Genomic DNA, 72,089 nt, shown 5'->3' on the forward strand with positions numbered 1-72,089 from the left:
TCTGACCATAAGCTAATCACTCTGGATATCCACATTCTGCCATCACCCCCGGTCAAAGAAACCACCGTGAAAAACTTTTCAAAAGCAAACTTCACGTTCCTTAAGACTGAGGTGGGAAGTTTCAAATCCCCCGTGCTAAAGGATAATGCTGTCCAAGCTGCAGAATCCTTTACTAATGCACTCTACGGGCACCTACAAGAATGCATGGATCGTGCTATCCCAAACAAAACCAAGACTCACTCCTCCAAGAAAAAGAAACCAGTCTGGTGGACCCCTGCCATAAACGAGCTATACAATATAAGGAGGAAACTAGTACAGAAAAGAGTAAAATCCCAAGAAGGGAAGACATCCCTGATCAGTATTAGCAAGGAACTATGTTCCCTCATAAACTCATCCAAGGCTAGCTTTGAAAGAAAAGTTGCCATGGACTCCAAAGATAACCACAAGGCATTCTTTAGCTATGTCAAGAATCTAAGTGGCAATTCTCAGATCTGCTCGGAGTTAGTGCAGAATGGCACAAAATACATTGAACTGACCGATATAGCCAACATCCTGGCGGACAGGTTCAGTGCAAACTTCACCCCCAAAAGGGCCCATAACTATACCAGAAGAATGTAGTGCCCCTGAAATCACAGACACTCAGGTTAAAACAGCCCTCTCCAAAGCCAAAAACACAGCATCAATGGGACCGGACGGTGTCCCAGGCTGCGTCCTACATGAGCTCAAAGATGAGCTAACCCCTCACCTAAACACACTGTTTAAACTCAGCCTCTCCACAGGCTACATGCACACAAAGTGGCGCACAGCAACGGTTATTCCACTCCACAAGCGTGGAGCCACAATGGACCCTGGGAACTATCGCCTTATAAGCCTGACTAGCTTGGTCTGCAAAGCTATGGAGCGCATCATCATGGATCTCATTAACAAAGACATTGGAAACCTCCAAACACTGGACTCTACCCAATTTGGCTTTGTTAAGGGCAGATCATGCCTCCTAAACCTGCTGGACTTCGAGACAGTTACAAAGACTATAGATGAGGGAAAGGTGGTCCACACAGCCTACCTAGACCTTGCAAAGGCCTTCGACACCATTCCCCACTCAGGTATTATAGACAAGCTCACCAGCCTGAACATAAACCCCTACTTGATGAGATGGGTTGCCAACTGGCTCATGGACAGTACCCACATGGTAAGAGTTGCGGGAGCTAGGTCTGACTCTAAACCAGTTACAAGTGGCGTTCCCCAGGGCTCAGTCCTAGGATCCCTCCTGTTCTGCATATACTTCTCAGAGGTACAGGCAAGCACAGGAGGACTATGGCTGACCAAGTTCGCAGATGACTGCAAACTTGGGGCTATAACTGACTCTCCAGCTGACACAGACATCCTCCGACAGGGTCTCACTGAGACAGATACCTAGTGTCAAAACCATGGTCTCAAGCTAAATGCCAAAAAGTGTATAGTCATCCCCTTTGGAAAAAACAAAGTACCCACAAGCTACCACATAGGTTGTAGCCCTCTAAATACGAAAGACGTAATAAGGGATCTGGGGACCCAAGTAGATAGTAACCTCTCCTTTGATAATCACATTGCCAAAGTGGATAGAAAATCCTTCTATGTGGCCCACCTAATCACAAATGGGTTTGCATCCAGACCAAAAGAGGTCATTGGGCCCCTCTATGCATCACTCATCAGACCTATCATAGAGTACAATGCCCCATTTGGGATTAACCTTACAAGGCACCTGCAACAACTGGAAAGACCACAGAAGTACCTCACCAAGAGGATCACTGGCCTCAAGCAGATGCCCTATGCAGCTCAACTGAATAAACTCCAGCTGTACTTAGTTGAATACTGCCTACTCAGAGGTGATCTCAGCCTGCCATACAAGGCCATATCCAACCCACAATTGATGGACATGTTCCACCTAAAGAAAACCATATCCCCTCGAGCCATACGCTCCAGGGATCAAAACCTCACCATAACAATAAATAGGACATGCTGGAGGGATAGATTCCTGTCCCAGAGACTTTCCATGCTCTGGAACAAGATTCCAATCTACATTAGGCAGAGCTCTTCGCTAACCCTCTTCAAGAGGAACCTTGACGAGTGGATGGGAAACGGAAAGTTTACAGCAGGGATCATTTCAATGGCTCTGCTGGACAGAGGCACAAGGAACTAATCTAAGGGGGTGGCAAAAGCCAACACATTCTGGCTAGGCTTATAAATGCCTTCAGGCAAATAGCCTAGTACCTACCTATGAACCTATGAACCTATAAACAAACATTTGCACAGGTATATAGTTTATATACATTTCTGTTTTTTTCCAGTAGGGTACAATGTAGACACATCCTTGAAGCTCAGTACATAATATACAGTTCTGTATAAATTATATCAGTATTCACAAATGACATAGAATTATGTACAAAATTCCAGCTAGCTGGGCTGGCAGTGTCACGCTGCTTATAAGGAGGATTTCAATGAGCAATCATTCAGTTACAGATGAAATCAGAGTTATAAGTAATCTTGTTCATAAGGATAAGTTGGATATTTTCTCTTTGTTAGTCTACAAGTTTTTGAGACAGTGAGGTCACATCTAAAATAAGAGTAAGATATCGAATGAAATGGACACAAGTGTTTTTCAACATTGAACTGTAATACTCTATTTCCTAGAGTATTAGGATTCTGCTATGTAATGTAGGCCACAAAGGAATTAATTTTATAACAAATGCTTCTGCAATTGACATGACCAGTGTGAAGCTGCTTTGACGAGGCAGGAGTTAGTTAAGAAAGCAGTAAATTAGAGTGAGACCACAAATGAGTTTAGTTCATTATTACCCGACAGAAAGGTTAAATGTGAAGGGAATAGAAGCAGCTTAATCGTTTTCCTCAGTATTCTGCTGATTAGATCACTATATACAGAAGGAAAATGGAAATGGCACATTACAAACTGCGGTGGTGGTACTGCGGTAGCGTTGTCGCCTCACAGTAAGACGTTGTCCTGTTCAGTTCTCAGCTAAAGCGTCTTCTGTGTGGAGACATGTGTGAATGGGCGTCCCTTCATTGAAGGTTGTGCATCAGAGCTGGCAACACGGCACACAAAAATCTACTGCCAATCATTAGCGGACCGGAGTTCCGCTGTGGCGACTCCTAACCGGGAAAAGCCAAAAGACACAACAACCATTGGAAAGACATTTGTTTTGTTACTGTTAGAAAAGTGATAGAATGTAGTGCTGAGAAAATGTTAGTATGCTCTACCTTTAATATGGGACAAGTGGAAGTGAGTGAGACATGGAAATAAAGACTGGGTTACAACATCCCTTGGTATTGATGAAACAATAAAGAATCAAGTATATTTATGAAAAATGTGGCAAATAAATGAAGAAGGAAATGACTAAATCATTTGAGGGAATGGAGAAAAAAGAAGGCTTTTCATAATACTGTGTAAGGACTTTTGTATAGGGGAAACATTTTGGATATTTTGAGTTCAGTGGATTAGAGTGGAGTAGAAGAATAAAGTTAAAAACTTTTGGTTAAATGCTGTCACATATCTACAAAGGAGAATATAGGAGCTCTGATGGGGAAACCACTGGCTCCTAAATGGGACATTTGAAGAATAAATTAACAGAAAAAAGAAGAGAATAAAAGTAAAATTGACAGAATTTAAATGTGAATAACAGCTGTTCTCAGAACATAACGCTTATGAGCAAACATGTAGATGCATGCAGATGTGGCATTCATCACGTCATAAGGATAAACTGTTAATCAGTGAAAGAAAAACAATGTGAAAGAATATCTGGAAGTTAATTACTAAAGCAGGGAAAATAAGGTAAAAGGAAAATAGGAGGATAGGAGGAAGGGACACAGATTATAAATAGTTATGGGTTTAAGTTTACGCTTGAATATTGGAAAAGTTGTAAGAAGGTGAAGAAGGAAGTTAAGAATGTAAAGGGCACTTATTAATGTCTGTCAAATAAAAACTACAGTTTTCAAGGATAAATGAGTATTGTGACTGAAACACTAAGAATCATAAATGAAAATGGTTGCCAAGAGGAAGAAGAGTGTAACGGAACTGAAGGTAAATAAGAAAAGTTACATGATATTATTGTCTGTCCCCTTTTCACTTTTTTCTACATGGGGACTGGGTATCGCTTCACTTGTCACCATCTCTCGTTTTAATGCCACTCTTCTACCTTTTTTGGCATTCATACTTGCCTATCGCAGGTCTTCTCTCACGCAGCCCCTCCTTCACTTTGCTAGATGTCCTCATTTCCTCTTGCCTTTTTCTTGTCTGTCCCAAATCTTCTTCACCTGCTTGTCTTCTGCTTTTAGGCACACGTGACCAGACCACTGTTAGCTGTTCTCGTTGACTATCTCTGCAATTGGAGCTAATTTGGCTTGTGATCTGCTGCCCTTATGTTTTCATCTGTCTCACAGTGTGCATCCTACCACCCACCTCAGGCACTTCATCTCCATCCCCTCTATCTTCCTGAAATACTCCACCTTTCCTGCCTAGGTTTCTGTACCATACAGTAATGTCGATGTCACCACTTATCATGCACCTTAGCTTTCAGCTTCTTTGGCACTCTTTTGTTATATAGAACACCTGACACTTTGTGCCAATTGGCTGTGGCACCTCTGATTCTTATTTATCTCCTCATTCAGACTTCCCTTCTCCTCCATGATCTCTCCCAGAACCCCCCCCCCCCTCTGTTCTTGAACACTGGCTCTAGAATGTTTATTCTCCAGTCAGCTGGATTACACCTTTCTCTCCATACTGCTATGAGTACCTTCAGGAGCCATTTCTCCCCATCTCACACAGCATCTTGTGCATATCATCTGTGACCTCATCTAAGCCTGCTGCTTTCCCTGACTTTGTTTTCTTTAGTGCTGTTCTTGCTTCTTCTAGAATGGGCTCCTCCTTTTCTTTCCCTGTAGGCTGTGTCTAGTGCAGTTCAGCTTCTGTGTTTTTTTTTTCATTCAGAAGCTGCTGAAAGTACTCCTTCCATCTGCTTTTCATTTCCTGTGGGCTGGTGAGTAGGTTGTAACTGGCATCACTTACTAAGGGTATCTTACTAATTTCTTTATCTTTCTGTCTTTGTCTTGTAAGTTGATAGAGTTTCTTTGTGCCATCTAGAGTCACTTTCAAAAAGCTGGTTAGAGTGCCTCTGATGCCTTGTTCTTTGCTATTGCAACTCCTTTTGCACACTCTTTGTTAGCCAACCAGTATTCCTTCTTTGCCTGATGCAGCTTTTCTGTCTCTCATGTTTTCTTGAACTTCTACTTTGTTTGGTAACTTCCTGGACTTCTGCATTTCACCACCAGCTTTTCATATGCACCCTATTTACATAACTGGGTCAGACATGTATCTGTTCTGCTGTCCTGACAGATGCTGTTTTGAGACACTGCCATTCTTTTTCAAGTACACGTAATTCCTCTTCTTCTTGAGATGCTACAGTCACGAGTAATTCCATGAATTCCAGGTCTTCAGCCTAATCTCTATTGACCTTAGAGACGTCTCTGGTCACCACCTGAAGATGATTGTGGCAACCAGTGCTTTTTGCTGTGGGCCAACTGCTTCACTAGGGATGACTTTGCAAAGGTCCTTTCCTTACTAAGAGGTAGTACACCTGAGCTGCATATTTGCCATTCTTGTAGGCAATTGTGATCGTCTCTCTTTCTGAACCATGTGTTTGCCTCTATCAAGCCATTTGCCAGACAGAAGTCCAGAATGACCTTTCCCTCTTTATTCCTGTTGCTCCACCTATCTGGACCAAGGCAGTCCTCATATCCTGTTCTGTCTTTCCTAATTATGTGCATTCAGGTTATCCATTACCAGTACCAATTCATGTTGTCCTGCTTGATCTAAAAGATCCTTTTTAATATCTCAGCTGCACTTTGGGTGGGTGGGGTAGGATGAGATTATGAGTACTAGTCTATCCTTACATTGGATTCTGACTGCCATGAATCTGTCACTATTTCTGATGACGTCCTTCACTGTCTTCTGAAGGCTCTTCCTCAGTTTGTAATCCTCTTGTGTAGAAGACTCTGGACTTCATCCCAAATAACTTTGCTGCACTACACTGTTACCTTGTCTTCTGGATACACAGGATGTCCAGCTTCATCCTTATCATCATGTCATCTACTTCCATGTTGTATCCTTTCAGTGAACCTACATGCATTTTATGAGCTTAGCAAATCGTAGATCATGTTTGGCAGGTTGATTGGTTTTACATCTGGCTTTCACTTGACAGAGCTATCCCAGATAACCCTGACCAGCCAGTAGCATATTGATCCAGGGCTTCTTGGCTTTAGGGTGGGCACACATTGGCCAATAGGGGCACACACACTCCGACTGTTAGCTTGGACCCCTGGTGTAGGTTGCAGTAGACCCAGTCATTGAACTACATATTACTGGCAAATGCCCATGCCCCTTTTGTTGACATTAGTCAACATGACCAAATCATGTAAAGCCAATTTGTGTACCATCTAATGGCTAGTCCTGACATGGCATGCACTATGTAATCCTTGTTCTTCTATCTTGAGAATACTGTGCACCACAATTGATGCCCAAATTGGTTGATTTATACAAGTCTTCCCCCTATGGTGGGGAGGGAGCATCTAAAGTCTGTGCAGCTGCCCACATCTCCATTCTTGGGTGAGTTTGAAATTGAAACACTTAGCATGCTTTTTGGGGGGAGGGGAGGTGTGAGAACCCCAACAGAGACTGAGGGAGAACTTGTAAACTCCATACAGGCATTTTCCAGCAGTCGGGATCGATCCTTGTATCTAGTTGATGGGAGGCAATGACTTTAACCATTATGCCAACTTTGGGGGGGGGGGGTCAATGATAAAAAAGAAAAGTGAAGAACAAAAAAATGAGAAACAAAGAAATGAATAACTGACTGTCCTAGATTCTACTAAAGATTTATCCTAGGGAAAGTGATGTAAGGCTGATAATTGCTAAGAAATACATGGTCTGAATGATGTTCATTTTCAATGAAAATCAGAATAAATGATATTTTTGATTTCTGAAAACAACTCTTAGAATTATTATACGCAATAAGAATCAAAGTGAGCAATGCCAATTTTGCTTGGATTAATTAAAATAACCAAATGTGCTACAGAAAATGTAGTAGCATTTAAATAAAATTTACCTTGGCGGATAATTAAGTAGATTTACAATTTATTCTACAGAGGCTGAATAGGTTACCGCTTGATCTGATGGGAGCATACTGAAGATGAAATGCACATTGAAATATAATGATTACAGAAAAAAGTAATGTATTTAACAGGAGCTCCTCTGACTTTGGTGTCTTTTGCCAGAGGTCCAGAGTATTTCTGCTTGAATCTGAGCTATCTAAGCTAAGAATAAGAATTTAAGCCTTTTTAGGGTTTGATATGCACTTTTGCATCTGTATTTTACTGTTTTACTGCATTAATTTGTGCCTTTTTGACTGGTTTTACTGTTTGTGCCTGCTTATTACTTGCACTTGTTCTGCACTGAAATGTTACTTAGATTAGCATAGACTAGATTCAGAAGTGGTGAATCTGGCCTCTTTTTCATATGCTTGAACTCAAATCCAGCCATCTTACATTAAGAAAGTCCCCCCTGCACCCTTGTGGCAGAAGAGTGTGGATATACCCTTGTCTGTGCTGGGCATTGCTGGACGAAAGATCATTGTGTGATTTCCTATTGGCATTTTGCCTGTATATAAGCCTTGCATTTGCAGGTAGCTGTGCACCATGCAGTGGCAGTTAGCAGTGCCTTTTGTAGACACAAATGCTTAAAAATACTTTTTTCCCCTAGACTTCAGTATGTGAAACTTTCTCAGGCTTCTCTGCTGCTCTTTGAGCAATTCAGCTGTGTACTTCTGCACTGTAGGTAACTCATCTGAGCATTGAGCAGCATTGCTCCACTTTTCAGCCTTGGTCTTCTATAGAATTATTAGCCCTTGTTATCCCAGAGCAATAGCTGAATTAATTTGCCATCGCACAAACTAGTACTTAGGAATTACCTGCTACTAGGGACAGTCAGTTTCCCAACATTTCTCCAGTCAGCCTGATTGACATGGGCATCATGAGGCAATGTAGCAGTTGCCTCATGTTTAATGATAACCACCTGCTCCTAAAGCAAACAAATACACTATGTGAGAGATGTAAGTATACCACAAAACTTGAATCAATCCTGTCATGTAACAATAAGCAAGACATCAAACAGGTTGTCAGCACACACACCTCTCCTCTTACAAAATATAAAGTCAAGACACATAAATCCACATAAGTGAAGGTGCTGACCAAGAGCCTACCAGAAGATCAGAGACTTCCCAAGTGCAAACAACTCACACATACTGGTACCCAAACAGACTTCACCATTACACATAGCAATATGCATGTCAGTGTCTCAGCAATTAAGCCCCTAAGGCAAATAAACCTCAAGACCAAATGCCTTCGTTATAGGCAACTCAATAGTGAGACACATAGATGTCCACCTCACCAGGTTAGACAAGGAGAGGGCCATGATCAGCCTTCTGTCAAGTGTCAGGATCCACTAATTCACACACACACAAGTCACTCAGCAACAATTGCCATCATAACTCTGTCATAGCACATGTTAGAGTGAATGACTTGAGATGTACCTCTTTGGCCTATATGAAAAGAGACATGATGATTATGTGTTCCTGACAGTTATGGCCCTAGCCCTAAGCAGCATTCTACCTTCATCTAGGATGATGCCACAGTATAGCCAAAAACTTGATTTCAACAACTGGCATAACTTCTGGTGTCACTCCAAGGGGATTCAGTATATGTCAGCCTGGGAAGACATGGTCAATGGACCACGATGCTTTGCCAGAGATGACCTTCTCCTATCTCCTCAAAGCTTTCAGATACTGGCAAAGATGTTTGCCTCCCCCATAGTACCTTTTTTAGCCTGTGTCAAATCAACAAATCTTCTGATGTAAATAAATCCACTAGCGACAAACTCAAGGTCATGTCGCTTAATGTTAGGAGTCTAAACAGTAAACTGCACTCCTTGGAAGCACTCCTCATCTTGGAAGATGCTGACATCTGTGTAGTCACTGATATTTGATTCATGGCCACTGACATCACCCCAGCTATACTAGGCTACAATGTCTTTTACACGTTCAGACCCCAAAAGCAATCATGAAAGAACCAAAGGTGAGGGTGTATCCATCTTCATGAAATCCAAATACACCTCCAAACTGGTGAAACAGTACAACTCTCTTGAGCTACTCCAGGTCCAAATAACTATAGGTAAAAGGTAAAATACCCCATCACATCATAGCTAGCCACAATTTCTTCACCATAAGCCAGGAGAAACACACTGCCTACCTGGAATTAGTACAGTCAGTCAGTATACAGCCCAGCAATTTGGTCATGATAGACTTAAACTACCTTTACATTGATTGGGTGACTTACATGAGCACAAACATGATCACTCTGAGGTCCTTGGACTTTGTTAATTCAAATGCCCTGGAACAGCTCGTCTGCACCCATACAAGGGGCTCAAGTGTCCTAGACCTAGTACTCAACAACATTGGGGGCGGAGGTCACTGCACTGCCTCCTGTGTGTTGTCCTCCCCGGCTAAGTCAGACCATAAATCTGTCTCATTTGAAGTAAAAATCAGACCTGACATCTCCACAGGAGAAAAAAAAAACTGAAACATGTTTCCAAAGCAAACTGTAGCCTTCTAAGTGATGGTAAAAAAAGGTTTCAAAGCCCCTGCTAACTCACCCAACAACAACTCCTTTGCAGAGGAGTACACAAATGCCCTATATAGCCACTTAAACAAATGAATTGACTTGGCTGTACCTTCTAGGACTAAACCCAGGTTCTCTCAAACAAAAACAAACCACCCAGGTGGACTGCAAGTGTAAATAAGTTTATAACATATAATAAAGTTCTTCAACCAATCCACTCTTACATCATGGTTAATACCCACGACCACCAGCACCACCCTTCTCTTCTACTACTATTTTTCTCATCTATATCCCTCCACTTAATCTTCTTATCATTTTTCACTCTCCCATCTCATTAACTACAAATTCCCCACAAACACTTAAACACACCCCTAATCAACCATTGACCGTCCTTTCCCCTAATCACCCCCACAGTAAACCACATCCCAAAACTAAAAAAACAACCTTGCTACAAATATCACTGTCTACTAGTTTCATACTTAAAAACCCTTTCCAACATAGCAGCTGAATTACTATTAGGAGGTGACATCCACCCCAACCCAGGCCCAGTATCTACCCCCACCAACACATATAACAGCCACCTCCCACTCAAGCGTAAACCCACTGACCTACTAATACTAAATCTGAACATCTGTAGTATCATGAGCAAAATAGAAGAACTGCACTCATCTATCTCAATATATAACCCTGACATAATGCTCATAACAGAGACTTGGTTTAAACCCCATGTCAAAGATGCCTCTATAACCCCATCTGGTTATAACATTCTAAGGACAGACAGACGACAAAAAAGTGGTGGAGGTATTATCTTATTGTACAAATCTAACTTAAAGATCCATCTCTTACAACCCCCCCACTAGCTGCAATAACACTGAAACTATATTTGCCACACTCCTCTTAAACCAACGCAAACATATAAACCTGTTAAGTTTATATATCCCACCAGGTGACAACATAAACTAGGCGATCTTAACATAGACTGGAACTCTACCCACTCCCCAACACCAACCAACAACATTACTCTATATAACTTTACCCAACTCATTCAAGCCTCCACCCATATAGATAAAGCCACCAAAAGAGAATCCATATTAGATTGGGTACTCTCTAACCAAGCCAACACTGCCCACCAATGTGGTATACTGTCCAGTTATCTCAGTGACCATAACCCAACCTTTCTCCTTCAACACAAACTCAAATGCAACAACCCAGCCTCCCTACTACAAACCCATTCCTGCAAAAACATCTCCTCAGACCTATTCACAGAAACATTAAAATCCTGTAACTGGACTCCCACTAAAACCCTCCCGCCTGGAAAAGGCAGTTGAATACTTTAATTCTGCATTCCTAATCAATCTAAACCAACTAGCCCCAATAAAAACAATTATGACATGTAGTAATCCTGCCCCCCTGGTTACTTAAAACCACAAAGGCCTTACTAAAACAAAGGGATAACGCATGGAAATCCAGGCAACATCTTAAAACACCCACAACTAGACAAACCTACTTAGAACTTAAAATAGGCAAAAAAAAAACAGGTTAGGATAGACAAACAAAATCATTGCCTAACTCTTCAAAATAAATATAGTGATAACCCACACAAATTCTGGGCTGCAGTGAACATCCTCCAACCTGGGAAAACCACCACACCACCACCAAACATAGAAGGCATCAATCTTGACATAGCATCCACCTCCAATAACTACTTTACCACCTCCATACTAGAACTCATAAACAATACAAATCCCAGCATCTCCCCATCAACCATCAATAACAAATCAAATACCAACCCCTTCTCAGTCAAACCAGTATAAACATCAACCATCCAAAAACTCAAACCAACCATCCAAGCTGTCGACAGCCTCCCAGCCAAATTCTTCCAGCTTGCATCTAGGGCCATAGCCTACCCAATCTCGATACTAATAAATAGATCCATAAATGAACACTATGTTCCATCCTTTTGGAAAACCTCTTACATCATCCCCCCTTCACAAGGCGTCCTCTCCACCGAATTATCCATCTACCACCCCATTGCAATCCTTTCACCCTTATCAAAAATCCTAGAAGGATGTATCCATCAACAACTCCTCTCACATCTACTCTTTAATAACCTACTCTCCCAAACTCAATACAGATTTTGATCTGGTCATAGCATCACCACTGACCTCCTTAACTTCTCCAGTACCATAAACACATACAGAAACCAAGGAAAACTTGTCTCTGCCACCTTCCTGGATCTATCAAAAGTATTTCACACAGTCTCCCACAAGAAACTACTATTCGTCTTCTCCAGACTCAACCTTGATAATGTTACATTACAATGGCTCAGTAGCTACCTAGGCAACCATTCTCAATCTGTCAAATGGCACAACTCCGTATTCCCCCCCACTTCCAATCAAATGTGGCATACCTCAAGGCTCCATACATGGCACCCTTCTATTGAATGTCTTTGCAAACCAACTCCACTTAGCAACCACAAAAGCCAACATTATTCAATACACAGATAACACTACCCTCATCTGCAGTGCACCCAGTATCCATCTGCTACAATCCGAAGTCCAAGAATCCTTCTCAGAAATAGAAATGTGGCTACACAACTCACAGCTAGTACTAAACCCCCCAAAAATACAACTAATGCTATTCAACTTAACAAAGACTATTAACCCCACCTTCTCCATTCGTTCGACCAATAAGACCCTCATAACTCCTGTCTCTGAAGCCAAACTACTAGGATTTACAATTGATTACCAACTTAAATACAGTAAGCACATATCCCTAACCATCTCCAAAGTCCACAAAAAAACTAGGCTGCTTCTATCGTTGCATTAAATTTCTAACCTCTGAATCCAGAACTGCCATAGCTAGAACTCATCTCCTATCAACCCTACTTTATGCGTCCCCAGCATTAACAAATCTAAATAAAACCGACCTGAACAAACTTTCAACATGCTACAACAAAATAGCTAAGTTTGCAACCGACACTAAATCACAGTCTCACCACTGCCAATCCCTACATAAGCTACACTGGTTAGAATTTCCAAACCTAATTCACTACCACCAACTCAACTTAGCCCATCAAATACTCTACCACCCTGACAAAACCCCTGCCCTAATGGGCCTACTAAACTTCCTTAGCACCAATAGGGAACTATGATCCAGTAACAAAGCAATAGTAGAAGTCATTCCATATAAAAAGAGCTCAGGGGAATCTCTATTCCCTTACGAAGCTGCAAAAATATGGAATACTCTACCCCAATACCTCAGGTTAAAAAACTACACTACCACATTCAAAACATTCCTTAAATCACACCTTTACAAAAAACATCTATGCAACTATAATGACCCTCCCTGAGCCCACCTCTTCCAGCCTACTACCCATAGCCACCACTATATAACACAACTCCACTGTCTTATACTCTAGTCCATGCAGATTCAACATGATGTAAATATCTAGTATACTTTACTTTAGTTCTATGACGTTGTTTGTGTATATACGGTACTTACGCTCACCTATAATGTTTGATATCTGTTTTCCTCTAAATAACTAACTATTGATATACATTGTTAAACCTTGTTAAGGATTTCTTACTAAACTACTCTGTAACTTTGTTGAGCTTTTCTCCCCAGGACTCCGCTGAAAAAGGGCACTTGGTGTCGAGTTGGACAATCCTGGTAAACAAATGTTAAATACATAAATAAAATAAATAAATTAACAAAGGAAAGAAACTGATATCTAAGAAGAAGAGGGAACTTACTCAGCAAAGGAAGCTTATCCTGCAAAGCTTAAACAAGCAACTCAGAAACCTTGTAAAGTTCTCTAAAGCTACTTATGAGACTAATTAGCATCCCTAGCTAAAGACAATAATAAGACATTCTTTAGCTACATCTGAAACCTAACAGGGAATGCCCAGCTGCATGCTGAACTTATAGTGGTTTGTACCAGTCACACTAAGCCTGAAGAAATTGCCAACTTGCTAGCTCACAGATTTTGTGATAATTTCACCCCATGTCCCCACCAGTCATACCCCATAGCATTCTGGAAACCAGTCAAATACCAAGTATCTACAAAGAACAGGTTATGCAAGTGCTTTCCAAGGTCAAAAATACAGTCTCTATGCTACCAGATAACATCCCAGGCTACTTACTAGTGGAACCACTTAGCACTCTCTTTAACCACAGCCTGACCACTGGTTTTATTCCTTTGGAGTGGAGAACAGCAACAGTAATCCCCTTGCTCAAAGGGGGTCAATCAACTGATCCTGGGAGATATAGTCCCATTAGCCTGACCAGCCTTATCTGCTAAGCCGTGAAAAAATCATCGTGGATCTTACAATCTAAAACAAGACCTAGTGGAACCACTTAGCACTCTCTTTAACCACAGCCTGACCACTGGTTTTATTCCTTTGGAGGGGAGAACAGCAACTGTAATCCCCTTGCTCAAAGGGGGTCAATCAACTGATCCTGGGAGATATAGACCCATTAGCCTGACCAGCCTTATCTGTTAAGCCGTGAAAAAAATCATCATGGATCTTATCATCCAAAACATATGCAACCTTCAAACTCTTGACCAGACCCAGTTTGGTTTGTCAATGGTAGATCCTGCTTATTAAACCTGGTAGACTTCTTTGAGAATGTCACCAAAGCCCCGGATGAGGAGAAAGCAATACATATCACCTATATTGATTTAGCCAAGGTGTTTGACACAATTTCCCATTCAGAGATCATTGAGAAACTCTCCTAGCTGCGGATTAAGACATACATCACTAGATGGTTAGCCAACTGGCTCACTGACAGAATGCACACTGTCACGTCAAAGTTGGGGAATTCACTTCCACCATTAACCAATTACAAGTGGGGTACCATACGGATCTGTACTGGACTGGCTACTGCTTGGAATCTACTTCTCTGAAGTTCAGACAAAAGTAGATGACCTGGGGCTTGCCAAGATTGCATACAATGGTAAACTGGGTGCAATCATAGAGTCCCTAATGATGTCAAAATATTACATAAGGGACTAGTGCAGAAGAATAATCGGTGCCAAAGCCATGGTCTAAAACTAAACCCAAAGAAATATCTCATCATCGCCTTTGGCAAAGAAGCAGCTCCTGCTAATTATGATAAAGATTGCAACCCTCTAAGCTCACGCCCCGTGGTGCAATACTTGGAAATACAGATTGATAGCAATCTAAACTTCAGTCAACCTGTGTCCATGGTGGTAAAAAAGCCTTCTACACCAGACATCTCATAAATAAGTGCATCACTTTCAAGACCAGGGAGATCATACCTCTGCTGTACTCATCCCTTATCAGACCACTAATTGAGTACAATGCTTACTTCTGTGTGTACCTCACCAGACACCTGCAGCAGCTAGGAAAACTACAGAGGTTTCTAACCAAGATAATTCAGGGCCTCCAAAACATAACCTACATAGACTGAAAGCCCCGTAACGGTACTCTATATCAATCAGGATGCTGAGAGGTGACCTGTGCCTCGCCTACACAGCAGTCTCTGACCCTCCCCTAATGAAAATGCTGGACATCCACAAATCAAATGGACAAGAGTCACTCACTCTGGGGATCTCAACCTAGCCTGTGACATTAACAGAGCACGTGGAAGAGATGGATATGACTGTCAGAGATTGCCAGTCCTCTGGAATAAGCTCCATCTTGACCTATGATGACCCTATTTAAGAGCAACCTTCACAAATGGATGGGTGATCATAACTTCACCTATGTCCCTTGTGGACAGATGCAATCAGTGCTGATAATAGAATTGCTCTGCAAGCAATGACTACCTGACTATGGTTAATTAAGGGCATCAGAGTGTTTTTACATGACTAGGCTTGTGAAGGCCCTAAGGCCATTAGCCTAGCAACCTCTTATGAACCCATGAACCTATAAGTAGAGTGTATGTGTCCTTAACATGTAAGTGAAAAATGTGGTATGAAAGGGTATAATTTACCTATTATCTACCCAACGTCTTCAATTAGTTGCCTCACGTACACATGCACAGTATTCGTTAACAGTGACATAGCCATTCTATTCACCATGAACTATCAGCATGTAGAATTCCAAGCATTTAAAGAAATTCTTGGAAAAATTCTGATTTGCATCCTTTTGCTTAAAGTAAAGAAAACTAGACTTCTGTTTTCAGTAGTAAGGCTAACATGCTATAGAATGCTCATATAATGGCATTGAGATAAAGAGTCTTTTAATGTATACTTACTTGAAGACTTTCTGCTTTCTTCACTTTGCTGCTGTCCCATTATTTTTACTGTAACTCTGGTCTCTCTTGTTTTTAATCTGTGCACACTATCTTATATGTCATCTTTCTGAAGGCAAGTCTAGGCCACAATATCACACAGCGTTTTCCTCATCTCTTATGCATACTACAGTGTACATCTCCAGTTCCTCTCACAAAAAGCACAGCATTTATTTTTGATCGCTATCAGAACAAGTAAAAAAGGTTCAGTAAAACAGGTCCTGCTGTCTTGTACTTTCTAACGTATCAACTTTTCTGCTACACAGTTTCTGATCTACAAATATCTACAGCTAGAATTACTCATTGGAAACTATCTGGTCCTTCGAACAAGAATAGGCCCAACATAAACTGCTAAGTCATGCACCACCACAAATCTCTCGTATTTTTGGAGCATTGTTACCAAAGCAATTGATAATGGTTTACCTGTCAATGTCATCTTTGTAGACATTAGTATGGAGCTTGACAGTGTAAACAATGATGTACTGATTAGAAAAACAGAGATCTTTGGCCTAGATATAGCACTGTAAGACAAATAAATGACAGAGCACGGAGGGTGTTACTGGATGGGGGATGTATAATTCAGGGTTTCATGCTATCTTTCTCCATTATTATTTACTTTATAAATAAGCATCTTGATGTCCCAAGCAGACTGATGTTACTTAAATACATTGATGATCATAAACCGAACCGAATCATCACCCAGGGATCTGAGCAGAATGTTTTGCATGCAAGGTGTTTACTCCTTGGCTTAAGTAAAATATTTTTGAAGTCAATACATTGAAGTTGTCTTGTTATAACTATTGGATTTAGAAAACACTCTATTCACTGTGAGATGACCAACTTTACATGAAGAACTTATATATATATAGAGAGAGAGAGACACACACACACACACACACACACACACACACACACACACACACACACACACAAAAATCATTGCAGACTTTTTTATGTTTATACCAAATCCCTATATTTGATGAAAAAAGCACAGGCAGAATGCATAATCAGGGAGCAAACATGTAATCGAATAAGTAAATGCAGTTTTATTGCTAACTATTCTGACTAGTTATGTTTTAGCTAAGTCTGCATTGAGACCATTGCTAACACACAACCATGATTTAAAAGTCGCATTGCAGCATATTTGGATGAGAATAATCAATGGAGACACATTGATTCTGTTATCTATTTTTGTTGAACACATTGTTGTGCATTTTTTTTCTGTTTATTTTGTACATTAAAAGAGCTAATATGTCTTCTAACTTGCAACTGATATACCTTTGGTTTTCTGTCTTTTACTGTGATAAATTAGTGTTTGTTTTATGTTGAAGTTCTTCTTATTTATTGTACTGTTCCTTTACAAAGGCAGAGATAGTCTGATGTAGTTGATGCTGGTCTGTTCTGTGTGCTTCTTTTTACATAATGGTTTATTTTTTTTATAAAAACTTTTTATTAGAATTTCTAACAACAGAAAAAGAAAAAGAAAAGAAAACTTGGTAAACATATAACTATATATAAAGCTCCATAACATGAATAACATATATGTAAAAAAAATTTAAACAATCAATATTTTTCAAGCAGATCTATGTTTAAGTCAAAATTTATAAGAATGCGTAATGTCATATGTTCTCATCTTTATAGCTAATAATTCATTCTTACAAACTATTTTTGCTAAATTAATAAACTCAGTAAATGAAGGTGATATTTTATTTTTCCAATTTTGTAATTGCTTTTCTAGCTGTAGCTAGAACAGACCACAAATGAGGTACTTAAGTCTTATTATACAATGACCCCCCCCATTAATATTCCATGCACGTTGTAAATCAGAGTTATAGTAATGGAAAAAGGTCCGGTCTCCCGGACTTTTTCCATTAGAATAACTCTTTTTTTTTTTTTTTTTTACAGCAATGGAGAACGCAAGATCTCCGTTGCTGTTTACAACCTGTCTCGCTATGTTAAACGAGTTTATCATAGCGAGACAGCTTTTAAAAAAAGCAACGGAGCATTCCCGTTGCTTTTTATAAAGCTTTCTCGCTATGTTGAACCCATTTAACATAGCGAGACACTTTAAAAAGCAACGGAGATCTTGCTTTCTCCGTTGCTTTTTTTAAAGCTGTCTCGCTATGTTAAACCCATTTAACATAGCAAAACAGTTTGTAAAAAGCAATGGAGATCTCGCTTTCTCTGTTGCTTTTGCCCACAGCTCTGATGTACTGTGTAGGCATATGCATGCGCAGTACATCGGAACTACCGCAGAATACCAGACAGCTGCGGAAGGGCAGCAAGGAGGCATTATACAATGCCATTATTTAAGAAAAGTAATTATTTTTTTTCTTAAATAATGTCATTGTATAATAGCAATAACCCACTTCTCGGTGTGGGTAATGCTGGATTTACCCATGGTTGGCTTTGTTTGGCCATTCGGGCTTCACTCTCGTGACCAAACCACGCCAACCATGGGTAAATCCAGCATTACCCACACCCAGGTGTGGGTTATTGCTATAGTATAATTGTAGGAACTGGAGCATTAAATAAGAAATACTATCTTATCTGACCACAGCGCTTGAGAAGAATTATTAATTTCTTTCCAAAGGGGAGATGTTATCTTACACTCCTACACCATATGTGCCCAATCATCTTCTATGTCAAAGTCACATCTCTAGCATCTAATATTAGTACTTCAGTACATTAAAGTGATTTTATTCGGTATGATGTATACATAATGTTTTCAAATGGTATATGCCCAAACTTGATATGTGGGATGTGACAGATCTTTTGCGTTTCTTGCATGCTTTATAAGGTTCTCAGGTGAGATGTGATCTTCATGTTGTTTTCATGTTTGATAGAATCAATCATTAGCAATATGTGAAAGTGGAAGTAACTAAAAGGGGTACTTTTGTACAGGGGGTGTTTGTGTTTGTGTAAATATGCCCATGTGCATGCATATTTGTATGTGTGTGTGTGTGTGTGTGTGTGTGTGTGTGTGTGTGTGTGTGTGTGTGTGTGTGTGTGTGTGTGCACGTGTGTGTGTGTTTGCACATGCCTGTTTTGTGTATGTTCATGTGGGGGTGTTTTGCATGTATGGGTATGCTTGTGTGCTTGTGTATGCATATGTCTGTGTGTGTGTGTGTGTGTGTGTGTGTGTGTGTGTGTGTGTGTGTGTGTGTGTGTGTGTGTGTGTGTTTGTAGATGGAGTTCTACACAAAGAGTTTGCAAAGTTTAGCTCCAGAACAAGCTACAGAGGTAAAGTCTAGACACAGTAATAGCCAATGACAGAATCACATCAGTGGAGCATTGTGTTGAGCAGTACTTACATTAAGGAGGATGAGTATCCAGAACATTCCCATTTTATCCTTCGAAGACATGTCACAATGACAAGAGTGAATCTCAAATTAAGCTGAGCATAATAGTGTGTCAACTGAATTATACTAGAGCAAGACAAATAGCTAACTTTCACTTCAACATGAAGAAGTCAGACAAATGAACATATGCAGAAATGATTAAGCACTTAAAATATAGAGCATTTAGAACAAAAGAAAACAAAGCTCTATATGGTAGATAAAGACAGGACCTAGTGTGTACCTGGAGTAATGTGGGAGTAACTACACTGATTTTTCTAATTTGTATATAGGTATTAGCTAGACGCAGCTAATGTTGCAAAGCTATAGCATTTGTGGGCTAATAGCTGTTAGTAACTGTGGAGAGTCAGGTACATCATGTAGCAACATGATAATGATTATATGTCCAAAAATAAACCTACCGAGCAGGTGAGAGAAATACAATGAGATGGACAAAGGATTACCTATAGAGTGTGGTGACAGAATTTATGACAGTAAGGCAGCCAGAGGCAACAGACTGTGGAATGCCATGGGAACACAAAGATCCTAGATGATGTTAGAGAGCAACTTAAAGAGACAAGACACGGCATGGCAACTTCGAGATCTCACGTAATGAGGTAGAGTAACCTTTGTTGTCTTACTTATAATGAGGATTAAGTTACGTGTGCAAAAAAAGTCCATGCCCACATCTTTAAATTCACTAAAAGCAACAGAACATTCACTGGCTGCTAGGAGTTGCATCCCAATGCCCATTATTTTTTTTTATTTATTTCTTCTGCTTACATCCACCATACACAAGTCAGTAAGAATGAAAATCCTGATGACAAATGCTTAAACATAAATCATTACTGACTGAAGTGCACTTAAGATCGTGCAGTAGTTTCTGTGCAAATAAATAAGAGAATTAGAGTTTGACAGGAAACTCTGGTCCTAAAAAACTCATTCTAGAGCTGAGATACACTCAGAACTTTTGATTAAAGGAAAATTTTGATCAGGTTATGGTAGTCCAGTTTGAGCAGAGATGGAGAGAAAGTAACTGGAAAAGTCATTTTAAATACAATTTCTTTATCCAGTTTCAAACACAATAAACCATTAGATAGTCTTCTTGCAATGGTCATTGTAAACTAACATTTTGTCTTGCACATACTAAACAACTGTTTATGTGTAATCTTTAATGCAGTCATAAAAATGCACCCAAGAAATGTGGGCCAGACTAAAGCAAATGAATAACCATCGTTCAATACCCTTTATGGAGAGAAGCAAGGGAGAGCTCCACTGTATGTGCGTGTGTGTGTGTGTGTGTGTGTGTGTGTGTGTGTGTGTGTGTGTGTGAGTGTGCATGTGTGTGTGTGTGAGAGTGTGCATGTGTGTGTGTGTGCGTGTGTGCGAGTGTGTGTGTGTGTGTGTGTGTGTGTGTGTGTGTGTGTGTGTGTGTGTGTGTGTGTGTGTGTGTGTGTGTGTGTGTGTGTGTGTGTATGTGCTGGGGGGAGGCATGGGGCAGATTTCTCACTATGTTGACCTTGTAGAAGTCACTGGATGCCCCTGTGAGTGAAAGATCCACTGAATCTCAGGCCAGCATAAATGAGTTAGGTCAAGAAAGGTTCCCAAGTATTGGAGCAGTTAGTGCAAAGACATCCGTATGATGTCACTTACCTTTTGTTTTGTCCTGGGATGACCTGTATGCCTTTTTGTCCCCACCACAATTGACACTGGCAATGGTTTCCTAAACTTTCCTTCTTGAAAAAGGAGAACTGGTCATCACCTTCATCTTATCCCCACCTGGCAAGCTCTACCAGTGTCCACTGTGTGCTTCTAAACTCTGGTTAGTAGAAGCACTAACAGACACCCTTCCACTGTGCCATTAGGCTGGTTTGAGCCATACCTTTCAACTGTCCAGAATTTTGCAGAATGACCAGACTTTTGCCACATATTTTAGACTGTTCCTCATAACATTTCATTTTTCTGATAAATCATTGAGGATTGAAGTCACCCAATATTGGCAGACATTTTAGTTTCTGACTTTATGCCCATCAAAATATGCATTCTAAAGCAAATGCTATTATTCTATTAGCTTTTTAAGTTCATAAGTGCAATATTTACCATCTGTCCCCAATTTTCAGTCTTTCTCTTCACAGTATTTTTGGCTTTGTCCACAACTTTAAATTAAGAGGTTGAGAGTTATGGCTTGAGTGCACAGGCCTGTTTTTGTAGTGTACTGTAGGTCTTCTGCATTGATGGGCCTAAATACATCATACAGATGTGATATTCATAAAAATCTCCCTGCTATCTGATAATTTGAATTCCATGTCCATCAGCTAGCATACCACATCCCTCTGTTGAATTTGTCACACATAACCAGATACATACAATACTAGGTGTCTAATTTGTCACCATGATAGTACCATCCATTTCCAAAAGGCAATATTCAGACCAGCTACTGGCCAGGTGGCTGACTGAAAATTATGTCACCTGTCCGAATCTTTATGAATACCTTAGTGAGTATTCATGCAAAACTTACATTGCACATTATTCTGGATTCCTCGTTCCCTTTCCAATAATCATTATGAAGTAACATGAGGGCAAAGCCCTTCATATGGCTACTTTGGCAGCTTCATATCCCCAGCTCCAACCTATCATAACCATCTCGATATGTACAGAATTGGTGTACTAGGACATTTTGGTTGTACAGCAGAGAAGGATGAAACTCTGACTGTAACCCAGACAGCCTGAGGTTGAATGGTTCATACTTTGGATAAACTGAGTGGAGGAGAGTGAGAAGAACAACCTATGTCACTCAACTATTCCAGCGAGAGTATAGGACTTTTCCCCATTGCTGTGCTATCACCTATTAGAGAGAAACAAAGATGCATAGGACACAAAGTACGGCCCAGCTGTATATGTCTGGCTCTGCCAAGTTGTCGTCTTGCACATTAATAGAGGAAGGAGATGCATGTCTTTTTACCTGTGAACTTTCACATCAGCTGACAGGAAAATGGTTAGGGCTAAACAAGAAAACTTGTGATGGCTGCCTGAAAGATAGCTACATGAAGGTGGATCACCTGATGGCAGAATAAAAGGGATGATTAATTATGGGAAGACTGAAGTCGGCCAGATAGTGGAGGATAAAATTTGTTAAAATGAGTACATTAGAGTTGAAAGTTAAGGTATCAGCATTCTTCCTTTCAACATTCAATGCCTCACTATCTCTTCACCTCATGATTAACCAAGATTCCACCATGTAAGACTCCATTGCCCAGCTCTCCTGTGCATCCCACACCCAAACCAGCACTAAAACATTGCCTTCTAAACCCCTTGGAGCATACTGATGCACAAATCAGAAAATAGCTGTTTATATTCACACTAGCCCTTCTTTTTAGTTAAAAAAAAAAAAAGAAAACAGCATGTCACATCCCTAAACTGCAAGCTAATTGTTCCACATCAGTCTGGGGCAACAGCGTATTGTTAATGTTTGCCCTTGGATAGTCTCTCTGGCTGATTTTCATGTTATATTTGAAAACATTAGTGATATACACTGGGATGAATCGTGAGTGTTTTACCCAAAGCTATTCAAACCAGAGCAGGATTGTTTGATATTTTGTCTGTAATATTGTAGCATTTCTTCTTTGACTCCTATAGAATGCGGAATTCCATGACCCAGTGTCATACCTTTATATTTGTTTTGCTTCGTGCACAGGTATGTACTACAGAACAACAGATTGCAAAGTTCTGCTACATTAATTACATTTTTTTTACATAAGAAGATTGTAATTTTTATGTCATGACTTATTTGTCCAAAATGCAGAATAAGATCTTCTATTGTATAGAATTTACCAGAATCATATCAACCTCTACTTTCAGATAACTGTCTTCATGGCAAATTCTAGCAACTAAAAGAATCATGAAACAAAAGATTACTTTACCATTTCAAAGATCAAACATTTCAGAGATGAATAGCCTTGTCTATGCAAATGTTGATCATGAAGCACTTAAATCTAATGGCAGAAGAAAGTTTCATTCTGAAACATGTATTCTGTATGTAAATGCATTTCACATATATTCATGTATACATTAAATAAAAATATTCTGTTACGCTTATTTGTTTCTTAGCATGTCATGTATAAAATCATGTCATTATTTAACAGTCAAACCATATACTTTTATGTAATACTGGGTATCTTTGATGAGAAACTAAGATTTTCACTATGTACTCAAGTTTTTTATTTGAGGAATGAAAAGTGTGACATTGCTGCTGAATTTCTACAACTTATGAATGACAATAAATGATTTTCTCATATGCAGCTGATAAAAGATAAGGAACGAAGTAACATATCACATATACATTATTTTAATCTAAAATATGTCTCTTTAATTGATGTGCATTTTACACTTTAACTTTTTTGTAAAATGGTTTTCTTACGGCCACAGTGTCCGTGTGTTTCATATTCTGTCATCTTATTCAGAAATGTGGGCTGCATTCAAAATGCTTTACCAACTGTTCCTTAAAAGACATTAGTGGTCCGTCTGTGACTGCCTTCCCATAATCCAAGGCACAGTACCATAGCAACTTTTGTTTACACTCATCCCTCTCAGGTTAAGAACTCTATCACTGCTATTCTCGCTTTATGACTGCTGTGAGGTCTCTATGGTAACAGACCTGTGGATAGGCTCTTACTGCTATTAGCAACCTCTGACTCTCTTCGCAGTTCTTATTACACCATTGGCAGAAATGATTAAAATTAGTTTGCTTGAAATTTTATTTTGAAACAGACTTAGGAAATTGCTGTCCAGGTACTTAAAAGGAGAAACTTGTTAATGATGAGCTATCCAACTGCGTACCACATGGCAACGATCTGTGCTTTTCTCACTTTTGCATGTTTGTTCCGACCAGTTCTCAGAAACAGTTATCTAGCACAAAGCTAATCTGTATGTGTCCAACTCACACATCATTTTCTTTCTTTTGATTAGAGGTTAAAATACAAAGTCAGGGAATTTTCTGCAGAATTAAAAAGACAGCAAAGGCATATACAATAAAGATAAGCAACATAGTAAAACAATAACTGGGTTGGTACTTGGAATATTTTGTTAGAATCCACTGAAGTCTGTTTTGTAGTTCAGTGTAGTGTTATGTACTTAAAATGTATAAACAATGATAGAGAGCTAGATATGAACAAGAGTTCAGTATATATCTCAGTATTTCTTTGATATGTCATTGTGGATATTTTTGCTAGAGGCTGCATCGAAAGTAAACAGACTTTTTTTAAACTAGGCAATGTTAACAGAGATGGATTTAAAATTTATCAGAAGACATTATGACAAAACAGACAAACAGATTCAGTGCCCAAAACTCAGCTCTGTGTGAGTGGCAATACCTTGCCTTGCACATAGGTGTAAACCTGTGGGCAAATATAGTATGTAGAAACATAAAATAGGTTGTAAAAAGGCATGTAGACCATCCACATGCTAAATTGCATTAATAAGATTCATACTGCCTTATGGTGATAGGATTGGTTTCTACAATTTCTGCTTGCAAACTCTATGACTCTGAGCAAGTTACTTAAGCAGTGTTCCCAGGTCCCCTGTAAATGATGTCATGTGTGTCCAGTGGGTTTACCCGATTAGCAAGTATACAACAACAACAAAAAAAATACTAACAAGAATCTCTTTTTTGCACTTTTGAATAATTCTAGGCAGCTGCTTCAATCATTTTAATTTTTTCTCTTTTTTTTCTTTCTTTCTTTCTGACTGTTATGATTGGCTTGCTTAAAGGCTTATAAATATGAGAAAATTAAATATATATATGACATAATGTCCAACACCATACCTGCATATATATGCATTTAAAAGAAAAAAGATAAACAGATACACAGAAGTGCATAGAAGCCTAAGCGCACAAGCACACATGCACTTACACCAACACAAATACACTTACACACACACACACACACTGATCTTATCTCTCATACTTAGACAGACAACACACGTACACACACATACAAAAACACAGATGTATTATTTAAGCAGTTTTCCACCTCATTGTTAATTATTGTGTAGGCAGCATCCTTGTCACCCAGAATGATACCGCAATACAAGCAGAAAATGATTGACTTCAACAACTGGCTAAGTTTCTGGTGTCATTCTAAGGGGATCCAGTATCTGTCTGCTTGTGATGACATGACTGACAGACCTCGATGTTTGCCAGAGATGGCCTACATCTGTCACCCCCGGGTTTCAGAATACTGGCTTAGGCTCTTGCCACCCCGATAGTGCCTTTTTTAGGTGATGTTCCAAAGACCAAATTACCACCGTGACAGTTATAAATAAATGCAATCTGAGGGTCATGCTGCTCAATGCTAGAAGTCTAAATCTCAAGATGCACTTACTCGAAGCACTCCTCAAAAATTGGATACCATCGATATTTCTGCTTTGACGGAGACCTGGTTAAAGCAGCAGAAAGCACCCCAGTGCTACCAGGCTATAACTCATTCCAAACCTTTGGCCACAGAATATGGACCAAAGCTCCAAAGGCAGTGGCGTATCCATATACGTAAAGGATATGCGCACCTCCAGACTAGTAGCCCAGCATAATGCATCTGAGATACTGCAGGTACAACTAACATTGGGTAAGACGACGATTCAGGTCATAGCCTGCTATACATACCCAACCATTTCCCAAGACTCTTAGTCAATGTTCCTAAGCACCCTAGAAACTATTAGGATCCAACCCAACACACTTATACTAGGTGACTTCAACTACCTCTCCATCAAATGGAAAAACTACTCATGCACCAGTTCACTAGCCCAATGCTTCCTGGAATTCCAATGCCCTGGACCAGCTCATTCTTATCCCCAACTAGAGGAAGCAACATCCTTGACCTTGTTATAACTAACATGGGCAACCATTGCTCTACACCAATAGTCAATTCCTCCCTGGTTTCATCAAACCACAAACTAATCACCATGGAAATCCACATCTCACCCACACCCCCCGCAAAGGTAGCCACCATGAAAAACTTCTACAAAGCTGACTTTGGGCTTCTAAAAACAGATGTGGCTAACTTCATGGCATCCATGTTAATGGAAAATCGATGCATGACTGCTGAATCATACACCAATACACTGTGTGAACATGTACATAAATGCATGGAACTAGACATACCTAACAGAACCAAGACGCTCTCCTCCAAAAAAAGGAAGCCAATCTGATGGTCCCCTGCCATTAATAAACTCTACAACAGAAGGAAGAAACTGTTGCCAAAAAAGGTGAAGTCCCAAGACTGGAAAAACTCCCTTATTAGCCTCAACAAAAAGTTGAGATCCCTCATCAAAACCTCTAAAGCCTGCTATGAAGGCAGAATTGTGGCAGACACTAAAAAAAAAAAAAAACACAAAGCCATCTATAGTTATACCAAGAATCTCCATGGCAATACCCAGGTTTGCTCTGAGTTACTGCACAATGGTACCTTCTATACTGAGCCAGCAGATATTGCCAACATACTGGCCGACAGATTCAGTACCAACTTTACCCCTCTCTCTTCCCCTAAAGGACCAATCATAATTCCGGAGGAATGTCAGGCACCCATCATTAATGCAGAAGAGGTTAAAGTTGCATTGTAAAAGGCCAAGAATATAGCTTCCATGAGATCCTCAATATCCATTGATGTGTTCTACATGAACTACAAAGTGAACTGACACCACATCTGTGTGCCCCGTTTAATCGCAGCCTCGCCTAAGGCTTTGTCCCAACCAAATGGCACACTGCTACAGTCATCCCTCTCCATAAAGGGGGAGAGACTACAGACTCTGGGAATTATTGCCCCATTAGCTTGATGAGTCTTACATGTAAGGTTATGGAGCGCATCATCATCATGGACCTAATTAACAAGGATATAGGGAATTTCCAAACTCTAGATCCCACACAATTTTGTTTTGTGATAGGTAGATCATGGCTGCTCAACCTGGTTGATTTCTTTGAGTCAGTCACCAGATCTGTGGATGAGGGCAAGGCAGTTCATTCAGCCTACCTTGATCTGGCCAAGCACTTTGATACCATTCCCTATACAGGAATTATTCATCAAACTAGGCATCAACCACTATATCACTAGGTGGGTTGCAAATTGGCTCACAGATGGAACTCAGTGTGAAAGTATCAGACTCCAAGTCAGACTGCTGTCCAGTCATGAGTGGAGTCCCACAGGGATCAGTCCTGGGTCCTGTCCTGTTTGGCATCTACTTCTCAGAAGTCCAGGCCAACACAGAGGGACTCTGGCTGACCGCATTCACATCCTATATCTGCATGAAAACATTGTTCCAAAAACGTCCTAAGCATGGATAGCTTTAGAATAAGACTTATTGCACTGAATTCCTGCCTATTAAGATAATGAAAACTGTTGCTTATATACTTACTTTTGCCATATCTGTTTTTAAAATGTTCAAACCTGATGACCTCACCATGGCAGAAGATATTAATTCATTATGTTGCCAGTATATCCAAATGAAAGTTGTAAATACAAGTAGAGTTTTATCTGATAATGATTTTTGTAAAGATAATTACTGTAATTATCTTTATAAATCTAGTTATCATAATTATCCATTCTGGGATCTGCATTCCTTTAAGACAAACTGCAGTAAATACATGGCTGTTCACTCATTCATTAATTAATTTATTTGTTCTCTGAGTATCTATTTAATCCTCTTCAAGAATGCAAGGGGCCCAGAGCCTATCCCAGAAATTACTGTGCATAGGGTACAGGATCTAATCTTGAATGGGGTACTGATATTCACAGTATGATCACACTGATAGACTTTCACACAGCGCACAGCCTATAGAAACTCTGAAGGAATGCAACTCACTTGAGCATATCCCTGAGATGCAAGAGGAAAACAAAACCCTCAACAAAATTCCACATCGACATAGAAAGCTGGACTTAAATTGCAAATGCACTGATGTTATTAATTCAACAAATTTTAAAGGTGTCTGAGGAGTGATACTTATTTTATTGTCACAGCTTTCCAAAGTACATAAAGATTTCATATGGGTGATCTGATTGTTTGAACCATTCCAGTAGATTAAGTGGCTTTTCAATAAACCACCATGCTACATCTCAGTGACAGACCTTCCTATTGCTACTGTAGCTTACCATGAATGAAGGTCACCAGCATGGGACTTGCTGATGGTGCTATAATTGTTTCTTCTGTAGATATTGAATAATCTAAGGTATTAATATTTAACCTAGCCTCAGAGCACTAATAGCTGTCTTTCCTAAGATCAATCAGTGGTGTTTTGGCGCATAATTTTTAGCTGTAATCATCAATCACTCATGATGTCTGTGGAATAAACACATTACAGAATAGAAACAACATGGCTATCTTTAAGACTATATGTTACAAATGCATTTTTTGCAGTGAACAACATGTAAGTTTATACAACATAAAGAAAAAAGTAAGCAGATATTAAATCAAAAACATTAGTGCATTACCTCATAGTGATAGGAAATGTTTTTTAAGGTTAAAAATTACAAGTTCAGAAGTTTTATTGTTTGTAATTATCACTTTGGTGTCAGTCAGAAACATGCAAAAATTATACAGTAAAAACATTTTTAAATTCTTCATCCAAGATAGAATAAAAAATAAACAATATTTACATAAAGTCACATATAAAACAAACTCAAAACTAGGAAATGAAATGTTTATCCATATATGTTAATGGTCTGAATAATAGTAATAAAAGAAGAAGCCTATTCAAATACATAAACTTACATAAACCACAAGTAGTCTTCTTACAAGTGACACACTTATTAGATAGAGATATAAACAACTTAAATATCAATAATTACACTGTATTAAGTTCTCAATATAAATAAAAAAGAGGAGTAGCTATACTACTTCGCAATACAACTATAACACCTAAAATAATTACTACTCATCAAGATACATTAGGTAGGTTTTATCTAGCTTCAATAGAGTTAAATAAGAGAATCTATACTTTAGTAAATCTATATTGGATCCCAGGACTAGGATTAAGAACAGTTAAACAGCACTTTGAAGAGATAATTCATCTAACTAAGGGTAGCCTGATATTGGCAGGAGACTTCAACTGTATAATAAATGAAAAAGATTCAGATTTTAAATCTAAAAGAAGAAATCAACCTATCTCCAATGCGCTTTTAAAATTTATAGATACACTATATTTAAAAGATATAAATGAATTTGCAGAACCAGACTCGCTAATCTTTTCATTTTATTCTCATAGATATAGAACTAACTCTAGAATAGATAGAATATATGTTGCCAATGACCTAATAACAAAAATTGACAAAGTCAAAATTATGAATTGTCCCTTATTTGGTCATAATGCCATAGTCTTTGAGGTAGAGCTTAAACCTTTTCATTCAAATCCCATCACTAGGATACCTTCCTATATCACAAAATTGACAGAATTTAAAGAATTTTATGAAGAAACAAAAACTTTCTAGAAATAAACTACACAGGGGATATTTCAAAAATAGATGTCTGGGATTCATTAAAAGTAGTTACATATGGAAAAATATTACCCTGGTACATAAATAAAAGGAAGTCATGGAATAACTTACAAAACAAGATTAACTAGATTGTTTAATGAAATCTTGGAAAGTGAGAGGATGCCTGAGGAATGGAGAAAGTGTTTTGGTACCAATTTTTAAGAATAAGGGTGATGTGCAGAGCTGTAGTAACTACAGAGGGATTAAACTGATCAATCACAGCATGAAGTTATGGGAAAGAGTAGTGGAAGCTAGGTTAAGAAGGGAGGTGATGATTAGTGATCAGCAGTATGGTTTCATGCCAGGAAAGAGCTCTGCAGATGCAATGTTTGCAATGAGAGTGTTGATGGAGAAGTACAGAAAAGGTCAGAAGGAGTTGCATTGTGTCTTTGTGGATTTATAGAAAGCATATGACAGGGTGCCTAGAGAGGAGTTGTGGTATTGTATGAGGAAGTCGGGAGTGTCTGAGAAGTATGTAAGAGTGGTACAGGATATGTGCGAGGGTAGTGTGAGAGCGGTGAGGTCTGTGGTGGGAGTGACAGATGCGTTTAAGGTGGAGGTGGGATTACATCAAGGATCAGCTCTGAGCCCTTTCTTATTTGCAATGGTGATGGACAGGTTGACAGACGAGATCAGACAGGAGTCCCCGTGGACTATGATGTTTGCAGATGACATTGTGATCTGTAGTGAGAGTAGGGAACAGGTGGAGGAGACCCTGGAGAGGTGGAGATATGCTCTATAGAGAAGAGGAATGAAGGTCAGGACTAAGACAGAATATATGTGTGTAAATGAGATGGAGGATAGAGGAATGGTGAGGATGCAGGGAGTAGAGGTGGCAAAAGTGAATGAGTTTAATACTTGGGATCAACAGTTCAGAGTAATGGTGAGTGTAGAAGAGAGGTAAAGAAAAGAGTACAGGCAGGATGGAGTGGATGGAGAAGAGTGTCAGGAGTGGTTTGTGACAGACAAGTACCAGTAAGAGTGAAAGGGAATGTCTACAAGAGGGTAGTGAGACCAGCTATGTTATATGGGTTGGAGACAGTGGCACTGACAAAAAAGCAGGAGTCAGAGCTTGACGTGACAGAGATGAAGATGTTAAGATTCACACTGGGTGTGATGAGGATGGACAGGATTAGGAATAAGTATATTAGAGGGTCAGCCCAGGTTGGAAGGTTTGGAGACAAAGCCAGAGAGGCAAGATTATGTTGGTTTGGACATGTGCTGAGGAGGGATGCAGAGTATATTGGGAAAAGAAGCTAAGGATGAAGCTGCCAGGTAACAGGAAAAGAGGAAGGCCTAAGATAAGGTTTATTGATGTGGTGAGAGAGGACATGCAGGTGGTTGGTGTGATAGAGCAAGATGCAGAGGACAGGAAGAAATGCAAACAGTTGATCTGCTGTGGCAACCCCTAACGGAAGCAGCCGAAAGAAGAAGAAGAAGAAGACTTACAAAACAAAGCAGATGAATGGAAACTGGAAATACAAAAGGGCAATACTACTCAAGTTCAAGAACTTACACAAATCAATAAGAAGTATTCAGAATTGTTACATTATAAGATTATGATTAACTTAGAAAATATAAAAATAAACTCATATTCTACTAATCCAGCACACCTGAGACACTTAACTAATAGAACAAAAAAAAATCAAATCTAAACAAATAAAATAAATATTTATTCCTAATACTAACAAAAGAGTTACAGATGTAAATGATATTTTAGAAGCATTTATACTTCAATTTAACTTTGATAATTCCCCTAAACACCCAAGATACACCTACCAAGGATATAAAAAATTACTTAGAAAATAATATTCATATTAAATTAACACAAGAACAAATAGACATTAAAAACAAACCAATCACTATGACAGAATTAAAATCACAAATTAAAAAGCTCAAGACAAATAAAGCACCTGGCCCAGACAATATGCTACCAGTAATGTATAAATTAATACCCAATCAAGCCATATCCTTACTATTGAAAGTATATGATATAGCCAAAAAAGATTTGAACATACCACCCTCTTGGAAATATTCATTGATATTTACAATTATCAAACCAGATAAAGATGAGAAGCAGTGCTCTTCATATAGGCCAATATCATTACTCAGTATAGACTATAAGATGTTTATGGCTATATATGCAGATAGGATCAAACACTTTCTTCCTTTCTTAATTCACAAAGATCAAACAGGTTTTATTAAAGGAAAAAACACTTTAGATAATATTAAAATAATACTAACATTAATAGATTATAGCAAACATAAAGTCCTAGATTTAAATGTAATTTCATCAGATATTAATAAAACTTTTGATTCTGTTAACTGGAGCTTTCTTTCACTAGTTTTAAAAGAATGTAAGTTTCCTTCTAATTTTAATAACCTTATCCAAATACTGTATGAAAAAATCTACTGCATATGATAAAGGAGTACCGCACCCACAGACTCAAAAAACATGTTTAAAACATCATGGCATGAAGTTTCCTACACTTTAACAGCAGTCTGGGATTATTTACAGGATTTTAAATATTAGTATATGTAATTCCAGACTCTGACCACCTGGAGGCTGGCATATTGACGTGGTTTGGATAAATCAGGTTGCCATCCAGTATCCCAGAAATCATTGTTTGTCTCAAAAATGTTACATCATGCAGGCCTCCGTTTGCCTAAAGTTCCTGTCATTTCATAGATGTTGCATGCATACAAAGTACTGAGTAAAATAGAACAGTGTAAGTAATATTCCCTGCTGATGGATGACTACTTAAAACAGAAACAGTGCAAATGCCACAGAACACACTCAAAGTGCTGTTTACTGCTGCCTTTTTTCTAATTTAGTTTAAATGGCACTAATTTGTGAGACAATGAATTCCAGTCCATTTACTTCTCCCCTCCCCCATAACACTTAGCTTCCCTAGCTGTCAAAGTCCTGAGGGTAATTTGACCTGGTAATTCCATTGATTGGCAGATCTCAGCAGGGTGCTTGACTCATATCATTTAATCTTTGCTCTAGCATTTCCTTTGATAGAGGGGACATTTTTTTTGCTGCACTATAGCCATGGCCTTACTTGACTGCAATCACATCCAGTAAGGTCTTGCACCAAGGAGCTAAAGAATAAAACATTTATACTATTAACCAGTTTAGATCTTTATTAATTTAAGTGTTAAGGTATCACTTCATGCTTCCACCTTGTTAGAAATTGAGATTTACACGTGCAAAGATTGTTGGTATGCAGTGTTTGCCTTCATAAATTTTTACTCCACTGGTTGGTTTGCAAAAAAAAAAAAAAACTTTTGCAGTGTCCCTGGATTTGTCTTTGTACATACAAACCATATTGCTATATTTTCCCCTTCCTTTTTCTTGTGTCCAGAAGTTACTTATAACAAAGTAAATTTTTTATTGATTTTTTTAAAGGACATTTTATAAAGGACATCAAGGTTAACTTGCCTTGAATCAGATAATGGATGCCACTGCAAAGAATCACTGTTGAAATATTTGTGCATGGACAAAATCCCTTACTAAATCTATTTGCCAGCCTCCAGTTCAATTGGTGCTATGGCTTTAATATACTGGTGTGTTTGCTCATGCCTTCCAAATATCTCCACCATTACATACCAGTTTTGCAGTGTAGTAACCACCCGGCATGCCCATACATCTTTAGCAATCAATATGCAGCTACTCCTTTTCATGTGAGTATGTGAATTCATTTTCAGACTTAAGGTGTGGAAGCTGCACTGAATAATTCTAGGTGCTTGTTCAGGTTTCACATGGTGCTTGCTTAGAGCTACTCTCATGTTAAGCCACTATGAATATGTTGCACTGTCACCTCTGATACCAGGGTAACATTTTAATCTTTCTCTTCCCGCACTGCACACTAGCAGTATCTGGTGCAAATACAACAGAGAAGTATGCAAGCTATACACCACCTAAGCATCATTTGCCGTGCAGAATGTACAAGTATGCATACCAAATTTCTGTGTTTCCAAACATCGGTGTTACTACACTACTACTGAATAAAATGAACAGCACTCAGGCTGGGGGAAGGACAATGGAGCCATGACATCACAGAATGGGTGGGTCTTATTATTTTAGTTAGAATCAGATGACGGCTGTGGTGATGTCACTTTGGGGTAGGGAACTGATTAAAAAAAAAAAAAAAGTACCTGCACTGCCAGGCCTCGATGATGTCAGTAATTGGGCGACTCCAGCAAGCTTTATTCAAATGTTAGAGAATCATTTTGTAAGTGAAACCATCACAGTATGAGAAGGTAGGCTTCTGTTACAGAAGTAAGGGGAATTATAAAAATTGTAAATGCTTTATTGTTGTTGCTTTACAGAGGACAATGTAAATAGGGAGGAAAAGGGCCGTGAAGTTGAGGAATACATTAGAGAAACCTGTTGTACTCCTTTAAACTAGGATCACATAGATCAGGCCCTATAACAATCAAAAAGGGAACTAAACAAGGTTGCCCTTTATCACCATTGCTATTTGCATTACTCATAGAACCCTTTGCAAATCAAATCAGATCAAGCAATAACATAAGGGGTATATGCATTAATAAAATGTTAAACCTTAAAATCCAACTCTTTGCTGATGACATACTTTTAACTCTCTCAGATGCCAATGAGTCTTTGAATGCTCTATTTAACTCCATAAATAAATTTCAAAATATTTCAGGCCTAAAATTTAATGAAAACAAAACTAAAATTACGCCCTGAAACTGTAAAAAAATATATAAACAAAAGATTTTCGAAATATATAGTAACAGAAAATAAATTATTATACTTAGGAATAAATCTACTAAATGAATTAACAGATTCTCTAATATTTAACTATAATAAAATAGTAGACAAAATAATACAAACAATCGGTTATTGGAATAAATACATCTTTCAACAGCAGACAGATTATATCTTAGTAAAGCAATCATATTTCCCAAAATATTATTTTTAATACAAAACTTTTCATTGCCACCTCCCAAATATATTATTCAAAGATACAATAAGCTAATTTTAAATTTTCTATGGTTTCCAAATAAACCCCGTATAGCCTTAAATAAGCATTTACGAGATTGGGAAGATGGTGGAATTAATTTACCAGATATTGATTTATATATTACGTCCTCTGTTATTAAAAATATAAAACTGTCGTTAAATAATTCATACACACCTATATGGAAACAAGCGCATGAGCAAATTTACATAGAATTTAATTACAATCATATATAAGACAATTTTACCCTTATATGGATGTTAAAAGATTATTTTCTAGGGAAAAAGAATAATATCAATAAATTACCATCAAACTATATAGGCTCTATACTATCAGTGTTCAAAATATATATAAACAAAATACCAAATATTAATTCTTGGATTTTTCTTATTTTCCCTATAGCTTTTACACCCACTATTCTAGACACATCCCAAATCTCTAAAATGAATATACTCAAGAAAGAATCATTATTCTTTTGGCATCAACTTATAAAGAAAGGGCAAATATTAACAAATGAACAGATAACTTACAATTATAATATAAACAAAGACGACTGGTTGCTTTTACAAAATCTAAGACATTTTCTTATAAATAAAGTAGAACAAATGCAACCCTCGGTTTGACATGAACCTGCAAAACTCATTGAATACCTTATTCTTATCACAAAACAACCTTATTAGGGTACAGGTTACTTAGCTAATATCTCTAAAATTGTTAGAAAAACAAAAAAAATCATGAAAAATCATACTGGGATTATTATATTTTAATAAACAACCATCCTCCAATTGAAGAAGAAAAAAGAAATATTCCAAAATCTTCCAAATTTTCTACATTATCAAAACACTGGCAATTATTCACTTATCTACACAGAAGTTTCTATACACCACATAGGCCAGCCAAAATGTTTACTAGTGAAGATCAATGTTGGAGATGCCAAATCAAGATAAAAGCAGATTGGCAGCATGTTTTTTATGAATGTATATGTCTCAATATGTACTGGAAGTGTAGAGGTAAAACCAGGTTCTCTCACCACAGGAAAACGTAACCAACCAAAATTTGAAGTAGACAGTCAAACAGTCATAAATGAAATTTCTTGCAGTAAATCCACATCAATAGAAAAACTTCTATGAATATCGACACGAAGGCAGAATATAAATGTAGAAAACCAATATTTATTAGTTAAAACGTGAGCGCTTTCGCGTAGCAACTACTACGCTTCATCAGACAATAATGAAAATACAAGAACTTCTTTTTATATGCAAAGGCTGGTAGAAAAGGCGCCAAATCAATGGCAATTAGTAAAAATCAATTATTTCATTAGGTAATTGGGCAAGTAAAGCTTGCAGCTTAATTGGGTGTTTGTTTCTTAAAAGGATGTTTATAAAAAGTACACATTTATAAAAAGAAAACTTTTTAAAATATGACTGACAAATTCTTTTGCAAATCATTCAGAATAATGGTTGTAAACAGCAACGTTATGTTCAATGATGGTGTGCAAAATAATGCGAATATAAAACCACCATAAAATCTGACTAGTGTTTTCTGCATAAACCGACAAGAATCTGAATATCATGATGAACACTAATGCTCAAAATGATAAAAATTGACATTTAATCTAGCTGCATAATAACTATTTGTATATAAATATAAATAAATAGATAAGTATAGATAAATGTATAGGTAAAAATATGCACTCTGAAGGTTTACATGTTAAAAGTTGAGTGTTAAGTAAATAAATAAATGAACAAATAATTAAATAATTAATACATAGATTTTTTAGGCTTTGAACTGAATAACAAATGCAAAAAAGTACAAAAAAGTACAAAAAAATATATATAGGATAAAAAGGCTTCAAAAGCAATTTTAAAACAGCATTGAAACCGCATTAAAAACAACATATCTGCATTGTATAAAGGCAAGAATAAAAGAAATTATTTGTTCAACGAATGCATTTGAATTAATAAAAATAGTTTATAATAGTAATAATATATTATACACTTTTATATATAAATAAATATATGAAAATGTAAAAATATAAAAATATAAAAATCTGTATATAGAATCTACATGTATATATAATAAAAACGCATTCAAATTAATTTATTGTTTCTTGTGTGACAACTTTATAACGTCATAGCATATCTTGCCAAATACAAGGTAAAATAATATGATATGAAAAAAGGAGGGCAATGTTAGGTCACAATATTTACCTGGCTTTTAGAAATAGTAATTATAAAATGTAAGATAAAATCTGAGGTGTATGTATAATAAAAACGCATTCAAATACATTTTATATGATAACTTCACAATGTCATAACATATCTTGCCAAAAACATGAACATAATGAGATAGCGTGAAGAAAGAGAAGATATTGTTAAGATACAATGGTTACCTGGCTTCTAAGACAGGCTTAATGGAAATATAACTGTTGATGCCAGGAGGTATGTGAGCTGCTAACCTTAAAATCCATTTTAATTCTTTATTACTTAAGTTTAATGTATTGTCACCCTCTCTTCTGTTGGGTTTAATTACTTCCAAAATCCTAAAGTTAAATAGATGTGAGGGTTGCTCTAACATATGCTTCGCTAATGCGTTTAATTCATTTTTTGTTTTTATGTCATATAAATGACCATAGATTCTATCCTTTAAACATCTTTTAGTCAAGCCGACATAAAAAGCTTGGCATTTGTCACATGTTGCAAGGTAAATTAAATTCTTGGTAGAGCAATTAGCATAGAATCTAGGTCTAAATATAAAATTCATGGTAGGATGATGGAATTCAGATTGGTTAGCAATGTATTTGCATCTGTTACAGTTGTAGCAAGGAAAAGTCCCTGTCTTATGAGTAGTGAGAGCTGTTGTAGGATGAATGCTGTGATTATCATTACATAGTCGTTGTTTAAGGTTTAAACTGTTTCTGAACATATAATGAGGTTTTGTTCCTACTACTTGTTTAATAAAAGGGTCCATGACTAGAACTTTCCAATTATTATAAAACACATTCTTGATGTAACTAATGGTGCTTGTATAGTTCAGAGTTATAGGTACGAAGTTCATTTGTTTATTTGAATTTATGCCTGTTTTATTGCTAAAAGGTTTGTCCTCTACATGTGTATTCACTTTGATGATGCTGTTTTTAATGGTATTAACCAGTTTTAAATCATATCCTCTTTCTAAAAATAAAGATACTAGCTTCTCTGCCTCAAGATTTAATACATTAACATCCTTGCAAAGTCTGGTTAATCTAACAAACTGGCTTTTTACGATGCCAGGAAACACATACCTGGGATGCACACTGTCAAAGGTGAGCAGTGTGTTTCTCCAGGTAGGTTTCCTGTATAGTGAGGATGTAATAGAACCATGTTCTGTGATACTTAAAGTCACATCTAAGAAATTTATGGAAGTGTGAGAACATTCCATTGTGAATTTGAGGAAAGAAGATGTAGTTTCTAAAAAGTTTAAAAAGTCTCTGAAGTCATTTTCTGTACCCTCCCAGATAATAAGGATGTCGTCCACAAAGTGTTTATACACTCTTATGTTGGAAAACAAAGGGTGAGTAAAGAGGCATCTGCGCTCCCAATTAAGTACAACTAAGTTTGAATAAGTATTAGCGCAGGGGGTGCCCATAGCCATATGTACTGGAAGTCTTAACTATTTTTTCAGACTGTTTATAATGCTAATTTTCAATTGACAAATTCTATAATTTTATTCAATTCTCCTATTCCAAACTGTGTACCAAAAAAGACACTAAAATCCTATGGTCACTATTGGCAATTTCATGTAAAATCATAACTATACATTGGAAAAATGAGGCTTCTCCTACGTTCAAGGAATTTAAGAATTTAACATCAACAGTTGCTCACATGGAAATATTAACAGTGAAGAACAGAACTAAAAGATCTACTTCATACTATTACTATTGGATGAAAGTACTGGAAATACTCGAAAAAATAGACGAAGATATATCATCTTATGTTTCTAATTTTATATAATATAGAATTTCAATGTTATTTGCATAGACACCAATGTAAATAGTTATATAATGGTTTGAAGTTAGTAATGTTTTAAAATTGTAAATATGTTATTTATCTATATTTCATGTAATGTATTTTAAGACATCTTATTTAAAAAAAAATATTTAGTGGAAAAACATTAGGGGAATCTTCAACAGCTGTGTTTTTACATGAAGTTCCTTTAATTTGATCCATCCAGGAATGAAAATAACACTGTTGAAGAGAATGCTGCCTGTTGTAAATGTCTTGGTGTAATGAAGGGATTTAACTATTTTTCAGGCTCCAACATTTTCCTGGAGTTGATGAAACTCATAATTAATAAATATTGTGTTACAGTATTAGTCCAAATACAAAAACAAAACAAACAAAATAAAGTGATGGTGGGATACATTGATGACCTTGATGGATTTGGTCAAATGACTTTTGACACTATTTCTTTCAGCTTTTTTTTTTTTTTTTTTTTTTCTGTTTATGGATTGCTTTGTAAGCAGAAACAGGACATTATACTTAAAACCACATCCATATCATAATGGCTGTACAAATAGCAAATATATAAAGAGGGCATATTCAAATAAGAACATCTTCCTCACAGCTGAGAAGAAATACATAATTTCCCAAATCAGGACATAATACATATATCACAAACTTTCATCTTTAAATGCTTGACTTGTATAGAAAACAGCAGAATAAGTTACCTCTCAAAGTTCAGTCATCCAATGATTCTACTATTATATAATTTTCCAGTAACTTCTCTGACCTCAAAATAATAACACAAATTGCCATTACAAACATAGAAACTTGGCTAAATGATGCACAACTTCTTTTAATCCTAAAAAATCAATCTGCTGCTGTTCTCATCTAAACCACCTCCACATGACTTTATAATTTACTCCCAAAAACAGGACAATAAAATACTGAAGTCAGCAAAATTGCTAGGCATCATAACCAGTGACAAACTATTCTTTGAGCACAACATGTACTAAACACAATAAAAAAGCACACTTCAAATTAGGCAAACTGTATAGACAGAAGTCATACATGGACAAACCTACAAAAACACAGCTGGCAAACACCCTCCCACTTCCTTCCCTTCTATATGGTTCCCCCATTTTTACTAATCTACATACATCACTAAGCAACAAACTACAATCTTGCTACTATAAAACAGCAAAATTTCCCACTGGACTACCATGTAAAACTCACCATTGTCTAGCCATTAAGGAATTGAATTGGCTTGAATCCCTCCATTTCCTTCACTACATCCAACTAACGTTATCTCATAAACTAATACAATAAAGATAACTGTCCCTCTTTCCTTTCTGTCACTCCTACACCCCCTGTTAAAACCTTCGATCTTCTAACAAACAAATCCTAAAGGTTTCCAAACCCAGTACAAGGGCAGGACAAAGTGTGTAGTCCCACTCCTTTTCTAAGCTATGGAAAACCCTACCTCCCTCTGTCACACATTTGGATTCTTTAGAAAACTTTAAACTCACATAACAACATGTTCTTAATAAATCAATATGCCCCTGCTTACAAACTGGTAGATGACCATAACCTACGTCCGTCACATCAAAATAGTATGTCTCATATAAATGTCAGTAAAATATTTTCCTGTGAATATGACGTTCATTAGATATTTTACTTATAATCTCATTATCTAGCCATAAAGGGCCATTGTGCTGACATGCACCATAATTTGTGTAAATAAATAATGCTCAATACCAACACTAAATAAGTTATGCAAATCTTTGCACATTATATCATTACTCTTTAGAAAATCCTCTAAGCCACAAAATTGTAAAGAAACTTTATTTATTGATGTTTTTGTATTGAAACTGTATATGTTTCTGCATGCATAATGTTGCCTTGTATACTTTTTGGATGTGTTACACTCCATTACTAATCTTTGAAAAATCTTATAGGCCACAGAACTGTAAAGAAATGGTGTATTGTAACTTTGAATGTTGCTGTAATAATTATGTCTTGTATACTTTTGGATGTGTAATTGAAGCTTTTCTCCCCGGGCTGCCCAGAAAATGGGTTCTGGACGTAGTGGACTTTGCCAGTCAACAAATGTCAATAGATAGATTAATAAACAATGAATCCAATCAAACATGTCAAACTCTTTATTCTTTGATGATATCAACCTTTTAACTGAAACAAAAAATAGTGACTCTACTAGAGTGTAATTTGAAAATATTAGCTAGCAGAGTGGCGATCTTCTATTTTGTGTAAATAAGATGATGGTGATGATATAATTAAAATACAAAAGCCTATATCTTGGTCTTCTTAGATCAAAATCCCAAATGTCAGGCTTATACAGTCTGCAGCCTTGTCCCATAAATGTCTGATTACTTGACAAGACCAAAGCATATGATCATATAAACATATTCTCTTTGCCCCACAGAGCCAACAATGACCTTCACCTGTACAACGCCTGCCTTTTATAGTACCAGGTGAATACTTCTATGTAAGAATGCATTTAATAAAGGAAATATCGGTATGAAGGGGGAGGTACTAATAGGTCAATCCCTTCCAAATTGTAGTATATTCACCTACAGAAATATGGTATTGTATCATAAACTCCTACTTGGATATGATTTATTCCAATGAGTCTATACCTTGTGAGAGAAATTGTGCATAGATATGGTATGCACTGACTTTTCTTATCTTAATGGATGTTGGAAAAGAAGTCAATTTCCTTATCCCTTCAAAATATATTGCCAGTGCTGATTTCGCTATTATTTTCAAACATTTGTGAACTGGATATATGTAATTCTAATTTTAAGAATAGGAATTTTAATTTAAGTGAGAATAATTGACGAGATAAAGATTTTTTCACATACAGCTAGAATTATGAAACCAGATAAAGGGGGAGGTGTGGTCTTAATAGATTGTGAGGATTACAATAAGATGTTATTTATTTTAGAAGGAAATGCATACATTAAATCTTCTCTAAATGAATTAAATATTTCATACAATAAAGTAAGAAATGAACTTCAAGACCTTTTTATTGAAGGATCTATATCTATAGATGTCTTTAACTATTTATCTGTTCCTTATCCCAGGCTATCTGTTATGTTTGGATTGTCAAAATTGCACAAGAATCTAATTCAACCACCCATACACCCTATAGTAGACTCTAAGGGCTGTATTACCCACCCATTGACAAAATACCTAGACAACAAGTTAAAGGAATACTTGTTTAATGAGATGCATGTTTGTAAAGATTCATGGAGTTTTTTGGAAGCTATAGATAAAATGCCTTTTAAAGACGCATACATTTTCATAACCATTGACATCAAGGATTTATATTCTGTTATACCCCATGTCACGGGGTTAGATTGGTTCACAGAATTTTTCCATGAAAAAGGTATTGCACACCTTGATGTTTTGTTTTACACACAATTGATGGAAATGGTTCTTAAAAATAATTTTATATTTTTTTTTAATCAACAAATATATTTACAACAAGAGGGAGTGGCCATGGGCTCTGCATGTGGTGGTCTTTATGCCAACATTGTGGTTAAGCAATGGGAGAAAACATTTTTATCTCCCTCTTGTTATTTCAGACATATGAAGTTCTATACTAGGTTTTTGGATGATATGTTTATTCTATGGGAAGGACCTAATTAAGTTATTAATTATTTTATTGTTTATATTGAAACTACTACATTTTTTTTAAAGTTTACACACACTAGTGACCTCTACATGATCTCTTTTTTAGATATTCTTTTGTTAAAGAATTATCATAATGAAAAGTTTGCATCAAAGATTTTTAGAAAAAGCATGTATTCTAATGCTTTGTTGCATTTCTCTAGTACTCACCCAGTAAAAGAAAAGAAGGCCATTGTAAAGGGCCAATGCGTGCATGCAGCACATATGGTGTCTGTCATGGATGAATTTTTGAATGAATGTGATAATCTAAAACATACATTTTTGAAAATAGGTTACCCTTTTAAATTCATTAGTGATATTATGATTGAGGTTGTCAATAAGAGGGAGCGAGGTTTTTACCTACCCCTACTATCAGGTGATATAACTGTTAATGTTCCATCTGTTAATAACAATGATACTAATATTATTGAGGGAAGTAGAGATTTTAAAACTTCTTTTATTACTGTTTTTACTCAAGATAGTTTTACATTAAGGGATATTTTAGTAAAACATTGTTCCATCCTTAGACAAGAGAAGTGCATTAGATCGTTGATAGGCCTGCAACCTACTATAGTCTATAGAAAAGGAAAGAATATGAAAAACATTTTTGAGACTAGAAATATGTATCTTAATCATAAGCCTGGTTCTATGAATAAATGGGGTAGATGTAAGTACTGCAAACACATAAAAGAGGGTAACTTATTTTGCATTAACAACATGGAAATTAGGATCCACCAAAAATGTACTTTTTGTTCAGAAAAAGTTATATATTGTGCTATGTGTACCACCTGTTCTTGTTATTATATTGGTAAGTTAAGAAACTGCATATATGAACACTTATATGACGTTAAGAATAAAAAGGAGACCAATGCTTTAAGTAAACATATTACACTAATCATAAGTTTCAATTCTTTGTTATAGATAGTATTATTATTGATATAAGAGGAGGGGCTTGGTCATTATTGTTAGAAAAAAGAGAACTATATTGGCAATTACATTTAAATGCAGGGAACTGGCCAGGTATAAATGAATATATTTTTATTAACCCCTTACTGAAATTAAAGGCACTAGATAGGTAATGTAACCTCCCTAGTATTTATTGAACTATATAGTAATTTTATACAATTTTATATATTTATATAGTTTTATAACTATATCTATTTTATATTGTATATATTTATATTTAAATTTAACATCTTTTACAAACATGTAAATATATATATATTTCTATTTTTTTATATTTCATGACATGGGTCTATATTGCAACAGTGAACGATGTTACATCGACACATTTTCAGCAAAAGCTGAAAATGTCGAATCCGAAGAACAGCGATTTCTTTCCTAGGGAAAGAAATTGCTGTTCCAACCCCCGCAAAAAAAAAAAAAACACATTACAGACTTCCAAACACACACACACACACATACCCAATCCTAATTATAGCCCCCCAAAACCAGCAAACAACTAAATACACATATGCACATAACCCAAACATACATTTAACAAAAAATAAATAAATAAACATTTTAAACCATATGCACTTACCTTAACCCCGCACCCCAACCCTAAGGTCAGTAACTCTCGCACATTCGCATAAACAGCTCCAAACACATACACACTTATCTTAACCCTAACTCTAGCCCCCCAAAACAAAAGTAAACAACTGAAAACACATACACACGGAACTCAACCATACATTTAACATAAAATAAACAGCAGTAAACACTTTCATACATATACACTTACCTTAACCCGCACCCTAACCCTAAGGTCAGTAACTGTTGCACAATCACGCTCGGACAAGGGACCACACTACACTTCAGAACACGGCAAAACAATGAAGTGATCAAGCGACTTTTTTCCCAGGGAAAGATTTCGCTGAACAGCTGCTTCTCTGTTTTGCCTGTTCGCTCTACATGTGTCAACGAAAACGCATTTGGCATTCCCCATGACATACATTTACTCTGTATTTATCTGTATTTATTGGGCGGTGTGTGTGTGAGCTAATAGTAGGGTATTATCTGTATACATTTACTTTTAGGACTGTTTACATTGTTCTTGCACTGATTTTTATTTAATTAACTGTTTTAATTATTGGTGTCACTTCCTGTTGAGCTATTATAAAAGGAAGTACCTATTTGTGGCAAGTTATCTGAAGAAGTCTAGATTATCTAGACAAAAGCGCTTATCTTCTTTGGATTTGTTTAACTGGATTTAATAAAGTGGACTTTGGCACATTTTAATTGTGGTTTTAATCTCCAAATTGAGTGAACTTGTGAGTGTGTCCAATCCAGCTTCTTCACTTGGATTCTTTGGTCTTTGGTTTGGTTTGTGTTCCATTTCACTTTTTACTGATTTCACTATTGTTATCCAGGAAGTATAGACTTGAAGCTGACTTATCTGCCCCCACGTTATGATGCCAGTTTTTGCATTCAAACTACAAGCCCCCCCCCTTACAGAATGGTAGTAAAAGACCCAGTTTGTCCCATATATCAGCCAAGTAAATTATTTAATTCTGAATCCTGGTGTCTCATTCAATAACTTTATTATTAATCTGAATCTCTAGGTTAGCCCAAACGCACAATATAGTTAAAATCAGACAAGCCATTTTGCACTTCTTATAGGTTCATAGGTTGGTACTAGGCTATTGGCTCTAAGGCCTATGCAAGCCTAGCCATAACAATTCCCTGGATATTTTATCCCACAATATTTACTTCTCTGGGCCCCTGTCTAGCAGGGTGACTGACATGATCCCCAGGGTGAATTTCCTATCTCCCATCCAATCATCAAGATTCCTTTTGAAGAGGGCCAATGAGGCGCTCTGCTTGACATGTATGGGTAGACTATTCCAAAGTATGGGGAGTCTCTGGGTCAGGAACCTATCCCTCCAGCATGTTTTGTTCATTGTGATGATAAGGTTTAGATCCCTGAAGCATGTGGCTCTGAGGGATTGGGATTTCTTTAAGTGGAGCATGTCCAACAGCTCAGGGTTTGACATGGCCTTGTATGTTTAGCAGAGATTGCCTCTGAGTTGGCGATATGCCACAGAGTATAGCTGGAGTTTTTTAGATGGTAAGCATATGGCATCTGCTTTAGGCCTGTGATTCTTTTAGTGAGATATTTCTGTGGCCTTTCCAGCTGTTGCAGATGTCTTGTGAGGTACATACCAAACGGGGCATTATACTCTATAATGGGTGTAATGAGGGACAAGTACAGTGGGACAATGACCTCCTTTTTTCTGGATGAAAAGCCCTTAGTGATGAGGTGTGCCACATAGAAGGATTTTCTGACTGTTGTGGCTATGTGGTTATCGGAAGTGAGACCACTGTCCACCTGTGTCCCTAAGTCTCTCATCACACATTCAATGTTTAGTGTCCTGCCACCTATGTGGTAATTCATGGGTACATGTTTTTTTCCAAGGGGGATAACTATACATTTCTTGGCATTAAGCTTGAGCCCATGGCTCTGGCACCAAGCATCTGTTTCTGTAAGGCCCTTTTGTAGAATATCCACATAATTTGGGGATTCAATAATGGCTCCCGGTTTGCAGTCATCTGCAAACTTTGTTAGCCAGATTCCCTTAGTGTTAGCCTGTACTTCAGTGAAGTAGATGCCAAACAAGAGTGGTCCCAGGACTGAACCCTGAGGTACTCCACTTGTCACTTGTCTAGAGCTGGATTTGGAGTTGGCTACTTTTACACTCTGGGTTCTGTCAGTAAGCCAGTTGGCAACCCATCGAGTGACATAGGGATTTATGCCCATCTTAGTAAGTTTATCTATGATTCCAGAGTAGGGGATGGTGTCGAAGGCCTTGGCGAGGTCCAGATAGGCTGTGTGGACTGCCTTACCCTCACCCACGGCTCTGGAGACTGATTCAAAGAAATCAATCAGATTCAGGAGACAAGATCGGCCCTTCACAAATCCAAACTGGGTGGGGTCCAGTGTTTGAAGGTTGCCAATGTCTTTGTTTATAAGTTCCATGATAATGCATTCCATGCCCTTGCAGATCAGGCTTGTCAGACTGATGGGAGAGTAATTCCCGGGATCCAAGGTGGATCCTCCCTTGTGGAGCGGGATAACTGTAGCTGTGTGCCACTCAGTGGGCACAAAGCCTGAGGTGAGGCTATGATTAAACATGACACTTAGGTGAGGTGCCAGTTCATTTTGTAGTTTATGTAGTACACAGCCTGGGATGTCATCTGGTCCCATGGATGCTGTATTCTTAGCTTTGGAGAGTGTGGTTTCTACCTGTGTGGCCGTGATTTTTGGAATTTGGTAATGTTTTGGTATTGAGATGGGTCCTTTAGGGGGTGAGAGGGGGGTGAAGTTGGCACTAAATCGATCTGCCAGGATATTGGCAATAACCTTGGGATCAGTATATTTAATGCCATTCTGCTGTGGCTCAGAGCAGATCTGAACATTGCCATTTAGATTCTTGACATAACTATAGAATGCCTTGTGGTTGCCTTATGGCTTCTTATGTCCATCTGCTCAAGCCAGGTTTCTAACTCTGCAGGGTGCCATGCCTTGTAGTAAGAATTTCTCTTTTATGGTTTCATGGAGGGCAAGATATTATTGCGTTCTGCCATATGTCATTCTGATTTCTAAAAATTCAGAAAGATGGGTGTATGTATTCTCCTATATATATATATATATATATATATATATATATATATATATATATATATATAATTTGCTGATTCATTTGTAATATATATTAACATCTACACAGTCCATTTCTCATTACCCAACTATTACATTTTTGTACATGTTCACCAAAAACAATGATATGTATTCCATTTATCCATACCTTGAACACAACAGAAAAGCAGGCAACTAAAGGTAAGTTTAGTAACACAAAAAATGTTAAAGAAAAAAAAAGATACAACTTGACCAACACAGCGGTTACTGTATACTTTAATGTAAAATAAAACTGGACAAATGTATTGGATGAGCACTTTCACACACACATGCTAGAATTTGCTTCCATTTTCTCTGTGATTGGATGTTTTTATTTAGATATACATCTATTATTTTATATTATTGATCTGATGAAGCACTTGTGTTTGAAAGTGCTTAGCCAATATGTTTCTCTGGTTTTATTTTTACATTAAAGTATATGGTAACTGCCATGTTGGCCGGGTTGTATCTTTTTTCCTCTATTTATCTATACCTTGTATTTGATTATTTGTACATATTCGCTGAAATTTTATGTTATATGTATTTTAATTTGTCTGTATATTTTATGTGACTATTTGGCCCAGGTCATGGCTTAAAGTGTTCCTTGGTCTAGTTCACTTATCCAGTTAACAAATATTAACTAAAATAAAATGAAATAAAAACATAATCAACGGCATTCTGATACTACTGCTCTGATTTATATTTATATGTACTATGTCATTTTCTAATTCATTAGTTCTGATATATTTGTTTTTGTCGATCCCGTGGACTCCTTCCTCTCTTATATCATCTATGACTTCCTTAAGTCTCAATTATTTAATTGTTAATGATATTTTACAATTACATCTATTTGGCTCCAAGTGTACCTTTTTTAATAAGCCATATTTATCTCCATTCTGTCAAAATAAACTTGATATAAATCAGTATTTTTTTATTTATATTCTTTGCTGCTAATACATTTTATTTTGCAGGTAAAGAATGAATATAACTGTATGCGTGTGCATTTTGTTTCACCTTTTGCAACCCTGAGCTAAACCTAAAAAGTAAACATTGGGATGCACAGTTGTATCCCTGCTGGCAAATAAATAAAATAATTTTCACTGTATTGGAATAGTCTAAGTCACATAATCCATTAATCCTTTCATAGAAAAAAATGGAATTACTTCTTATAGAATAGCTAGCTGACCACACATTTAAAAGAGAAATGTAGCTCAGCATTTTATCGATTGTGATCTATGCAATACCATCAGCATGGTACTTACAAAATAGTTCTTGGCTATCAGTACTCATTTTATGACTCAAAATAGATCCATTATCAGCTCCTCAAAACTATTTGATTGAAATGTGAATCATTTAAATCCAAGATGAGTAAATTGATTTTTTATATAATATGATCTGATGTTGTCAACCTTCATTCATACTTGACTGATGCGACTCGTTCTGACCCTCAGAACTGACTCAGCTGTTATATCAAGCTTGCGCCAGCCAGAAACTCTAAAGCCAAGGCCACCTGTACTGCCTCTCTTCACTTCTCCTCAGATCTTGTTTGCCATGTAGAAAATTGATAGTGTCATCTGTGCTCTCTGCTCTGATTCCCCTTTCCTGTACTATAGTGGGATCTCGGAGTGAGAATATTTAAGTAGCAGGGGGTGTGGGGGATGCAGCCCTCCACATGTTTACAGGTAGGTAAATGGTGCTATTTCAGGATGTTGATCTTTCGGAATGTCGATCATATGGTGTTGGCCATATGAACGTCATCATTCTGAATGGTCAACATTCTGAAGTAGACCCATATGCATATATATACATATATCTATATACACACACAAAACTTTCATTGTCTGCTTCTTGAGGCATTCATAATATCAAAACTTCAATATACCCAAGGACTGAAATAAAATCATCAAAGTTAAGATATCCTTAACAGACAGCTTAGGTTGTGTCCAGTGTTAACCGTGTTACAAAACTAAATTAGATATTTAAAATCTAATAAAAAGTAAACACAATCAGACCCACACTTTATGTATAGTGTTGATTTAAATAAGAATATAAAATTGGGAGGTGGTAGAAAGTACAGTTGTGTACACTTACCATAAATATAGATGTTCGAGTATATTCATTGTTGCAGTCATCACCTGTGGGTTATTCCTGCTGTGGTAGCCCTCGGTCGGCTCGAATACCAGAGTCAATGTTTTTCTGTGTCATCAGTTTTTCTTGCCCTAACCCATCAGAAGCACAAGAAAATATGGTAAAGTGGTCCTGATAGCTAAAAGCCACCATGAGAAGCTCATGTCCCCCTAAGGGAAGAGGATATAAGGGGGAAGGAGGGAGGGAAACCATAACTGCAACAGCGAATACACTTGAACATCTACATTTATGGTAACTGTACACAACTGTACTATATTCTTCATGTTTCACTGTTGCAATCATCACCTGTGGAAGGATTCCCAAGGCATGGAAGGATTACCTTGTGACCTAGGCATGGGTAAGCATGCCCTGCAAAACTGGAGAGGCAAACCCTGCCCTAGCCTTAGAGAAAAAAGGTAGGTGGTAATGTTTTGTAAAGGTATGGACAGAGGTCCAGGTGGCAGCTTCCAAGATGTCCCTGGTGGGCACTCCTCTGAGGAATGCTGAGGAAGTGGAAGCTGCCCTAGTGGAATGGGTACGAATAGACTTAGGGGGTGGTTTCCATTGTGGTCTGTAGCAGAAATGGATACAGTGTGATATCCATTTGGAAATGGTTTGTTTGGAAATGGGCTTCCCCTCTGCCCCTGGGTCAAAGCTGACAAGAAGCTGGTCTGTTTTTCCTGAAGGGTTTAGTATGGTCCAGGTAGTATTTGAGCTGTCTGTGCACATCTAGTGAGTGCAGGATTCTCCCCCCCCCTGTTCTAATGGTTAAGAAAGGAGGAGGGTAGATGTATGGCCTGGATGAGGGTCACATCAGATACCACCCTGGGCATAAAGAAGGGGTAAGTCCTCAGGGAGACCCTGTCTGCATGGAAAATTATGAAGGGCTCAATGGCCATGAGTGCCTGTAGTTCTGAAACCCTTCTGGCTGAGGTGATAGCTAGTAGGAAAGCAGTCTCCAGGAGAGAGATCACAATTCTGCTGAAGCAGCAGGTTCGAATGGTGGTGAGGTTAGTTTTTCTAAAACATAATTCAGGTCCCAGGCTGGTGTGGGTGGCCTTCTGGGAGGTCTGATATTGAGTAACTTGGCTAGGTAGTCCAGGAAAAGAGGGATGGAAGGTTGTGAGGTACTTCCTCTTCTGGACTGGCTCCAGGAGCAGAATCTTTTCCATTTCCCTCCGTAAGATTTTCTGGTGCTGGGCCTTCTGGCTTTTGTGATAATTTCTAGGACCTGTTTGCTTAACAGGGGGCCCTTGTTTGCTTTTAAAGTATTAGCCATGCTGACAGTTTGACAGTCTGCAAGTCTGAGTGGAGCATCCCACCCCCCCCCCCACCCCTCCATCTGGGTCATGAGGTCTGAGATCAGGGGAAGCTGCCTGGGAGGCTGTAATGTCAGGCTGTGCAGTAAGAGGTACCAAGGCTGTCTGGGCCAGTCTGCATCTTGATCAGTACCTTGGGAATAAGAGGCAGAGGAGGAATGCGTACACAAAGAGGGAGTTCCAGGGGAAGGTCATGCTACGTGGTGATACTCCCTGGTAAAAAAAAATTTCAGCTGGTGGTTGAGGTGCAAAGCAAAGAGATTCTCCTCCAGAGTTCCCCACTCCTGAATGACTTGCAAAAAGATTTTTCTGTGGGACTGCCATTCGTGGGGGTCCAGTAAGTTGCTGCTTAGGTGGTCTGCCAGGGTGTTGTTGATCCCTGGTAGGTAATGGGCAATTAGGTGTAATCCCATGGAGGGGGTTGTCAGCCAGAGGTTCATGGCTAGCCTGCACAGAGGGTAAGATTGGGTCCCTCCCTGTTTGTTGACATACCACATTACTGTGGTGGTGTCTGTTTAACCCTGGCCTGAGATGGGGTTTGAAGGATGTCTTAGCCTTTTGTACTGCCATAATTTCCTTCTGATTGATGTGTAAGGGGAGGTGCTGGGCATCCCAAAGACCTTGGGTGCACCTGCCTGCTAGATGAGTGCCCCAAGCAAAGTCTGAGGTGTCGATGGTGATGGTCTGCACAGTAGGGCAGATGATGAAGGGAAGACCCTTGTTCTTGGTACAGGGCCCTGACCACCAGAGAAACTTGGTTCTTATACAGGGGATCAGAGGGAGGGAAGTCTCTAGGGACTGAGAGTGCTGACACCAAAGATTCTTTAGATACCACTGAAGTTTTCTCATGTAATGCCTGACCAGAGGAATTAGAAGGATGCAAGATGCCATGTACCCCAAGGCTTGCAGGAACTTCCTCACAGTGAGGTGATTTCTGTAAGCCAGCTGAGTAAAGTAAAGAGGCTGGAAGCTCTGCTTTTCTGGGTGTAGGAAGGCCATTTGGAATGCTGTGTCCAACAGTGCTCCCAAGAATATGATCTTCCTGGAGGGTTTTTGCTTTGATTTCTTCTCACTGATGGTGAACTCTAGGGAAGATAGGAGGGTTTTGACAAAGAGAAGGTCCTGGAGCAGCTATTCTTTGCACTCTGCCTGAATGAGGCAGTCGTCCACATAAGGGTAAATCTGTATATTTCTCTGTCTGCAAAATGCTATGGCCAGGGCTAAGCATTTGGTGAATACTCTGGCTGCAGTAGATAAACCAAAGGGTAGTGCAGATAACTGAAAGAGTTGTGAGCCTGCTCTGAAGCGCAGGAATTTCCTGCAAAATTCACTTATGGAGATGCAGAGGTAGGCATCTTTTAGGTCTAGGGTCACTAGTCAGGCATTTTTTGTCAGCATAGGCAGCAGCTTCTGCAAAGTTAGTATTTTGAATTTGGGGACCACCAGGGAGGTGTTCAGAATAGACAGATCCAGGATGGGGAGCTGACTGCCCTCTTTTCTGGGAACTAGGAATAGTCTGGAATGGAAGCCTTTGCCTGTTTCATCTGAGGGGACAGGTTCTACTGCCCCCTGGGATATGAGAGTTTGGATCTGTTTCAATGCCTCTGCCCACTGATTTAGAGGTAAGTCTGGGTACCCTCTTGGATTTGGGAGTTCATTGAAAGAGAATTTGCATCCCTGAAAAATGATCTTTAAGATCCATTGGTCCTTAGTTACAGAAAGCCAATTTTCTTTGCAGAGGGGAGAGCCTTCCTCCTAGTTTCTGGTGTGAAAAAGGAGGGCAGAGGAGGGAGAGGGAGTCATTGAGAGTTTTTGTCATAGAAGGATGGCTTAGAACTCCCTGCATTTGGTGCGGAAGTGGTCCACTGTTTGGTTCTCTGCTGCCCCTGGGATAGGGCCTGGGTGGTCTCTCCCTGTGTGGCTTACCTTGGCCCTGTCTGTTAGGTGCAGGGAAGAACCAGTGCTTAGAGGGAAAGTTCCTGCTGAACCTGGGAGGTTGAACCTGAAAGAAATTGTTTACTGTTTGCATAGATTTAGCTTTGTCTTCCATCTTTTTAAGCACTTCTTCTGCTTTTATTCCAGACAATAGGTCATTTTCCAGGGGTGCATCAATTAATTTAGACTTGACATGATCAGGAAGAGGTTGTTCCTTTAACCATGCATGTCTCTTAATGACAGATCCTGAGACTGCTGCCCTGCTTGAGGCTTCTAGGGCGTCATATCCACAGTGTAATGAGTGTTTAGCCGCTTGACAAGTAGAGTGCAGTAAATCTGTTAACTCTTTCGAACTGGCACAATCAGGAAAGGTTGACATATTTTGTTTCAATAGTTCCAAAGTGTGTTGTTGATATTTTAACATATGGAACTGACAGTTGTGTGCTCTGATAGCTAAGGTTGCAGAGGTGTATACTTTTTTGCCCCATCAGTCCAGAGTTCTGGAATCCTTGTCAGAAAGAATAAGATTCTTGGCAGAACTAGTCTTAGCTCCTTTAGGTCCCTGTGTAATGACCTCTGGGTCTGCAGCAGGATTTCTGTACTGGTATTTGTGAGAATCCGATACTCTATAATACCTGTCAGGTTTACTGGGAGTAAGAGGGAGGGCATCAGGGGCAAAGCTGGATTCATGGAAAATATCATCCACCACTTCTAAAATGGGGGGGGGGGTGGCCAGGGGGTTGTGCTAGGGCAGGTCCAAAAACTCTTTTAGTCTTTTCTTAGACTGGGGGAAATCCTGAGATTCCTATTGGAAATGTTCCCTGAGGGTGTGGAGGGTTTCCCCATAGGAAAGGTCTTCTGGTGGGAAGACAGAAGGAATGCATTCCTCTGCATCTGAATCCTTATAAGCAGTCAGAGGTTGTTGTTCCTCTTCAAAATCTGAATAATCAGATTCCTTAGAATCCTGTTCTGTCATAGTTTCAGGAGAAGGGTGTCTTTTCCACTTAGAAGTTGTGTCCTGACTACCCCTAATAAGGGAGATGAGATCCTCTGCCATTTTAAGCATTTGTGCTTGGGGTGGTGGAGTAGGAGCAAGATGGTGGCTAGAGGCCAATTTTCTAGGAGTGGCCTGGCTTCTAGGCCTAAGAGTATCCATTGATCTGAGAGAAACGGTAGTCAAATGAAAATACATAATTTTTTTGTCTAGATTCGGTAGTGTGAGAGGCCTCCTTGGAAGCCGGTGCCTGTGTTGCGGCTCCGGACCCAATAGAGGCGAAGACAGGCAAAGGCTCAGAAGCCGAAGAAGATTTCTGCGGCATACCGGACTCCAAAAGTGTCTCGGTAGAGGCCTGCATAGATATCAAACCGGGCATCAGGGGCTGCGAAAGCACCTCTCTGAATTCCAGACAACTGACGACCTGTTTAGCAGTAGAATCATCAGAAGGCTTAGCCTTGTGTGGTCTGTCTCTAACTTTATAATAAAAATAAAAGTAATCCGTAGACTGATGTCACCGTTTATCAAAATTTATTGTTTACACACTTAGCGCTTTCACCCAGCCAGTCCGTGGGTTTCATCAGAGTAAAAAACATTTAAAAAAGCTTGTTCAATTTTATATAGTTCAAATCTCTCTGCAACCAATCAGTTGTCTGCTTTAATTAAATTCTTTTTCTATTACTTTAGTTACGTTAATTCATTTAATTAAATTAGATTAAATTAGATTAAATTAAGTTAACACAACTCCTCACTTATAATACAAACCAAAAAAGTTTTTCAGAAACAAATACACATATAAAAATATCACTTCTGTTTAGAAACTCCCTGTGTATGAATTTCATATATATCAAACCTAATTCATGAGTATAACCTGATATATGATAAATAAGTAAATAATAAATCATACAATGTTCCAAAAATATATCTATTAAAATACTTAAAATATATCTATTTAAAATACTTAAAAAACTTCTCATTCTAAGAATAAATGTATTCAACCATGCATCAAACTTGTACAGTTCTTCATATATATAAATACATAAAATGTAAATATTAAATATTAAATAAGTTACAGTAAGTATATTTTATATGTATTAAATAATAGTGTTATCTATTGTAATTAATATACATATATTCTTTGTTCTATTTGTTTGTTGTAAAATGTATATGTTAAAAACAATATGATTTATTCTTTAAAATACTAGAAATGGAAATATGTTCATTTATACCAGGCATATTACTGGCATTAAGCCTGAGTTGCCATAAACATTCCTTTGTTTCCAATAAATTGTTCACATCTCCTTCCATGTTACTATTCTCCGGTATCCTATGTATTATAAAAAATATAAACCTTTTAAAATCCAGGCATGTTGTACTATGTAAGTATAAGGAACTTGTTACCTTTTTATTTTTAATGTCTCTATTATGCTCCATTATACGCTCTTTTAATTTCCTTATTGTTTTACCGACATAGTAGGCAGGACATGATAAACACGTTGCTAAATATACTACCATCTTAGTGTTACAATTAGCATGACACGGACATCTTATAGATCTGTTATAGTTTTTCACCATTACATATGGACCATCATTTATAAATTTGCAGGTTCTACATAAACCACATTTTTTCATTTTGGAATTCTTGTATTGTCGTTCACTCTCAAAATATTCTTTTAAATTTTTCCCCCTACTAAATACAATACTGGGACTTTTACCTATAATGTTCGTGATCTCCAATTTATTATTAAATACCTTTTCCCATGTTTCTTTGACCATATTAATAATTATACTTGTGGAGAATACAACTTCTTTCTTGAGATTTACGTTTAACATTCACAAAGACAGTTGTGAATATTTGGATATTCAGCTGCAGAGTCAAATATATACAGGAAGAAAACATATTCCAACTCGTTTTTACATTTTAATAGTTGTCACCCGTATTTTCAAAAAAGGAACTTAGTAAAGGGACAAATGGTGAGACTGTCTAGGATCATAAGTAACGAGATGGTTTACAAAAATGAGATAGACAAACTGATTGATATGTTCTTAGACAGAGGTTACCCAAAATTGTTATTAACTGAAATAAAAAATGAAGTTGAGGTTAAAAGGAAAGATAATTTTAAACCTATTTTGAGGTATGGAAGTTCAATAAATACAAGCGAAAGAACTAATAAAACAAGTAAAACAGGAATATTAATATTACCATTTAATATTAACACAAGTATAATTATTAATACGGTCAAAGAAACATGGGAAAAGGTATTTAATAATAAATTGGAGATCACGAACATTATAGGTAAAAGTCCCAGTATTGTATTTAGTAGGGGGAAAAATTTAAAAGAATATTTTGAGAGTGAACGACAATACAAGAATTCAAAAATGAAAAAATGTGGTTTATGTAGAACCTGCAAATTTATAAATGATGGTCCATATGTAATGGTGAAAAACTTTAACAGATCTATAAGATGTCCGGGTCATGCTAATTGTAACACTAAGATGGTAGTATATTTAGCAACGTGTCTATCATGTCCTGCCTACTATGTAGGTAAAACAATAAGGAAATTAAAAGAGCGTATAATGGAGCATAATAGAGACATTAAAAATAAAAAGGTAACAAGTTCCTTATACTTACATAGTACAACATGCCTGGATTTTAAAAGGTTTATATTTTTTATAATAGATAGGATACCGGAGAATAGTAACAAGGAAGGAGATGTGAACAATTTATTGGAAACAAAGGAATGTTTATGGCAACTCAGGCTTAATGCCAGTAATATGCCTGGTATAAATGAACATATTTCCATTTCTAGTATTTTAAAGAATAAATCATATTGTATTTAACATATACATTTTACAACAAACAAGTAGAACAAAGAATATATGTATATTAATTACAATAGATAACACTATTATTTAATACATATAAAATATACTTACTGTAACTTATTTAATATTTAATATTTACATTTTATGTATTTATATATATGAAGAACTGTGCAAGTTTGATGCATGGTTGAATACATTTATTCTTAGAATGAGAAGTTTTTTAAGTATTTTAATAGATATATTTTTGGAACATTGTATGATTTATTATTTACTTATTTATCATATATCAGGTTATACTCTTGAATTAGGTTTGATATATATGAAATTCATACACAGGGAGTTTCTAAACAGAAGTGATATTTTTATATGTGTATTTGTTTCTGAAAAAACCTTTTTGGTTTGTATTATAAGTGAGGCGTTGTGTTAACTTAATTTAATCTAATTTAATCTAATTTAATTAAATGAATTAACGTAACTAAAGTAATAGAAAAGAATTTAATTAAAGCAGACAACTGATTGGTTGCAGAGAGATTTGAACTATATAAAACTGAACAAGGTTTTTAAATGTTTTTTACTCTGATGAAACCCACGGACTGGCTGGGTGAAAGCGCTAAGTGTGTAAACAATAAATTTTGATAAACGGTGACATCAGTCTATGGATTACTTTTATTTTTATTACTAGTTTTTTGTTGTGTTGTCTCTAACTTTATCTCTGCATTTTTTTGGAATGTCCATGCACTGTTGGCTGACGGATGCCATTTCGCAATGCAAAGATGGAAGACAAAAATACCTGTCTACAGTAAGAGCTCTATGGTGAATAGTTCTCGTGTTAAAGAGGGCACAGAACTGGCAACGGGAAATGTCGTGATCTGGGCCTAAACAAGTGGCGCAGTATGAATGGAAGTCTCAGTATGGGATCTGCTTACCACAGGTGAGAGAATTGTTAACTTTTTCGGACATTGATTAGTGCAAGAAAAAAGAATCCCCAATGAGGTACTTAGTTTTAGACATTTGCAGCTGTAATTCAAACTCTGGTAGCGACCGACCAGCACCCTTGTAAACTGCTTCTGCTATGGGCTCCACGGCAAGAAAGACTGATGTAATGGCATTGGCTGCCTTGCTTTATAGCACTGATGACCTGACGTCAGACTACAGGTGACAGCAGCCGACGCAGAAAAACATTAACTCTGGTATTTGGACCGGCCGAGGACTACCACAGCAGGAATAACCCATAGGTGATGACTGCAGTAGTGAAACACAAATAACATCAAATGAGACAAGATAGGAAAGGAAACTGAAACCTTTCAGAGAAGCAAAATGAATGCTCCCATGTCTAAGGATGCTAATAGAGAATTTTATGGCTCTGAGATATTTTTTGTAAACCGGTTAGTGTCCTGCTGTTTAAATTAATCAGTTCAGTACCAGAAGTACTGATAAAATAGTTCAAATATTTGTATAGGAAGAAATAACATATGAAAGTACTGTCACACACCTACTCATGTATATAGAATTAAAAGCATAGTGCACATGTCTTGAATGCTTGACTGTATATATCTGATTAAGGATTAAGGGATATAAACCTACATTCTCTACATTACGTGTACTGACTTGAGCTTCTGCTACCTAAACATGAAAAAATATATATTTTATTTGAATTCTTACCCCCAGATCTTGCCAGGCTATAAGATTAGCGTGACATTTCAATTGTGTCTAACACTGAGGCTATAAATCCATCTCCTAGTTCACAAGTAAGTAATAAGAAAGAAAAGGTAAATATGCATTGAATTATATACTATCAGCAATTAAAGGACAGTAATAAAGCAGATGTGCATATGAGGCATATGTTAGCTTAAATTGTATAAATAACTGATTATTCTTGGTATGTTTCATAAATGTTGTATGATATACAAAAGACAGCTTACATAAGAAGTCTGTTTAAAATATAGTCCCACAATGATAGAAGTAATCACACCAGTAAAATATAGTCCCACAATGATAGAAGTAATCACACCAGTAAAATTTATCACAGAACGATGGAAGTAATCACACCAAGTCGCCTTGGGTGCCCGTAGCTGTTGAACTATAAGAAGTTACAGTTCAATGGTTAACAGTGAAGATTTTGTAATCCTGAGTTCTCAGCATGATGACAGAGAGAAATCTCAGATGTGATCAGTTAAATGGCATTATGGAAAGATATGTGAAACCTGAGAATGAGTAAAATAATGATATTAGAAACTTAGGGCTCATGATAACACTCACATTAGGAGCCTCTTCCATAATGAAACTTTAAATAAGGCAGTAGAGCTATAAATCCAATATTTTTAATATTCTGTAGATAAGAAACCAAAATGAGAAAATGAGTTATACAACTGTTCGCATCTTTCTAATAAGAGGATTCAAATGTCACACTTTCTCCTGTAGCTTTACTGACCGAGAAAGATTGAATAAAGATTGTTACAACTGTAAGGTTCGGAAGTTTCCATTTTCTGGAAATTAACAAGATCATACACAAGGTCTACAGTTATAGCAGTTATAGCCAGACCTATAAAGTGAAGCCTGGCAGTTCAGTAAAGGTACCACAGTACACTGTTGTCTTCATTACTTCAGTTTAGCTGGACCATTAAATAGACACAGTCATTCATTTTCACAATTAATTCATTCTGTCCAAAAGAGCTGTGGAAATTTGTACAGTAATTTCCGATGTGCAGAGCCTAGGCTTTTTGATATAATCAAATTATGCTGTCACATTTCAATCAAATGTTCTTATGTCTGGAACCATAGGGATTACAAACGACGTGTAAATGTAAACTCTTCAGCACAAACTGTTTTTATTGTTGTCGTATTCTTTAGGCTCTAGGTCTTAATCTGGATTTAATAAGTCAAAATAAACAGTGGTAATCAAGCCACTCAAGTTACACACATACTGCTAGCTGCATTTTGCTCATACAGGTTGAATCTTTCACATGACATAAAAGCAGCATGTTCACCCAGTGGAGAGCTTTCATATAAGGCTAAGTAGTTCTGTCTTTGCTACCTGGTTCTTGAGATATTTAGGAAAACATGAAGTTTATAACAATATAAATAAACTTCATATGAAAAACAACATCTATTAATCTGTACCAGACACAGGTCAGTTATCAATACAGATGGTTTGCCATTGCATATGTTTTAAGATGAAATAGATGAATACCTTGTATGTAGCATGATTTTTGGAATTTTTAATGTAAATATGGACAAGCAATATTTGATACCTATAGGAGTCAGTGGGATTTAACTGCAGAAATACCTGGGGGCATCACTCAGCTGTGATGACTTAAGCCATATATGCAGCCCCCATTTTTATGATGTTCTTCTTTTAAATGCAGTGATTAGTAAGCAAGTTTCCTGCTCAATGTCGCTAAATGGTTGTCTTTCACTTACTCCGCATTCAGCGGCTTATGGCTCATCTGCTCAAAGTAGAATACGTATCTGGGTATTCCAGTGTGAGATGCATGAAAACATAGACTGTTTCTTTAAATTATTGTATTTCAAATGGTTGAATATTCCAAAAGTTCCCCTACAAAACAATGTCCATACATACTAAAATGAAAGAAAACAAACAAATCATTATTTTTACAGGGAGAATGGCAGACCTCCCTTTACCAACCTGATAGGGGCTGTGCCTCCCACACCCCCTCTTACTTAAACATCCCACCTCCAAGTTTACACTACAGTTGAGAAATGGTAAATTCTGCACTCTCTCTGTCTTGCGTAGACACAAAGCCAGTACAGTTCAATGAAACATTTTAATCATCTATGCTAGTTTTTTTTTGTCTTCGACCAAAGCAACATTCAACAAAATCTATTACAACCCTATAAATATATATTATCTCTGAGTCTGTGTAACCTCAAAGACAATAGGAGTCAGTAGGATGTAACTACAGCGATATGGAGGTGGGCTTGTCCCCTGTCTTTGGGAGCACAGGGGAATCTGTCCCTCTGCAAAAACATTTTTATCACAGTTTATTTCCAGTTATAAATGTGTGTGGTTGGCCTCAATTGTTTAAAAGGAGAGGTTGAGAAACAGGAGAGTGATGCCTGTTTATTTCTGATAACAGGGCAGTGGTGCAAGTCTTGGTTAGGAAGACAGCTAGGTTTCTCTAGTGTTTTGGTTTTGAGGAATCTGCTGTTATAAAGTTTATTAATTTCACTTTTTCAGTTAGGCATGTGCTGGGTCAGGTACATCACATAGCTGACTGCCTTTCTGTTTCACTTTTGCAGGTTTCTGTTTCTGGCACTAGAAGCAAAAGTGGTACCATTAGCACTGATAGCTTGAGGTGTGGAGCAGTGCAAGTCTAAGGCTTGTTGGTTGATCCAACAATCTTAGGCAGGATCCACCCAGAAAGCAGATAATTTGGCTTTAGCATCATTTTTATAATTTGTTGGTCAATTGCCATTGAGAGAGAAAGAGTGGTCAGTGGTTTTCGTGATGCAATATGTAGTATATAGGTGGTGCCAGACCAAGGTGGTCGGGTTGATCAAGGTTCACTTAGCTGCTCTCAGTGCAGTGCCTAAGTTGACAGGCTTGGAAGATGTGATGAAGCCTTGAGTTCTGAGTAGGATATTGAAGAATTGGGAGATGGTCATTTGTCTGAAAGTGGATGGTTGTTTTCCTTAGAATAAGCAGATTCTTAGACTGCTTTTAACTGGTTTGACCCCTGTGTCAGGAAGCTCATTGGAGAAAATGGTTTGGGCAACATTGACTTTGTTTATGTACATGGGGATTTTTAGAACAGAGTAGTTGTTAACATCCCTGTTGTGGAAGGAGTTGCATACTATTGATTCAGCTGTGTTGATTTCTTTGCAACATTCAAAGACTAATCATCTAGGGGAAGGATATCAGGAAGTTGTACCTAAAAATATGGAAAGGATAATGTATCCAGCAGCATGGGGTATGCAGTTGCAGAGTTTATGTGAAGGAATGGTAAGTGATATTGTGTTTCAGTCATCTATTGGTAAGACAGTGATGGTAGGGCAGTTTGTGAGAACAGTGAGAAAGGCTCTGGAAAAGTCAAGGTATTGCTGTGTTTGATTTAGCAGAGGAGAGCAAATTAATTGAAGTAATCAAAAGAGCAGGGCATTGGTCATCTAGAACCTTTTAGCCTATAAGATAATGGATGATGGGTAGTAGGTTAATTATGTTTTTGTTTTGCAGTTGGAAAAAAACTGTTCCTGGGCATTCATTTATATTTTAGGTGGTGAGGAGAAGCATGTTGGGCCTGCTGAAAGGCAGGTGGGACATTTTGTGACACAGATTTGGAGGTCTAAAAAGGCTGCATCAGATAGTTAAATTTGATATGATACAGGCAGTGTTGGGTGTTCCTCACATTTTATTAATTCACTTATGGGGTAATGAGTTGTGTTGGGTCCCTAAAAGAAGGCTGTTAGCATGGATCATTCATTGGTGATTTGGAGAGGTTAAGACAGAAATGTCCATCTATGCTGATAGTGTGGTCAGAGATTGTACCAAGATTAGTGTGGAGTCAGGCTGATAAGTGTGTGGCTTTGGAAAGAGCTAGGCATTTTGTCAGTCACAGAGTTGCCAAGCCATTAGACTAGTTAGATTTGTGATTGATCATAGGGATTTTGATGACAGGGATCCAATTTGGTATTTGAAGGCTGGGGTTCATCTGAATGATGTAGGACTGGATATGTTTAATGTGCATATTGCTCTGTTTTTGCAGGATCTGGTAAAGGAATTAAAAAAAAAAAACAGTGCAACAGCCAATCATGTCAGTGTGGTGGGCAGAGTAAAAGAGTTCAGCTTGAGTCCCTCTTCTAATCCCCCTTTTTACTTGCCATGATGGATTTGGTTATGTCAGTTTGTGAGCAGTGTTATGCTGCCTCATAAGTTAGGTGTGATCAGAGTGAGTGGATGAATCTAACGCTGCTTATATTCAAGGACAAGGTTCTAATACTCCCTAGCAAATGTTAATTGCTATGGTTGTGATTTTCTTGCAGTAATCCATGTCAATTATTCATGTTACAGTTATGTGCTATGTGTGCCAAGTTTTATGTTAGTAAATTGTTTATGATAGTATAGTTAGTGTGTTTATGTTTCAAGGTCTGTATGGACAGATATAGTTTGCATGCAGATATATTTGTCTAAGAAACCTTGTGTAGGTAGCATAAGGATGGGGGAGGGGGGGTTGAGGGGGAATTAGTGGAATTGGTGATAATAGGAGTTTATAAGTTCATTGGTAAGTACTAGGCTATCTGCCCGAGGGCATCTATAAGCCTAGCCAGAATGTGTTGGCTTTCACCACCCCCTTAGATTAGTTCCCTGTGCCTCGGTCCAGCAGAGCCATTAGTTCCCTGTGCCTCTGTCCATCAGAGCCACTGCAGTGATCCCCGGGGTAAATTTTCTGTTTCACATCCACTCGTCAAGGTTTCTCTTGAAGAGTGTTAGTGAGGGGCTCTGCCTAATGTAGATTGGAATCCTGTTCCAAAGCATGGGGAATCTGTGGGACAGGAATCTATCCCTCTAGCACATCCTATTTATCGCTGTGGTGAGGTTTAGAACCATTGAACGTGTGGCTCTTGGGGATTTGGTTTTTTTAGGTGGAGCATGTCCAGCAATTCTGGGTTGGACATGGCCTTGTATGTCAGGCGGAGATCACCTCTGAGTAAGCGGTATACAACCAAGTACAGCTAGAGTTTCTCCAGTCAGGCTGCATAGGGCATCTGTTTGAGGCCAGTAATCCTCTTGGTGAGGTACTTCTGTGGTTTTTCCAGCTGCTGCAGGTGTCTTGTAAGGTATATCTCAAATGGAGCATTGTACTCTATGATAGGTCTGATGAGTGATGAGTAGAGGGGCACAATAACCTCTTTTGTTCTGTATGCAAACCCTTTTGTGATTAGGTGAGCCACATAGAAGGATTTTCTAACCCCCTTGGCAATATGATTATCAAAGGAGAGATTGCTATCTACTTGGGTCCCCAGATCCCTTATTATATTTTCTGTATTTAGGGGACTACCACGTATGTGGTAGTTTGCGGGTACTTTGTTTTTTCCAAAGGGGATGACTATGCACTTTTTTGCATTTAGCTTGAGGCCATAATTTTGACACCAGGTATCTGTCTCAGTGAGACCCTTCTGTAGGATGTCTCTATCAGCTGGAGAGTAAATTATGGCCCCCAGTTTGCAGTCGTCTGCGAACTTGGTCAGCCATAGTCCTCCTGTGCTTGCCTGTACCCCTGAGAAGTATATACCAAATAGGAGGGGTCCCAGGACTGATTCCTGGGGGATGCCACTTGTAACTGGTTTAGAGTTGCACCTAGAGCCTGCAACTCTCACCATGTGGGTTCTATCCATGAGCCAATTGGCAACCCATCTCATGACATAGGGGTTTATGTTCAGGCTGGTGAGCTTGTCGATAATACCAGAATGGGGAATAGTGTCAAAAGCATTTGTGAGGTCTAGGTAGGCTGTGTGGACCTCCTTTCCCTCATCTAAAACCTTGGTAACTGTCTCAAAGACATCCACCAGGATTAGGAGGCATGATCTTCCCTTAACAAAGCCAAACTGGGTAGGGTCCAGTGTTTAAAGGTTCCCAATGTCTCTGTTAATGAATTCCATAATGATGCGCTCCATAGCCTTGCAGACCAGGCTAGTCAGGCTTATAGGGCGATAGTTCCCGGGGTCCATTGTGACTCCACCTTTGTGGAGTGGGATAACTGTTGCTGTGCGCCACTCTATGGGTACGTAGCCTGTAGAGAGGCTGAGTTTGAACAGTGTGTTTAGGTGAGGGGTTAGTTCATTCTGGAGCTCGTGTAAGACATAGCCTGGGACACCGTCTGGTCCCATTGAAGCTGTATTTTTGGCTTTGGATAGGGCTGTTTTAACCTGTGTGTTAGTGATTGCTGGGGCTCTACATTCTTCTGGTATGGCTATGGGCCCTTTAGGGGGTGAGAGGTGGGTGAGGTTTGCACTAAACCTGTCTGCCAGAATGTTGGCAATATCAGTCAATTCAGTGTATTTTGTGCCATTCTGCACTAACTCAAAGCAGATCTGAGAGTTTCCACTTAGGTTCTTGACATAGCTAAAGAACGCTTTGTGGTTATCTTTGGAGTTCTTGGCAATTTTTCTTTTGAAACTAGACTTGGATGATTTTATGAGGGATCGTAGTTTCTTGCTGATGCTGATCAGGGATGTCTTCCCTTCTTGGGATTTTACTCTTTTCTGTACTAGTTTCCTTTTTTTTGTGTTTTGCTTGCATTCTGTTTTAACAGCATATTAAAACTTCAAAAGAGACCACAGCTCTCTCTGTTCTGAGTCAGGCAGAAATAAGAACTGATTAATTAAGGACTCATTCATAAGACAGAAGAGGTCACTTAAGGTTAATTACTTGTTAACAGAGTGGGTGGAGCTAGGAACTAAAATTTCTATTTAAGGAGTAAACTAAAACATTTCAGAGCTTTACCAGAAAGGCTCATCCAGACTCTGCTACACTTTGCTGTGAAGGAAAGGTTAGTTTGCTTTTATTTTTTGTATTACTTTTCTATATTTTGAATACTGTAGTTTGTTTTCTTTACCTTGTGTTTTGCTTGCATTCTGTTTTAACAGCATATTAAAACTTCAAAAGAGACCACAGCTCTCTCTGTTCTGAGTCAGGCAGAATTTTTCCTGCCTTCCCACCCATTTAAGTTGTCTTGTTAAATACCACTGTCTTTCTAGTTGCCCACCTCTTATGTTAATCTGACCATATATCTCATTTCTCTCTACTTTCACTGGCTTATATGAGTAATCACAAAATCATCATTTTTGAAATCCCACCCCTTCAATTATTTAAATTTATTGGCCATCCTACAGTATTTCATAGTACCAAAATACAAAAGTGCCCACCCCTTTCAATCCATCTTGCTGTTTTAAAAATAGTAACTCTCCACTAAACCTTAACTTTTTAAACAGGTAAAACTCAAGTTACCTACTTTCACATCTAACTTCTCTAGTGCACACTGCAGAGTGCATTCTTTTCGATCTTACCTTTAAGCATCCCTGTGACTAGCACTTTCTCTAATACCTGCTGGAAAGCACTAGGAAGCCTTAAACTCATACAAACACTGAACTATCCTTGTTAACAAGGAGAAATTAATAGTAGGCACTAAACAGCCTATAATTGCAAAGCACCTTGCTAAGGAAACAGTTCCTATACTTTACAAAGAAAAAAAAAAAGCCCCAAACCAGGCATGTCCAAGGGTCAGCTTCCGGTGATTTCTCCTGTCCACCTGGTGAATCTGGGCATACTGGGGCAATGCAGCAATTACCTCATGTACACAGACAACCCTCTCCTCCTACCACCCAATGCTACAACGTGTGAGAGATGCACTTACATAGCCAAAATGGAAGCAAAGCTCTCTCCACCCAAGATTGTGCTAAACAGTCAAGAGGAGAAGGTTAACACCCACACTACACCTCAAGCAACACATAGCCCTTCTAAACCCATACCACCAACACCCACATATAGCAACACTAAATCCACATATGAAGAGGCCCTTAACTGTAACCTGCCCAAGCAACAAAGACCTCTGAAGCTGAAACGCAAACAAACACCAATCACAACCAATGTGTCACATAGTTCACAACACCAGTGTGCCATCCAGCAACAGCCCCTAAGGCAAGACAATGTACCTAACACTTTAGTCATAGGTGACTCTATAGTCCGGCACACTGATGTCCCTGTCACCAGGTTGAATAAGGAGAAAATTACAGTCAGCTGCCTGTCGGGTGCCAGGATCCGCCACATAACGCATGCACTCAAGTCACTCCACAACAAGTACAAATATGACTCTGTCATTGTCCATGTTGGAGTGAATGACTTGAGACGTACCTCCCTGGACTACATGAAAAGAGACATGGAAGAGCTCTCGGATCATGTGGCCCAGGCAGGTATGACCCTAGCCCTGAGTAGCATCCTGCCTTCGCCCGGAATGATACCACAATATAAGGATAAAATGATTGACTTCAACAATTGGCTAAGCTTATGGTGTCATTCAAAGGGGATCCAGTATCTGTCTGCCTGGGATGACATGATTGACAGACCACGATGCTTTGCCAGAGATGGTCTGCACCTGTCGCCCCTGGGATTCAGGTTACTAGCTAAGGCTCTTGCCACTCCTATAGTGCCTTTTTTAGGCAAACTTCAAAGGACAAAACCACCACCGTAACAGGTACAAGCATGCAAAATCTGAAGGTAATGCTACTCAATGCTAGAAGTCTAAACCTCAAAATGCACTCTCTCGAGGCACTCCTAAAAATGGAGAACATCGATATCTGTGCAGTAACTGAGACCTGGTTCAAGGCTCCAGAGAGCACCCCTGCAATACCAGGCTACAACTCTTACCACACTTTTCGGCCACCAAACCAGGACCGAAACACTAAAGGTGGAGGAGTGTCAATATTCACCAAGGATATTCACACCACCAGGCTAGTTGGCCAACACAATGTGTCTGAAATTCTCCAAGTGCAACTAACACTAGGTAAGACTGCAATCCAAATTGTAGCTTGCTACAGATCCCCCACCATACCCCAAGATTCTCACTACACCTTTCTAAACATACTGGAAAATATTAAGATAGAACCAAACACCCTAATATTGGGTGATTTTAACTACCCTGCCATTAACTGGAAAAACTACTCATGTCCCAACACCTTTGCACAATGGTTCTTGGAATTCATAAATTCCAACGCCCTGGATCAACTAATCCATAGTCCTACCAGGGGCTCCAATATCCTAGACCTGGTCATTACCAACATGGGAAATCAATGCTCCATACCTATGGTCACACTCTCGTTAGTCAGGTCTGACCATAAGCTAATCACCCTTAACATCCACATCCCACCCCCACCCCCCAGTAAAGAAACAACCATAAAAAACTTCTCCAAAGCCAACTTCATGCTACTCAAGTCAGAAGTGACAAACTTCATGACACCCATGCAGACGGGAACTGAAACTGCTGAATCCTACACTAAGGCACTGTACGAGCACATCCACTCATGCATGAATCGTGCCATCCCAAATAGAACCAAAATGCTCTCATCCAAAAAAAGGAAGCCAATCTGGTGGTCCCCTGCCATAAACAAACTTTATAACAAAAGGAAGAAACTTTTTTAGAAAAGAGGAAAATCCCAGGATGCAAAAAACTCCCTTACTAGCCTCAGTAAGAAACTGAGATGCCTCATAAAATCCTCCAAAGCTAGTTACGAAAATAAAATTGCCAAAGATTCCAAAGACAACCACAAAGCATTCTATAACTATGTCAAAAATCTAAATGGCAATGCTCAGATCTGCTCTGAGCTAAAACAGAATGGCATTAAATATACAGATCCAAAAGATATTGCCAATATCCTGGCAGATCGATTCAGTGCCAACTTCACCCCCCTTTCACCCCCTAAATGTCCCATCTCAATACCGGAAGATTACCAAATTCCAGTAATAACGGCCACACAGGTACAAAACGCACTCTCTAAAGCCAAGAATACAGCATCCATGGGACCAGATGACATCCCGGGCTGTGTACTACATGAACTACAATATGAACTGGCACCTCACCTAAGTGTCATGTTTAATCATAGCCTCACCTCAGGTTTCATGCCCACTGAGTGGCGCAGAGCTACAGTTATCCCAATCCACAAGGGGGGGATCCACCTTGGATCCCGGAGACTACCGTCCCATCAGTCTGACAAGCCTTATCTGCAAGGCCATGGAGCGTATTATCATGGAACTTATAAACAAAGACATTGGCAACCTTCAAACACTGGACCCCACCCAGTTTGGGTTTGTGAAGGGCCGATCTTGTCTCCTGAACCTGAACTTCTTTGAATCAGTCTCCAGAGCCATGGACAAGGGTAAGGTGGTCCACACAGCCTATCTAGACCTTGCCAAGGCCTTTGACACCATCCCCCACTCTGGAATCATAGATAAACTTACTAAGTTGTGCATTAATCCCTATGTCACCCAATGAGTTGCTAAATGGCTTACTGATAGAACCCACACTATAAAAGTAGCTGACTCCAAATCCAGCTCCAGACAAGTGACAAGTGGAGTACCTCAGGGTTCAGTCCTGGGGCCGCTCTTGTTTGGCATCTACTTCTCTGAAGTACAGGTCAACACTAAGGGACTCTGGCTAACAAAGTTTGCAGATGACTGCAAACTGGGAGCCATTATTGAATCCCCAAATGATGTGGATACTCTACAAAAGGGCCTTACAGAAACAGATGCTTGGTGCCAGAGCCATGGGCTCAAGCTCAATGCCAAGAAATGTATTGTTATCCCCTTTGGGAAAAAACATGTATCCATGAATTACCATATAGGCGGCAGTACACTAAACACAGAAAGTGTGATAAGAGACTTGGGGACACAGGTGGACAGTGGTCTCACCTTCGATAACCACATTGCCACAACAGTCAGGAAATCCTTCTATGTGGCACACCTCATCACGAAGGGCTTTTCTTCCAGAAAAAAGGAGGTCATTGTCCCACTGTACTCATCCCTCATTAGACTCATTATAGAATACAATGCCCCATTTGGTATGTACCTCTCAAGACATCTGCAACAACTGGAAAGGCCTCAGAAATACCTCACTAAAAGAATCACAGGCCTAAAGCAGATGCCCTACGCTGACCTTAAAAACTCCAGCTATACTCTGTCGATATCGTCTACTCAGAAGCGATCTCTGCTTAACATACAAGGCCATGTCAAACCCAGAGCTGTTGGACATGCTACACTTAAAGAAATCCCAATCCCTCAGAGCTACACGCTCCAGGGATCTAAACCTTGTCATCACAATAAACAAAACATGCTGGAGGGATAGGTTCCTGACCCAGAGACTCCCCAGACTCTGGAATAGATTGCCCATACATGTCAAGCAGAGTGCCTCTTTGGACCTCTTCAAAAGGAACCTTGACGATTGGATGGGAGAAAGGAAATTCACCCCAGGGATCACGTCAGTCGCCCTGCTAGACAGGGGTCCAGGAAAGTAAATAATGTGGAAAGAAATAGCCAGGGAATTGTTATGGCTAGGCTTGTTTAGGCCCTAGGGCTGATAGCCTAGTACCAACCTATGAACCTATGAACCTCCTCCTTTTGTATAGCTTGTTTATGGCAGGGGTCTACCAGACTGGTTTCCTTTTCTTGGAGGAGTGAGTCTTGGTTTTGCTTGGGATAGCACGATCCATGCATTCTTGCAGGTGCTCATAGAGTGCCTTTGTAAAGGATTCAGCAGCTTGGACAGCATTGTCTTTTAGCATGGGGGCTGTGAACCTTTCCACCTTGGTCTTAAGTAATGTGAAGTTTGCTTTTGGAATGTTTTTCACAGTGGTTTCCTTGATTGGGGGTGAGGGCGGAATATGAATATCCAGAGTAATTAGTCTTTGGTCTGTTCTAACCAGCGAGGGTTTGACCTCCAGTGTAGAACACCGGTCGCCCATGTTGGTGATGACCATGTCCAATATGTTGTCAGCTCTAGTGGGGGTGTTGACCAGTTGATCCAGGGTGTTTGAGTTTATGCATTCTAGGAAGCGTTGGGCAAGAGAGTTAGTACTTGAGTAGTTCTCCCAGTTAATATTTGGGTAATTGAAATCACCCAATATTAGGGCATTTGGTAGGATCTTCATATTTTCCAATGTCTCCAAAAATGCGGAATGGGGGTCCTGAGTCCTGGTGGGTGATCTGTAGCAAGCTACAATTTGAATTGCAGTTTTGCTCATTGTAGGTTGCACATGGATGATCTCTGAGGCATTGTGCTCTGCCACTAACCTGGAGGTGTAGATATCCTTGATGAATATGAATACACCCCCACCTTTTGTATTTCAGTCTGGGTTCTGTGGACAAAAAGTACGGTATGAGTTATAGCCTGGTAGTGCTGGGGTGCTCTCTGGAGCCTTAAACTGCACAGATATCAATGTTCTCCATACTGAGGAGAGCCTTGAGTGGATGCATTTTGAAGTTTAGACTTCTGGCATTGAGTAGCATTACCCTCAGTTTTTGGTTACTTGTGCTATTTACAGTGGTAGGTTTGTCTTTTGAGCCTTTCCTAAAAAAGGCACTATGGGGGCAGCAAAAGCCTTGGCTAGTATTCTAAAGCCTAAGGGTGACAGGTGCAAGCCATCTCTTGTGAAGCAACGTGGCTTATCGAGCATGTCATCCCAGGTGGACAGATACTGGATCCCCTTTGAATGACACCAGAAACTTAGCCAATTGTTGAAATTGATCATTTTTTTCTTTATACTGTGGCATCATTCTTGGATAGGGCAGGATGCTTTTCAGGGTCAGGGTCATACTGGACTGGGCCACGTGATCAGAGAGCTCTTCCATGTCTCTTTTCATGTAGTCTAGGGACGTACGGCTCAGGTCATTCACACCAACATGGACAATGACAGAGTCGTATTTGCACTTGTTCTGGAGCAACTTGAGTGCTTGTGTTATATAGTGGATCCTGGCACCTGACAGGCAGCTAACTGTAGCATTCTCCTTGCCCAGCCTAGTTAGTGGGACATCAGTATGCCTGACTATAGAGTCACCTCTTACTAGTGTGTTGGGTATGTTATTTTGCCTTAAGGGCTGTGATTGCGTGGCACACTGATTATGTGAAGTATTGTTTCATGGTTTGTGATGTGGTGTGGAGGTTGCTTGGGTGTCTGTTTTGGAGGTCTCTGTTGCTTTTGCAGATTTTTATTTAGAGCCTCCGAGTATGTTTTCGTGTATTTATGTGTGTTATTTGCCGGTGTTGGTTTAGTAGGTCTATGTGAGACAGGTGGTGTGTTGCAAGTATTGTCAGTTCCAGTCTTGGGTTGAGAGAGCTTAGCCTCCAGTTTGGCTGTATAATTGCATCTCTCGCTATATTAGTGTTTGGTGGTAGGAGGAGAGGGTTATCTGTGTACATGAGGCAGTTGTAACATTGCCTCAAAATGCCCAGATTCACCAGTTGGACTGGAGAGTACAACTGAAACTGACCTTTGGACATACCTTAAAAGGTAAAGTGAGCTGTTTTACTGATTAGCGGGTAGGGGCAAATAGAAAACCTTGCCCTTCTGGACAGTATAGGGGGTCTAGTGCTAAGGTTAATTAGTGCTTGATATGAGTTTTAAGCAAGTGCTGGGCTGTGAAATGAATGGTTTGAGTGCTTATGTTAAAAATTTGTCTAGTTCCAAGGGAGAAATTGAAGAGTTGACTTTGTGGAGCCGGGAATAGTTTAACCCTAGCTAACCGGCATTGCCTGGCGTGCAAAACCGCGCAAATGCAGTTTTTATAGCAGGGAAATGAAAGAGATATAAATTAGCCCAAAATGGCCAATAAACTACTAACTTCTGGGCTACAGCAAACAAGGCACACAAATTTCAGAAAGAAACAGATCAAATAAGCAGGCACAGTAAGCCTTTAACCAGAAATTCCCAGCTCAGAAGGGCAGAATCTAGCCTCTCCTTCCACAAGAGTGCTGACTACAAGCCTTCTTAATGTAAAATAACTGGCCTGAAGCCCAAGTGCTTAAACCAGAACTAATGTGCTTTTAGAATAACAAACACTGAGCCTTCAATCAGCAATTCCTAACTTAGAAGGATGTAAGCTACCTGTCCTGCCACAACAGTGCAGACCACAAACCTTCTTAATGTAAAACAACTGGTCTGAAGCCCAAGTGCAATAACAAAAAGACTTAGAATGTTGTTGTGTCTTT

This window comes from Protopterus annectens, chromosome 15.part0, assembly GCF_019279795.1.
Source record: "Protopterus annectens isolate FY-2018-M chromosome 15.part0, PAN1.0, whole genome shotgun sequence".
NCBI classification, from domain to species: Eukaryota; Metazoa; Chordata; order Ceratodontiformes; family Protopteridae; genus Protopterus; species Protopterus annectens.